Below are 72089 nucleotides of genomic sequence, written 5' to 3' on the forward strand. Positions count from 1 at the left end.
CTTTCTTTCTGAAGAGGCAATTTGCATATTAGTCACTGGATGAAATTGTTGTGTAGTGTTGAAGGCATATGATTAAGTAATGTAATAGCACCTTTTCTAGTGCCCTGCCCTGTATGCCCACAGACTTCCTGAGAGAATGGGAAATCCTGCAAAGTGTGCCTTGATATTTTCCCTCTGTCCAAGAGGTTGAATACATCCTTTATGTAAGAGATTGTTTATGTTAATTGCCATAACTGCAAACCTCTGTGTGTCTGCAACTTAGTGTAACTTACAGGGTATGTGCACACATTGCAGATTGGACTCAGCAATTTCCTGAGCGGATTCTGGCAGAATCCGCAGGTCAAAATCCGCGCGTTTTTTATGCAGATTTTGTGCAGATTTAATGCAGATTGTCATGCGTTTTTTGGCCTGTAGTTTTCTATAATGAAATGGGTGTAGAAACACAGTGGAATCCGCACAAAGAATTGACATGCTGCGGAAAATAAACCGCTGCGGATTCCATGCGGAATTTTCCGCAGTATGTGCACAACAATTTTATTTTTCCATTCGTTAACATTGTATGGTCAAACACTTGCGGATCTGCAGCGATTCTGCGCGGAAAATCCGCTGCAGATCCGCAACAAATCCGCAACATGTGCACATACCCACCAGCTCCGTGTTACCACAAGAGTACTGCAACTGGTAAACTCTGTGCCACATCAATGCTCAGTGACCTAATATTGCCCAATAAACAATTAAAAACTGCACCAATGCTGCTGGCAATTTGATATACTGCATAGTCTAGACTATAGCATTTCCATAGTAGTTCGGTAACTTCATGTCATGTCAGTATACAGTTGGGAACAATTTGGCGAACATATGGAAGAAAAAACATAAACTGTACTATATATTGCCCACAAAAACACCAATATATGCAGTTATCATCACAGGTGAACCAAAATATTTATATTTGTCTATCTTGACCAGCAACTATTAATAGCAATTTGTCGGATATGCAAAAGTTGAAAAACTGCATCACACATGTTGACTGAGGTACTGTGGACTCTCAGACTTAATAAATCAGTGTGTCAATGCACTTTTCAATCCCACATGCTTCACTTTCATCATGAGTTATTTTCAGCAGTTGTTACTGAATATGAAGCAGAGTAAAGTTAAAGGGGAGCTATATGATATACCAGGGATAGGGTCAAGTTCAGAATTTTGTGCTGTTATTTTTTGCTATAGACATGAATATTCTAGGAGAATACATGAAGGATAATTTAACATCGTTAATACAGTCACATCACTCATGCAATGTCTTGAATGGATTACATTTATAAGCAGACTAAATAAAGAAATAAATGAAAATAGTGAACAAAAGATAAACTTGCCCAGTGTTTCTCAGCTTGGAGAATTATTTGCATGTTCCTGAAAGAAACAACGCTGTAGATATTTTGGAAAGCATAGCGAGGATATTTACCTGTTGTTCTCATACAATGTCAGCTGTGGAATTGCTAAAGCGAACCTGTCAGCTGGATCTTGCTAAGTAAATTACAGGCATTGTCATGTTGACACTGTTACACTGATTAAAATGATACTTGGGGTGAAGAAATATGTCTTGTGGTTCTTAGAAGTTTTCAGTTAATGAGATACCAGGGCGGGACTGAGTCTTACCTTGATGCTCTAGGCCAGGGAAACCAAGAAGAGACCTGCACATACGCCTGTCTTGAAGCACATACAGTATGTCTCTCTCTCTGTCTCAATGATGAGGGACATGTTTATGCATATATACAGTCATATGTTAACGTTTGGGCACCCCTATTAATGTTAACCTTTTTTCTTTATAACAATTTTGGTTTTTGCAACAGCTATTTCAGTTTCATATATCTAATAACTGATGGACTCAGTTATATTTCTGGATTCAAATGAGGTTTATTGTACTAACAGAAAATGTGCAATCTGCATTTAAACAAAATTTGACCGGTGCAAAAGTATGGGCACCCTTATCATTTTCTTGATTTGAACACTCCTAACTACTTTTTACTGACTTCCTGAAGCACTAAATTGGTTTTGTAACCTCATTGAGCTTTGAACTTCATAGCCAGGTGTATCAAATCATGAGAAAAGGTATTTAAGGTGGCCACTTGCAAGTAGTTCTCCTATTTGATTATCCTATGAAGAGTGGCATCATGGGCTCCTCAAAACAACTCTCAAATGATCTGAAAACAAAGATTATTCAACATAGCTTTTCAGGGGAAGGATACAAAAAGTTGTCTCAGAGATTTAACCTGTCAGTTTCCACTGTGAGAAACATAGTAAGGAAATGGAAGAACACAGGTACAGTTCTTGTTAAGCCCAGAAGTGGCAGGCCAAGAAAAATATCAGAAAGGCAGAGAAGAAGAATGGTGAGAACAGTCAAGGACAATCCACAGACCACCTCCAAAGACCTGCAGCATCATCTTGCTGCAGATGGTGTCACTGTGCATCGGTCAACAATACAGCGCACTTTGCACAAGGAGAAGCTGTATGGGAGAGTGATGCGAAAGAAGCCATTTCTGCAAGCACGCCACAAACAGAGTCGCCTGAGGTTTGCAAAAGCACATTTGGACAAGCCAGTTACATTTTGGAAGAAGGTCCTGTGGACTGATGAAACAAAGATTGAGTTGTTTGGTCATACAAAAAGGCATTATGCATGGAGGCTAAAAGACACAGCATTCCAAGAAAAACACTTGCTACCCACAGTAAAATTTGGTGGAGGTTCCATCATGCTTTGGGGCTGTGTGGCCAATGTCGGCACCGGGAATCTTGTTAAAGTTGAGGGTCACATGGATTCAACTCAGTATCAGCAGATTCTTGACAATAATGTGCAAGAATCAGTGACGAAGTTGAAGTTACGCAGGGGATGGATATTTCAGCAAGACAATGATCCAAAACACCGCTCCAAATCTACTCAGGCATTCATGCAGAGGAACAATTACAATGTTCTGGAATGGCCATCCCAGTCCCCAGTCCTGAATATCATTGAACATCTGTGGGATGATTTGAAGCGGGCTGTCCATGCTTGGCGACCATCAAACTTAACTGAACTGGAATTGTTTTGTAAGCACGAATGGTCACAAATACCTTCATCCAGGATCCAGGAACTCATTAATAGCTACAGGAAGCGACTAGAGGCTGTTATTTTTGCAAAAGGAGGATCTGCGAAATATTAATGTCACTTTTATGTTGAGGTGCCCATACTTTTGCACCGGTCAAATTTTGTTTAATTGCAGATTGCACATTTTCTGTTAGTACAATAAATCTCATTTGAATCCAGAAATATAACTGAGTCCATCAGTTATTAGATATATGAAACTGAAATAGCTGTTGCAAAAACCAAAATTATTATAAAGAAAAAAGGTTAACATTAATAGGGGTGCCCAAACTTTAACATATGACTGTACCTACAAGAAAAAAGGATCTAGAAAAACCGCAGTTCTGTATCGGAATATATCAGGAGGTAGAGATGACTAAGGAAAAATGTGGAATTTACTCTATGAGTGGCTTGAAAATCACTCACAAATGCAACCATGCCTTTAATATATTATCATCACCCTCCGTTCCCCCCCCGACTTCTACCTTGATGCCGCAAAGAGAGCACTGAACAAACAGGAAAAAGAAGAAGCACCAGACGACAATTCATAAAACATGGAAGGTGATAATGCAGATAAGGAAACTCACATGGCAAGGTGGAGGCAGGTAGCCCACAAATCCTGTATCCTGGTGCAATCAAACCCCTTCAGTCGTGTCTCCAGTTGTGGTGATCACACTGCTGGCGCAACTCTGGATGTGGTATGCAGCTTTGTATGCACTGTCAGAATTCCGGCTCAGTAGAGTTGTGACACAACTGCATACTGTTAACTCCTCTTGCTGCAGGTAATGATGGACTACTCCCACGAATACTGCCTCGGGTGATCAAGAAGAAAAATCTGTTCCCTTCTTAGTCATATTAGTTAAAGTCTTGGCTATGAAAGATAAATTCTTAATGAACTTCCAATAAAAACTTACAAAGCCAAGGAATCTCTGTAACGCTTTCAAGTTACTCGGTTGAAACCAAAAAAGGTGTTTGGTGTTATGGTTTCTGTTTTAATGATCTTGTATTACAACCCCTAGCAAAAATTATGGAATCACCGGCCTTGGAGGATGTACATTCAGTTGTTTAATTTTGTAGAAAAAAAGCAGATCACAAACATGGCACAAAACTAAAGTCAATTCAAATGGCAACTTTCTGACTTTAAGAAACACTAAAAGAAATCAAGAACAAAAAATGTCATAGTCAGCAATGGTTACTTTTTTAAACCAAGCATAGGGGAAAAATTATGGAATCACTCAATTCTGAGGGAAAAAATTATGGAATCACCCTGTAAATTTTCATTCCCAAAACTAACACCTGCATCAAATTAGATCTGCTCGTTAGTCTGCATCTAAAAAAGAGTGAGCACACCTTGGAGAGCTGTTGCACCAAGTGGAGTGACATGAATCATGGCTCCAACATGAGAGATGTCAATTGAAACAAAGGAAAGGATTATCAAACTCTTAAAAGAAGGTAAATCATCACGCAATGTTGCAAAAGATGTTGGTTGTTCACAGTCAGCTGTGTCTAAAATCTGGACCAAATACAAACAACATGGGAAGGTTTTAAAAGGCAAACATACTAGTAGATCAAAGAAGATATCAAAGCATCAAGACCGGAAACTTAAAGCAATATCCAAAATAGGAAATGCACAACAAAACAAATGAGGAACGAATGGGAGGAAACTGGAGTCAACGTCTATGACCGAACTGTAAGAAACCGCCTAAAGGAAATGTGATTTACATACAGAAAAGCTAAACAAAAGCCATCATTAGCACCTAAACAGAAAAAAACAAGGTTACAATGGGCTAAGGAAAAGCAATCGTGGACTGTGGATGACTGGATGAAAGTCATATTCAGTGATGAATCGCAAATCTGCATTGGGCAAGGTGATGATGCTGCAACTTTTGTTTGGTGCCGTTCCAATGAGATTTATAAAGATGACTGCCTGAAGACAACATGCAAATTTCCACAGTCATTGATGATATGGGGCTGCATGTCAGGTAAAGGCACTGGGGAGATGGCTGTCATTACATCTTCAATAAATGCACAAGTTTATGTTGATATTTTGGACACTTTTCTTATCCCATCAATTGAAAGGATGTTTGGGGATGATTAAATCATTTTTCAAGATGATAATGCATCCTGCCATAGAGAAAAAACTGTGAAAACATTCCAAGAAAAAAGACACATAAGGTCAATGTCATGGCCTGCAAATCGTCCGGATCTCAATCCAATTGAAAATCTTTGGTGGAAGTTGAAGAAAATGGTCCATGACAAGGCTCCAACCTGCAAAGCTGATCTGGCAACAGCAATCAGAGAAAGTTGGAGCCAGATTGATGAAGAGTACTGTTTGACACTCATTAAGTCCATGCCTCAGAGACTGCAAGCTGTTATAAAAGCTAGAGGTGGTGCAACAAAATACTAGTGATGTGTTTGAGTGTTTTTTTGTTGGTTTGTTTTTCATGATTCCACAATTTTTTTCCTCAGAATTGAATGATTCCATAATTTTTCCCCTATGCTTGGTTTAAAACAGTAACCATTACTGACTACCACATTTTTAGTTGTTGATTTCTTTTAGTGTTTCTTAAAGCCAGAAAGTTGCCATTTGAATTGACTTTAGTTTTGTGCCATGTCTGTGATCTGCTTTTTTTCTACAAAATTAAACAACTGAATAAACATCCTCCAAGGCCGGTGATTCCATAATTTTTGCCAGGGGTTGTATATGGGTCCATCAGAAAGCCTGATGCAGAAACCAAATATCCTAACAACTGGACCTGCTGTACTTCAAATTGACATTTCTCCAGTTTAGCAAATAAATGGTTGTCACGTAGAACTTGGAGAACCTGTCTGGGATGATTTAGCGAATCCTGCTTTGGGCAGGGGGTTGGACCAGATGGCCCAGGAGGTCCCTTCCAACTCTACGATTCTAAGATTCTATGACATGCTTATGATGCTCCTCCTGAGTACATGAGTAAATCAATATGTCATCCAGATAAATTAGCACAAATCTACCTACCAGAGACCAAAAAATGTATGAGACTGTCAGAGCAATGGTTAACTCATATGGCATCACCAAATTTTCAAAATGGAATGCGGTCTTCCATTTGTCACTTTGATGAACGCATACAAGGTTATATGTCCACTCAAGCCAAGTTTGGAAAACCATTTGGCTCCAGATAATTGGTTAAAAAGATCAGGTATAATAGCAAAGGATAAGGATTGTGAACCATAACTTTATTAATCTCGCAAAAATTCAAGCACAGATGCAACCCTCCATCTTTTATGTTAACAAAAATGAACCCCCTCGACTGGAGAGGTGGCTGACCATGTATATAACCCTTAGTCCTCTCTCATACGAGCGTATAACACGGCCGAGTGATATCCAATGTTTTACTAGATAGTACTCGGCTCAGTGTTATACTATGTGGCAGTACTAATCTGCAAATATTTTTTCATGCGAAATTAACATGAGAAAACAATCGCAGCATGCTGCAATTTTCAGCGAGACTTTGATTGCATGCACCAATACAAGATTATGGGTGCGTGTGAAACATCAGACTGCACTCAGATGTCATCCTAGTGCAGTCTGCTATACAGTTAGAGAGAGGAGGAGATGAAAAAATTATTTTCTTCATTTTCTTCGCACCTGTGCTGCGATTCTCTAATGCAAGAGCATCGGAGAACAGTGGAGACACTCGACTCACGCTCGCAGCAGAGTTTGAGCCGAGTGTCATTAGCATATTGCATCTGATGCTCTTGCTTTGAATGTTATATGCTTGTGTTATTTCAGCCTTAGCCAGACTCTTTTGAATATATTCTTTCATAGCCTCCCTCTCTGGAAGAGAAAGTTTAAAAATCAAGTTTTAGGCATTTTGGCTCCTGGTATGAAGTCAATAGCACAATTATATGACCTATGCAGTGGAAAAACATCACAAGCTAAAAACTGCAAATGCCAGTTCCTGTACAGACTAGAGATCGTGAACAGCAGTCACTGAAGATTCCTGAGTGAGGAGAAATAGCCACAGCTTAGAAGAAAGCAGTTAGGACCTAAATTACCTGAAAGGCCATTGAATGCTTCATGTTCCTCCTAAAGAACTGGAGGGCAGTGCCAAGTGTAGATTACTTACAAAAGGGAAAGTGTGCTGAAAGAATGAAAGATCCCAGAATGAGTAAAGTTATCCATGAAATACAAAATAAAGTATACAGTAAGTTCTGTTAGATTATATGCTGCCTACAGAAGGGGTGCAAAGTAAAGAACAGAAACATCAAGCAGGTAAACCCTAGATTGAATTTCACTGACTGACTTTAAGCTGTATCAGAATGGCTGAATATCCAAACGAAGCAATCACTAGGGGGAAATGCCAGCAGGGGGACAGAATATAAAGCCGCACATGAAAGGTGACAGGTCAGACAAATTGAAACATCTGTGTTATGCTAAGCATATTGCAGGCAAAATAACAGAACCTAAACACAAGGAGAAAAGGTGTGTCCCCTGTGGTTTGGCAGACAGAGAAGCCGACCACAAAAAATAGGCTCAAAGGTTCGAACCTATGATGGGCTGCTGGATCCACAGAGATGTCCAATCACTGATGCCACTGACAGAACTCCCTCACTAGGCAAATATTCTGGATCAACCTGGGAATGGCAAGAGACTTTAGATCTGGCACAAACTGCACTTCGGGACATATGAACATCCTTTTGAGCACTTTGCCACCAAAAGGACCTGGAAACAGCTCTCCAGGTGATAGAGGAACCAGGATGTCCAGCCAAAACAGAGTCATGCTATTCTTTAAGATGATCAGTGCGAAGCAAGGACAGCACAAAAATCTTGCCAGGTGGCAAGCCCTCCGCTGCACCAACCTGAACTTCCACAATGCACTGTCTGAGATCAATCCCCAGAGCACCGACCATCACCTCTTTACTAAGAATTTTGACTGGATTTCACCCCTCAACTGAAGAACCAAATTACTTCAAAAAGCATCATTCTTAATATTATTAGTACCAGGGAGTTATGTCACAGAAAAATCAAGCAGAGCAAAGAAGAGTGCCTGTCTAGAATTCAAGCATTTAGCGGCAACAACATACAGTATATTTTTATGATCAGTAAGACCATTACTTTATGTCTAGCTCTCTTAACAACCAAGAGTACCTGATTGCCTATATCATAGTTGGACTCTGCTTCTGAGAATTTCCAAGAGAAAAAAAACACAGGGATGAAAGTGACAGTCCTTCATCTGCAAAAGAACAACAGCCATCTCCACAGAAGAAGCGTCTACCTCAACCAAAAAAGGCAAATTGACATCAGGGTGACTGATTATAGGAGCTTTAGAAAAGGCTATCTTGAGAGCAGCAAATGCATTTACAGCTTCACTAGACCAAGAAGAAAAGTCAGTACCCTTCTTGGACGTTTCAGTGAGACGTTTGACTATGACTGAAAAGTTCTTAATGAACATATGATAATAATTAGCAAAATCTAAGAACCTCTGTAAAACTTTAAGATTAGTAGGTTGTGCCCAATCAAGGATGGCCTGCACCTTAACAGGATCCATTAGAGCACAATCATAAGACTTATGCAGAGGAAGGACTTCAGATTGAGTTTCAGAAAAAACATCCTCAGAATTCTGAAGAAAAATTGGAAGACGAGATGTCATAAATGACAAAGATTTAGATAGACAAATGGAAAAACAAAAATTCCCACAAGACTTGCAAGTCTCCCAATTGATGGTGGGATTGTGTTTCAGCAACCAGGGTATACCCAACACAACTTTAGCTGGTATGGAAGGAAAAACCATGAATGAAATAGATACTGTGTGTAATACACCCACTCTCAAGCACACATTCTCAACCTTTGAAGTAACATAATTTTGAGTGAGGTGAGAATTATCAACTACGGATACTTGAATAGGATGACCGAGAATTGAAACTGTGTATCCACACTTGATAGCAAAATCGCTGTAAATGAGATCTAAGGCGTAACATGAATCAACAATGGCAGAGGTAACTATAACTCCAAATTTGGTAACCAAAGACACTTTTAAAATACAATCAATATGTGTGAATGAGAGATAGCCTTAAACTTTTAGAATCAGTGTCCTTACATATTAATGATTATTTTCTTTCTTTCTCTTTAACTTTAAGGAATTAATTTTTGTATCTGAAACACTAAATTATTACATGACCCGTTCGACCATTATAGGCAGAAACGAGCATGTGTTTAAAGTTTAATTCCCTTCTTTGATTCTCTGCATGCTCCAATTTGCCTTGGTTCTCCTGCCTCAATATGATGAGAGGGAGAAGTCACAAAAACAACCTTGAATGTTTTCTTATCCCTAAAAAATCTGTCCAAATGCACTGCCAGTGACAAGATCTCATCCAGGCACAACTGGGAGGGACTATGAATCTTCATATCTTATATCTTGCTAGAAAGACTACAGAGAGCTGGGTCATTCCAGGAGGTTTCCACTGCCCAGCATCTGAGCAGTAGTCCTCTACACTAAAATTTCCCTGAGCAAAACTGCAGATCGTTGATTTAACAGCAGCAACTTTATCATGATCATCATAATTGAGCCTAAGAGAAGATAAAAAAAAGCATCTAGTGAGGAAAGCACTGGAGATTCCTCAGGCAGAGAAAACACCCAAGCCGGAGGAGAGGATCTCCACAATGCAGGCTTTGACTTTCTCTCTTGATGTGCAACAGGACACCAGATCGAATCCCCAAACCGAGTCATGAGAGTATTTATACATATAAAAAAGAACTCGTCTGAGATGTCTTTTTTATTTACTAAACAAGCCCAACTTTTCCAACCTCTCATAATATGAGAAGCCATCCTGTTGTGAATTCTCTTGATCTGACTTCTGAATCGGGGCTCCCTCTGGTGGTTACTGCGGGTAGTGGAGCTGGCCGGGTTGATAGAAGTCTGCCACCTGACAACAATGATTGAAAATCAGGGGTTACAGACTGGGAGGATATAAGTGAGCAAGCTTCCCTCATTTGCTGCTGGTGATTAGTTTCTTCCTGTGCATTTTGAGGTCTGCTGTCTCCTGCCTGATCCTGCATTTTTCAGTTAAGTTGCACATTTGCTAATCCTTTGCATCTGATCTGGTTTTGCCTCTTTCTGCTTTGCTGTGAGGGTTCAGCGTGCTCCCTGTTGGGGCAGTCCTGGACCCCGCTCCATATGTTACAGCTTGTGTCAGTTTGTTCAGTCCCCTGTTATATTAGTCTATTTTGCTTTGCTGCCAGTTCACACCAGAATGCTGATATAGTGGGGGAGAGGTTGTGAGACCTCTGTGTTTTTTGTACATCAGACGTGTTGGATTTTTTAGGGTTTTTGCATGATAGCAGACAGTGTCTTTCCTTTCCTACCCTAGCTAGACAGTTTGGGCCCCATCATTTGTTCAATCTATTTTCTGCCTGTGTTTGTGCCTCATCTTGTCTCACCGATAATATATGTTTGGGGGCTATCTATTTCTTTGGGGTTCTACTCCGGGGCAGTTTAGATTTCACCTTTCTTGCTTTAAGCTTAGTTAGTTCTCCAGCTGTGCTGAGGTGTCTAGGGCATCGTAGGTACGTTCCACGGCTACTGCTAGTTGTGTTGTTAGGATTAGGGGTCTCCAATCCGCTGAGTTACCAACCTTTCTGGTTTTCTGGTGGCCTAGCCTTTTCCTGCCATCCTCCTCGGTGACCTATTCATAACACCTTCCATTCCTTGTAGTAATCTATTTGCCCACTTTTGAACTGACTAATTTCTGAATATCCTTTTTAAAATTTTGGGACCAAATTGGATCCCATATTCTAAATGTGACCTTACAAGTGATTTATAAGGGGGTAACAATGCATTGGGATCACAGGATTTTATCTCTCTTTTTGTACACCCTAAAATCTTGTTTGATTTTGCAACTGCTACCTGACATTGTATACTGCTGCTAAGCTTACTTGTAACAACACAAGTAAACACAAAATGATGTTTTCAAATGAAGGTCCTTATTATTAAGGGAAAAAGAAATCCAAACCTACAGGGCTCTGTGTGAAAAAGTGATTGTCCCCAAAATCTAATAACTGGTTTGGCCACCCTTAGCAGCAACAACTGCAATGAAGCGTTTGCGATAACTGGTCATGAGTCTTTCTGGAGGAATTTTAGCAAACTCCTCTTTGCAAAATTGTTGTAATTCAGCCATATTGGAGGGTTTCTGAGGATGAACAGCCTTTATTAAGGTCATGCCACAGCATCTCAATCAGATTAAGCTCAAGACTTTGACTAGGTCATTCCAAAGTCTTGATTTTGCTTTTATTAAGCCATTCAAAGGCGTAATTGCTAGTGTGTTTTGGATCATTGTCCTGCTAAATAACCAAGTGTGCTTCAGCTTGAGGTCACAATCAGATGATTGGACATTCTCCTTCAGGATTTTTTGGTAGACAGTAGAATTTTTGGTTCCATTTACCACAGCAAGTCTTCCAGATCCTGAAACAGCAAAAGAACCCCAGACTGTCACACTAACACCACCATATTTTACTTTTAGTATGCTGTTCCTTTCCTGAAATGCTGTGTTACTTCTACACCACATGTAATAGGACATACACCTTAAAAAAAGTTAAACTTTTGACTCAACAATCCACAGAGTATTCTCCCAAAAGTCTTGGGGATCATCAAGATGTTTTCTGGCAAACCTGAGATGAACCTTTATGTTCTTATTGCTGAACAGTGGTTTTCGTCTTGGAACTCTGCCCAGTCACTTTTTTTATGGTGGAGTCATGAATAGAAATGAGTGAATTTGTTCAGAAAATGATTGCCAAACATAAATTTGGCATGAATATAGCACATTCGGATTTGTGATCGTAAATTCAAGCAAAAGTTCATAAAATTGGTAAAAAATTGGTAACATTTGGTACAAGTGTGGGAAAATATTTGTGTTGCCACCAAAATATTTTCCACACTTTAGCAACAAAAATGGTGATGTTTTATGAGTGTTTGACATGTGTTTGATGAGGGGAGGCGTTTTTGTAAGCACAGCACAGCAGTTTTTTTTCCCTAACTTTATGTGTGCACATTGCAGCTAGCCACTCAGGGTGCAGAAAACACCCACAATGTCCTGACACAACGACTTGTATTGAAGAAACTTCATCACAAATCCAACAGTGGCGAAGTTTGGAATGAAAAGGAGTTGGAAGCAATCTCCACTTTAGAAGAACTTGAACAGGAATCTGAGAATACAACCATTATAGGTAAATTTATTCCTCCAACCCCTAAAAAATTCCCCCCTTTACATTTATACCCAAATATTGAACTCTTCGTTAAACTTGTGACACAGGAGATAGAGTCCATTCCAAATAAAATTTCTGATGATAACTTGACCTCCGCTCAGAGAATAGCTCTAAAAGAATTGAAAAATCTTAAAGGAGCTGTGATTAAACCTGCGGATAAAGGCGGGAATGTGGTGGTCTGGCCTACTTCCATGTACGAAAAAGAGGCTTTCAAACAATTGAAAAATGGTACATGCTATAAGAGGCTTGCCTTTAATCCAACTTCACAATTCCAGGGGGAACTTCAAAAAATCTTGGACAAAGCTTTTGCTAATGGAGTAATTACTAAGGACCTTAAAGACCATCTCATACCACAATATCCAAGAATGGCCTGTATTTATTTCATTCCTAAAATACATAAAAAAGATCAGAAGTTTCCCCCTGGATGTCCAATTGTTTCAGGGAACGGAAATCTTTGTGAAATTATCGGCAAGCTTCTGGATTTTCATCTCTAACCTCTAGTCAGCAACTTACCCTCATATGTAAAAGATACTGGAGATGTATTGAAAAAAATAGAAGGAATTCCCATTGATGACGACATGTGGCTCGTCACCATGGACGTTGAGTCCTTATATACATCAATACATCATGATGATTGGATACGAGACGTTAAAAGCTTTTTGCACATGTCTGACTACAATGAAGAATTCATGCATCTCCTTCTTGATCTTTTATGTTTCTCTTTGGAGCACAATTTTTTTTACCTTCAAAGGTAACATTTACCTCCAACAAAGAAACAGATGTCTTTAGGAAAGAGACTGCAGTCAATTCGTTGCTCCATGCCAAATCCTCCCACCCACGGCCACTCATTAGCGGTATACAAACCGGACAATTCTTGAGAATTAAACAAATCTGTTCCAATAATATAGCTTTTTCTGGACAGGCAAGTGCTCTGTCTCTTAGATTTGAAGAATGTGGATATTCTAAAAGATGCATCAAAAAAGGATACGGAAGAACAAAAAAAGTTCAGAGGGAGGAATTACTTAAGCCAAAGTAAAAACCCCAAAACAACCCTACGGTAAGATTCATCTCCACATACAACCAAAGATGGTATGAGATGAGAAAAGCTTTGGAAAAATATTGGTCAATACTCCATCTTGACTCTACTTTATGTAAATTTATCCCCAAAGGTCCTTCCATCACTTATAGGCATTCATCTAATTTGAGGGACCAATTGGTCCACAGTCATTACTCTGGACCGCAGCCACAACTAACACTTGGGCCATTGAAATTGAAATGGGGATTTCATCCATGTGGTAGCTGCATTGCTTGCCCTAATATGCGTCGCGCCACTCACTTTGAATCAAGTGACGGGAAGAGAAACTACAAAATCACACAACATATAACTTGTGATAGCATAGGGGTAATTTACTATGCTGTGTTTCCATGTCCAAAAGTATATGTGGGACTAACATCTCGAGCCTTGAAAATCAGAACTAGCGAACACTATCGTGATATTCTCAATGCCTGTGACATCAATGACTTGGATTTATTAAAACCATTGCCCAAGCATTTCAAGATCCATCACAACTGTGAGGCGAGATCACTGAAAGTCACAGGCATAGATAAAGTCCACATTGACCTTAGAGGGGGTAATTGGAGAAAAAATTTGGCTCAATTGGAGGCCAAATGGATATCGAAAATTGGTTCCATCCAGTCCATGGGTTTAAATGAAGTTCTCAGTTATGCCCCTTTTCTGTGATCTGGTTTCGCCTTCTTTTTGCTTTTATTATTTTATCTTTGTCTTGGTTTTAATTTTTTTCTTTTGTATTTTTAGCTCTTTACTTGGTTGCGGCTTTCCTGAATTATGCAGTAATTGATATCTTTCTTCCTTGGTGGAAATGAAAATCATATCTTAGGAAGAAGACATGTCCCTTGCAAGAATATTCCTGTTTTTTCTTTATTTATATCAGCACCTTCACTGGACTTTTATTAATATTTGCACAGTATTTACATACTGTCTAATTGTCTTACTAATTGTGCACAGTATATAAATATTTTCTTTTTTCTGCATGTATTTTTATGGAATTTCTAAGAAAAATATGCAGATCTATTTTATATGTATGTATATAATATATCCATATATGTTATCTGTTCACCATTTATGCATGCACTGTGTCTCAATGGTGTTTTTTCGTTTACTTAGCTTTCATGACACTTTTTTAATATTTTTTGGGGGGGGCTTTTTTTTGCACAGTATTTACGTACTGCCTTATTGTCCTATTAATTGTGCACAGTATACGCATATTGTCTTTTTCCTGCATGTATTTTTAAGGAATTTCTAAGAAAAATATGCATATCTGTTTATATATATATATATATATATATAATATATCTGTATATGTCATTTGTTCACTATTTATGCATGCACTGTGCTTCAATGGCCCCTTTTTTGTTTTTCTAACCCTCACAATATATTTAAAAAAAATCCCCTATGGTTTTTCTGCTTTTAATTAAGTATTTTTTAATATCCTCCCCCTTTTTTGCATATTTATTTAGGCACATTTATATAATCCTGGATATGCACTTAAATTTCACTTACACCTACATGCCTTCCTTCCTTTCATATTTAACATGGGTATATCTGTATAATTCTTGTTTGCACTCCCACATATTTGATGGCATTCACATCCGCTCGTCTACTTTGACGTCTCGCCCCTGGATGCAGTACGTCTGCGGTGATGTCCGGCCTCCTCCTTTGCCCTGGCGCGCGGGGTTGGGGGGGTTGGTCAGACATCTTAGCGACATTTACATCCGTTACTGTGGTGATGCTCACCCGGGGCTGGACTCCTCCCGCTCACCCTGACGCGTCGGGTTGGCGGGCGGAGACTGGTCATCTGAGCGACGCCCCTTCACCATGGTGACGCGTCGCATTGATGTCCGCCCTCCCTGCCTTGATGTCAGGTCTTGGAGGTGTGCGGTGGTCATGCAGACGTCTGCCTCAGTGGGCGTTGCGCCGGGACTAGAGTTGAGCGACTTTTGGTTTTTTAGGGTCGAGTTTCGTTTCGTGAAACCCGACTTTTCCAAAAGTCGGGTCGAGCAAGATCGGCCGATTATAGGGAAAAGTCGGGGTCGTCCCGAAACATGAAACCCAATGTAAGTCAATGGGGAGTAAAAGTCGGCAGTGAGAGGAGGACAGGAAACACACCTACAGTGCCCATTTGAATGCCAAAAGCATCAATTCTTCTTACTTAAGCTTGTCAACCTTAATTAACTTCATAATACAAGTTACGCACTGAAAAATGGGGGTTATTTGGCTAAAGTTGTGGGGGGGTAGGGCTGGCTCCAGGTTTTCATGTGCCCTGGGCGAAAGAGCGCCCCTTTAACACATACCACAACTCATCATGCTCCGATACGGCAGAGAAATAGCGGTATAGTACAATGAAAAATACTTCACTTTTTACATCTCATGACGAGGCCCATCTATTTCTCCATACAGAATCATTGGTCCCATATAATGTTTGAAACAGTATATGATGAGCTCCACATAATGCTACAGTATATGTTGGTCCCCATGGATGAAGCTCCACTGTCTTATGGGCCCATATAATGCTCCAAACATAATGGGCCCCATTTCTAATGCTCTAGTGTATAATGGGCCCTGTAAATGCTGCTCCAGTGTCTGATGTCCACCTTTGGAATGTTCCAGTGTATGGTGGGCCCCATCTATCATTCTCCAGAGTATAGTGCTCCCCAACATTGAAAACAATCAAATAGGTCTCCTCGCTAGGGAATCCCTGTACTAGTCTGGACTCCTCATCGTCCCCATCTTCCATCTCACTGCACAGTATTTCAACCTTGCAAGTGCTGTGATCCTGAGCAAGCAGGGGGGGCCCACTCTTTGGCGACGGCACTGGCACAGGGCCCCTGATAGTACGGTGGTGTGTCTGATGGCGGGTGGGCCGAACCTGCACTTTCATCTGCAGCTTCCTCTTTGTCACCATGTAAGATGGAACTGTATATGGGAAGGGTAAACTGAGTTTCATCAGGGTCAGATTCAGGCCGTGTAGCGTGCGAGGGGAATGTAGTGGTCTGGGTCAATGTACCAGCAGATTCATCGAGCAGTGGCTGGGCATCAGTGCACTTGTGTCGCCCCCAGGAGTACAGTGGCCACAGTGGCATTACCTTCCTCCTAGGGAGTGTGATGTCATGCTTGGGAGCAACGAAGGATCTCTCTAGCAGGTTAACTGATTGGGCGGCGTTATTCCCACGAGTCATGACCCTCCAAACAGCGTTCATGAAGGCAAAGTGTTTGTTTTACGTGGGCAGTATGGTTGCAAAGCTGAACCTTAAAGGAATGTCCAGAAGGGCACCACCAGCAGTGGAGCCTACAGTTAAATTCGACTCCACCTGGGAAACCTCAACCATGCCAGCTACAGAAAAGATGCACACATTGCAAGCTTAATTCCGTTAACGAACGAGACTCCGTCATGCCCCGCGGTCCGAGTCCGGCTTACTAGAGGGACACGTGAGGCTCTGGCACATGAGATTGGCCAATAACTGGTGTGTCATGCCCTTACATGTCTGTGGCTGCATGTGCGCTACACTGAAAAGGCCAGCGTTTGTCGCTTACAGGTGCAGATAACCCGCTGAACAACGTTAGTGATGGGGATCACTGATTACAATTATTACCCGCGAACGATGATTTCCCAGTAAGTGCAGGTCAACCGCGGTTCCGGAATTAGGCCTAACCGTCATTCCTGAAAAAATGAAAAACTTACGTGTGCAAACCACAGGTGCTGTAGCTTGCTTAACAGCTCGCCAGCCGTTCTCACGCCCAGTATGGATTACACGTGATTCCACAAAGGTGAGAAAGGGTACCGTATCCCCGGATAACATGTATGGATAGCGTACACATTCAAAATATATGTCTATACATCAGGAGGCAGGCTCAGACGGTGTTAGGCCCAGTATGGCTTGCACGTGATTGCACAAAGGTGAGAAAGGATACCGTATCCCCGGATAACATGCATGGATAGCGTACACATTCAAAATATATGTCTATACATCAGGAGGCAGGCTCAGACGGTGTTAGGCCCAGTATGGATTGCACGTGATTGTACAAAGGTGAGAAAGGGTACCGTATCCCCGGATAACATGTATGGATAGCGTACACATTCAAAATATATGTCTATACACCAGGAGGCAGGCTCAGACGGTGTCAGGCACAGTATGGATTTGACGGCCCAGACTGCACAGCGGAGGAGCAGGGAGAGGTAAAGATTGCAAATGCTGGGGCCCTGCCCAAGCAAGGGGGGCCCACTAGTGGGTGTCGGTACTGGCACTGGGCCCCTCATAGTACGGCGGTGTGTCTGACGGCGGGTGTGCACCACCACCGTCAGAGACACTTGATTGCACTATGAGGGACCCTGTGCCAGTGCCCGCGCCCAAGAGTCGGCCTACCCACCTGCCCAGGGCAACGGCACTCGCACGGTGTCGTGCGCTAGGTGGTGACCCCGGCCATGGGGGGGAGGCAGCACAGTTAGGGAGTTTTAGAAAGTGGCATATGTTGATGTTGGACATTCAGCTGATGCAAAAGGTGAAATAGGTCAAGTCCCAGGAAGAGGTGGACCAAAGCAAGCCATTTTTCTGTCACCCTATGTGTCATCAGGGGAAGGTGGGACAAAATCCTTGGAAACCCATGCGTGGTTCATTTTAATGAAGGTTAGATCATCCACATTTTGGGTTGACAGACGGGTCCTTTTTTCTGTCAGGATTGATCCAGCTGCACTGAAGACTCTTTCCGATAGCACACTTGCAGCTGGGCAAGCGAGCTCCTGTAAGGCATATTGTGCCAATTCAGGCCAGGTGTCCAGTTTAGCGGCCCAATAGTCAAAGGGGAATGACCTGTGTGGGAGAACATCGATATGGGAGGAAAAGTAGTTTGTAACCATAGTTGACAACTGCTGTCTCCTGTCACTTTCCATCGATGCAGTATTACCAGTTGTGTGAGCGGTACTTGAAAAATCAGTCCACAACATTGTCATGAAACCCCTGTCTCCAATGCCACTTCTGCTGTGTGCACCATGAACACCTCTGCCAAGCTGCCCCCGGCCCGTACGGCTCGTGTGAGAACCATCACCGCTGCTGTGTGCTGGGAATGCCTCAAGCAACCGATTTACCAGAGTTGCTTGTTTATTAGCCAATATTAGGTCAAGGTTCTCCTGTGGCATGATGTTTTGTAATTTGCCTTTATAGCGTGGATCCAGGATGCTGGCCAACCAGTAGTTGTCATCGTTCATCATCTTGGCAATGCGGGGGTCCCTTTTTAGGATCTGCAAGGCATAATCTGACATGTGGGCCAATGTTCCCGGTGTCAATGATGCACTGCGAGTGCTGGTTGGAGGAGCACTTTCTGGCAAATCCACATCCCTCCAGTCACGCACAAACCCTGTACCAGACCTTGCCACGCCAACATTTTCACTTGCCCCATGAGATGCATCCTCCTCCCCTAAGTAATCATCCCCATCATCATCCTACTCCTCCCTCTTCTTCCTCCACCTCGTCCAGAAGAGGTCCCTGAGCAGACAATGGCTGAATGTCATCAAGGATTCCCTCCTCGTCAACACTGGCTGCAGACGCCTGCTCCTTAAGGTGCGTCAAAGTTTGCATGAGCAGACGCATAAGTGGGATGCTCATGCTTAGGATGGGGTCGTCTGCGCTTACCAGCCGTGTGCATTCCTCAAAACACTGAAGGACTTTACAGAGGTCTTTCAGCTTCGACCACTGCACACCTGTCAACTCCATGTCTGCTCTCAAAGTGCCTGGCCGTGTATCCTCCCACAAATGCATTATGGCCTGCCTCTGCTCGCACAGCCGCTCCACCATGTGCAGGGTGGAGTTCCACCTTGTTGCAATGTCGATAATGAGGCGGTGGTTGGGAAGGTGGAGCAATCGTTGCAGCTTCTGCATACGAATGGAGTGTACAGGCGACCGGCGGATGTGCGCGCACAGTCTTCGCACCTTCTGGAGCAGGGCTGTTAACTCCGGATAATTTTTGAGGAAGCACTGCACCACCAGGTTCAAGATGTGAGCCAAGCAAGGTATGTGGCTGAGATTTGAAAGGGCTATGGCTGCCACAAAATTACGGCCGTTATCACTAACTACCTTGCCTGCCTCAAGATGTACACTGCCCAGCCATGACTCAGTTTGTCGCTTCAAGTACTCGGCCAGCACCTCGGCGGTGTGTCTGTCACCCAAACACATCATCTGCAACACAGCCTGCTGACGCTTTCCACTAGCTGCTCGATAGGGGGACACCTCGTGTGCAACAGTGGCAGCTGCAGATGGAGTGCTCGTACGACTGCGCTCTGTGGACGAGCTTTCGCTTCTGGAGGAGGAGGAGGAGGAGGGTCGAACACCTACAGCCAACTGTTTCCTATACCGTGGGCTAGGCAGCACTGTCCCACCACCGCTGTCCCCTGTGGACCCTGCATCCATCACATTAACCCAGTGCGCAGTGATGGACACGTAACGGCCCTGGCCATGCCGACTGGACCATGCATCAGTTGTGAGGTGCACCTTTCCACTCACTGACTGCTTGAGTGCATGGACAATGCGGTCTTTTACATGATGGTGGAGGGCTGGGATGGCTTTGCGAGAGAAGAAGTGGCGACTGGGTAGGTCATAGCGTGGTACTGCATAGGCCATGAGTTCGCGGAAAGCTGTGCTTTCCACCAACCGATAGGGCATCATCTCAAACGAGATTAGTTTGGCAATGTGGGCGTTCAAACCCAGTGTACGCGGATGAGAGACTGAGTACTTTCTTGACCTACTCATAGTGTCTGGGAGGGTGAGCTGGACTTGAGAGCTGCATATGGTGGAAGTAGCGGTGGACAGGGCGGACTGAGAGAGGGTTGATGATGGTGATGGAGTTGGTGTTCTTTCTGATGGCCTAGATTCAGTATTTCGTTGATATAACAGTGGGATTCCCTGACTGCTGTGGCCTTGCAACGACACCTCAACATTTGCTGCTGTGCTAACCGGTGGGCTTACTGTGGGGGAAACAATGTAGCGTTGCTGACTACCTTCTTTGTGATCAGTTGCACATGTGGCACTTGAGGTTTGGTGTTGTGTCCATGCTTGCAAGTGCATGGTGGTTAAATGCCTAAGCATGCAACTGGTATTCAAATTTTTCAGATTTTTCCCTCGGCTAAAGGTCTTTGCGCACTTCTTACAGATAACCTTGGCCTGATCATGAGGATTTTGTTCAAAAAAGTGCCACACTGCACTCTTCCTACTTTGGCAGACATTTTGCGGCCTAGCACGCTGTGATGTTTTGACCCTCTGGACAAGCTGTCCAGCAACTCTTTTGATGTTTGGAACCTGTCTTTGGAGTGCTCCGGGCCTGCCAGATAACAGCTGTTGCGATGTCGATGTCTGCTGTGGATGCTCCTCATCTGAGCTATTGGAAGCAGCACCCTCTTCCCCCAATGGATGCCAATCTGGGTCAACAACTGGGTCATCCATCACCTCCTCTTCAATGTCATGTGCACCTTCCTCTGTGTCACCGTGTATGGTGGTATAGTGTGCGGGAAGGGGCACCTGAGTCTCATCAGGGTCAGAATCTGGCTCTGTACACTGCCAGGACAATGTAGTGCTCTGAGTTAATGTACCAGCAGAATCATCTATCAGCGGCTGTGCATCAGTGCACTCCATGTCAGATTCATCTTGGCCTGGGTAATTCACCATTTCACTTGATAATCCAGGCATGGTATGTGAAAACAGCTCCATGGAGTAATCAGTAGTATGGCCTGCGTCATCCTTCAATCTTGGTTGGGGTGAAGGACACAAGGAAAGGTGTGGTTCATGAACATGAGCCTCCAATGACGACTCAGTGCTTTTACTTTTTACAACTTCAGAAGAGGAGGCGATAGAGCTGGAGGCTGAGTCAGCAATGTAAGACAAAACTTTTTCCTGATGCTCTGGCTTTAAAAGCGGCTTGCCAACTCCTAGAAAACTAAGCCTTCGAAGCCTTATGGAGCCAGACGATGACGCAGGCTCAACACCTCCTGCATTCGGTCCTATTTTGCTCTTGCCACTACCATCAGATCCACCACCAACACCATCATTACCAGCTGCCAACCCCCGCCCAATTCCATGGCCTCTTCCACCAGCCTTCCTCATTTTTTGTAGAAATGTAGACAAAATCCAACAATCTATATAGTAATGTAAAACAAGGTACAAGGTGTCTATAGGACAGGGGAGATTTAGAATTTCTGCACACACTTGTGGAAACTGGACACTTATGGATTGTGTGAGGCCCACTGAATATCAGAGCGCTATGTCACAGGCTCGATGGCACAGGTGTGAAAAAAGTGACTACATGATAAGGGAGATTTTGAATTTCTGCACACACTAGTGGACACTGGACACTTTTGGATTGTGTGAGGCCCACTGAATATCACAGCGCTATGTCACAGGCTCGATGGCACAGGTGTGAAAAAAGTGACTACAGGATCACAGAGATTTTGAATTTCTGCACACACTTGTGGACACTGGACACTTATGGATTGTGTGAGGCCCACTGAATATCACAGCGCTATGTCACAGGCTCGATGGCACAGGTGTGAAAAAAGTGACTACAGGATCACAGAGATTTTGAATTTCTGCACACACTTGTGGACACTGGACACTTATGGATTGTGTGAGGCCCACTGAATATCACAGCACTATGTCACAGGCTCGATGGCACAGGTGTGAAAAAAGTGACTACAGGATAAGGGAGATTTTGAATTTCTGCACACACTAGTGGACACTGGACACTTTTGGATTGTGTGAGGCCCACTGAATATCAGAGCGCTATGTCACAGGCAGAAATTGGCTAGTGTATCACAAACTACAAGGTGTATGTAGAATTGGGCAGAATAGGAATCTCCCTAGAGAGTAGGTCTGTAAGAACGGAACAAGTCCTCCACTTATCCTTCCACAGTGACACACAGATAGCTTCACTGTGGCCGTGATAACAGCCGTTACACGGTACTGAGAGGAGCGTGCACGTACACGGCTGTCCGGTGTACGTAAAATTGTCAAGCTCCGTGTTTTTTAAGCATACGGACTGACACACGCTGTCTCTCTATAGTTTTGAATGTGATCAAACAGCAAATATATTTAACTGTTTGAAAGCTAGACAAAACTAGTAGGTGCAGGTCTGTAAGAACGGAACATGTCCACGACTTATTCTCACAGAGTGACACACAGATAGCTTCACTGTGGCCGTGATAACAGCCGTTACACGGTACTGAGAGGAGCGTGCACGTACACGGCTGTCCGGTGTACGTAAAATTGTCAAGCTCCGTGTTTTTTAAGTATACGGACTGACACACGCTGTCTCTCTATAGTTTTGAATGTGATCAAACAGCAAATATATTTAACTGTTTGAAAGCTAGACAAAACTAGTAGGTGCAGGTCTGTAAGAACGGAACATGTCCTCGACTTATTCTCACAGAGTGACACACAGATAGCTTCACTGTGGCTGTGATAACAGCCGTTACACGGTACTGTGTGAGGAGCGTACACTGCTGTATGGTGTGAAAATATGCACTCTCAGTACCTCAGCAGGACAAAAAAAAATTGGGATTGCTTTTAAAAAAGCAGTTTGCAGAGCAGTGGGTAAACAGCAATGCAGCTGTCAGGAAGCCTTAGAAGGCAGCCTAACAACCAACACCGCTGATCCACCACAATATAGCCTCCCCTTGCACTGCACACACAGTGACTGGTGTGTTGTACAGGCAAAATCGCTAGCAGCAGAAGCAGTTTTTTTTTCTTCTTCCCTGCCTAACGCTCTCCCTACAGAATCAGCAGCAGCAACCTCTCCCTATGCTAAGATCGGCAGAAGTAAGATGGCGGTCGGCGTGCATGCTCTTTTATAACCCCTGTGACGCCCACCAAAGCAAGCCAATCACTTGCATGCCCTTCTGAAAGATGGTGGTGACCCCTGCCTATGTCATCACGTTGCCCACAGTGTCCGTGGATCCTGATTGGCTGAAAAAGAGCACAAAACAAACTTTTGAAACGTGACTTTGGCGCGTAAGTCGCCGACCTCGTGGCCGACCTCATCCTAGGGTCGGGTTTCGTTTCATGAAACCCGACTGCCAAAAGTCGGCGACTTTTGAAATTTTTCGACCCGTTTCGCTCAACTCTAGCCGGGACTTATGAGCGGATGTTATGTTTTTTAGCCGCTGCCACCAATGATTATGACACCATATAAAAGCGCAAATGCATGGCATAATAGTATACACTTCCCCTGGATAAAGCCAAGTACGAAACGCGCATTGGGGTTTTTGCTGCCATTAGGTATGGATACAGACTTTTTAATTTAGCACATTCGTTTACATGCATATTTGTTGTGGCATCAGTTCCTCTCATTGTTGCACTAATACTGCTTTACTACATGAAATCTTTTTCTACTTATGCATTTGCACTTTATAAATAATCTTAAAGAAAGGATTTTTTGCTACTATTTAAGGCCTTTGAATAGGATATTTGGGAGGCGTTTTTTGCACCTTGTATTTAAAATACTGTCCACCTTTGGTCCTTTTTTATATCAATATGTGCAATAGAAAATGTGTGCAATGAAAATAATTAGTCTATCTATGCCATAAGATTATTCCTGCAGAACTTTTTTGTATTGGTGTTTCCCCTCTTAAAATTTTTTTTCTCGCATTGTTGCATGTATTAATTAAACTAAATTTTGTATTTTTTGTGATAAAAAAAGTTGCATTGTCGCTAATAACAGTTTAAAATAAATTCTATTTTTATGGTAAAAAGCTTCCTTTTTCTTTCGGGTTTCTAAGGCACATAAAATGTATAATTTTTTCTGTTGCTAAATGTGAAACAACAGACTGCTCTATCCCACATAGTCATTTTGTGGTGGTGATCGTAACCTGTCTGCTGACCTAAGGCACGTTAAAACAAAATTATAATTTTTCAGTTGCAAAAAGTTAGACAACCCGCCGTATCACACTTTGTCATTTGTTTGGGTTGAAAGTAAACTGTAGAGGCCTGATCCAGGGGCCACAAGCAAATTCTTCTGTTATTAACCCCTTCACTACCAAGGGTGGTTTGCACATTAACTCCCGGGCCAATTTTTACAATTCTGACCACTGTCCCTTTATGAGGTAATAACTCTGAAACGCTTCCATGGATCCCAGTCATTCTGACATTGTTTTCTCGTGACATATTGTACTTCATGTTAGTGGTAAAATTGCATTCAAATAACTTGCGTTTATTTGTGAAAAAAATGGAAATTTGGCAAAATTTTTTAAAAATTCGCATTTTTCCAACTTTGAATTTTTATGTCGTTAAATCACAGAGATACAGCACACAAAAAACTTGATAAGTAACATTTCCCACATGTTTACTTTACATCAGCACAATTTTGGAAACAAAATTTTTTTTGTTAGGAAGTTATAAGGGTTAAAAATTGACCAGCGATTTCTCATTTTTGCAACACCATTTTATTTTTACGGACCACATCACATTTGAAGCCACTTTGTGGGGTCTATATGATAGAAAATACCCAAAAGTGACACCATTCTAAAAACTGCACCCCTTAAGGTGCTTAAAGCCGCATTCAAGAAGTTTATTAACCCTTTAGGTGCATCACAGGAATTTTTTGAATATTTAAAAAAAAATGAACATTTAACTTTTTTTCACAAAAAAAACTTCAGGTTCAATTTTTTTTATTTTACCAAGGGTAACAGGGGAAATTGGACTGAAAAAGTTATTGTGCAATTTGTCCTGAGTACGCTGATACCTGATATGTGGGGGGAACCACTGTTTCGGCGCATGGCAGAGCTCAGAAGGAAAGGAGCGCCGTTTGACTTTTTCAATGCAAAATTGGCTGGAATTCAGAACGGACGCCATGTCGCGTTTGGAGAGCCCTTGATGTACCTAAACAGTGGAAACCCCCCACAAGTGACACCATTTTGGAAACTAGACCCCCCAAGGAACTTATCTAGATATGTGGTGAGAACTGAACCCACAAGGGCTTCACAGAAGTTTATAACGTACAGCGGTACAATTAAAAAATCATATTTTTTCCACAAAAATGATCTTTTCACCCCCAATTCTTATTTTTTCAAGGGTAACATGACCCTAAAAGTTATTGTGCAATTTGTCCTGAGTACGCTGATACCCCACATGTGGGGGTAAACCACTATTTGGGCGCATTGCAGAGCTCAGAAGGGAAGCAGCGCCATTTGACGTTTTTGGCTGGAATTGAGATCGGACACCATGTCGCGATTGGAAAGCCCCTGATGTACCAAAACAGTGGAAACTCCCCACAAATGACACCATTTTGGAAACTAGACCCCCTAAGGAACTTATCTAGATGTGTGGTGAGAACTTTGAACCCCCAAGGGCTTCACAGAAGTTTATAACATACAGCCGTACAATTAAAAAATCATATTTTTTCCACAAAAATGATCTTTTCACCCTCAATTCTTATTTTTCCAAGGGTAACAGGACCATAAAAGTTATTGTGCAATTTGTCCTGAGTACGCTGATACCCCACATGTGGGGGTATACCACTATTTGGGCGCATGGCAGAGCTCAGAAGGGATGCATTGCCATTTGACTGGAATTGAGATCGGACACCATGTCGCGTTTGGAAAGCCTCTGATGTACCAAAACAGTGGAAACCCCCCACAAGTGACCCCATTTTGGAAACTAGATCCCCTAAGGAACTTATCTAATCACGTCGGGGCTCGGAAGGGAAGTAGTGATGTTTTGGAATGCAGACTTTGATGGAATGGTCTGCGGGTGTCATGTTGCTTTTTGGAGAGCCCCTGATGTACCTAAATAGTGGAAATCCCCCACAAGTGACCATATTTTGGAAACTAGATCCCCTATGGAACTTATCTAGATGTGTGGTGAGCACTTTGAACCCCCAAGTGCTTCACAGAAGTTTATAATGCCCGGGCATGAAAATAAGAAAGTTGTATTTTTTCCACAAACATGATCAATTAGTCCCCAATTTTTTTATTTTCCCAAGGGTACTTGTTATGAATGGGTCACCGAGGAAAAAAAAACAACACAAGCTAAGTCTCAGAAAACCAGAGTAGTTGGTAATTATGCAGACTGCAGATCCCTGATTCTAACCACACAACTAGTAGCAGTCGTGGAGCGTTCCTACGTTGGTCCTAGATGCCTCATCACAACTGGAGAGCTACATAAGCCTAAAGCAGGAAAAGAGGAAAGCTAACTGCCCCAGAGCAGACCCCAAAGGAAAGACAGCCCCCCCACATGTATTGACGTGAAACAAGATGAAAATACAAACAAAGGCAGGAAAATAGGCTGAGCAAACAATGGGACCCGACTAACTAGAAAGGACAGGAAAGGAAAGCCACTGTCTGCAATCTGCCAAAAACTCTGCCAAAAATAATGTCCAACACAACTGATAGCAAAATTAACCCTGAAGTCACTAGACTTCTCCCACTATATCAGCACTCTAAAATATTCTGAGACAAAGCAAAAAGAGGCCAATCTAATAAGGGACAAAAAAAGGCAAATTGGCAAATACAGATAAATAAGAGTGGAAATTCAGCACAGCCCAGCTGGGCTGGCTGACCACACAAAAAACTGAATTGACCAACAAGGGCAAGTGTGAACATTAGCAAAAACAAACTTAACTTGAGAAGACTGGAACAGATATGAGTCCAAGACCTGAGAAGCAGACTGAATCACCAGCAACAGGATAGGGTGTCGGCTGTCTTATATCCAGTCTGATACTCCAGAGATCCAATCATTATCTTCCTCATCAGGTGGCAGATCACTACCAATTAAACCAACCTCACTACCTCCTGTCACCACCAGAGGGAGAACGGAAGGAGAACTCTCAACTGGTGGAGCAGAAAATGAGCTAAAAACAGGTACTAGGAGAAATTGGACCCCAAAAGTTGTTGTCCAATTTGTCCTGAGTACGCTGATACCTCATATGTGGGAGAAAACTACTGTATGGGCACACATCGGGGCTCGGAAGGGAAGTAGTGACGTTTTGGAATGCAGACTTTGATGGAACGGTCTGCGGGTGTCATGTGCGTTTGGAGAGCCCCTGATGTACCTAAACTATTGAAACTCCCCACAAGTGACCCCATTTTGGAAACTAGACCCCCCACGGAACTTATCTAGATGTGTGGTGAGCACTTTGAACCCCCAAGTGCTTCACAGAAGTTTATAACGCCCGGGCGTGAAAATAAAAACATCATTTTTTTCCACAAAAATGATATTTTTGCCCCCAATTTATTATTTTCCTAAGGGTAACAGGAGAAATTGGACCCCAAAAATTGTTTTGCAATTTGTCCTGAGTAGGCTGATACCCTATATGTGGTGGTGAAACACTGTTTGGGTGCATGGCAGAGCTTGGAAGGGAAGGAGCACCATTTGACTTTTTCAACGCAGAATTGGCCGGAATTGAGATCCGACGCCATGTTGCATTTGGAGAGCACCTAATGTGCCCAAACAGTGGAAACCCCCAATTCTAACTCCAACCCTAACTCTAACACACCCCTAACCCTAATCTCAGCCCTAACCCTAGCCCTAGCCCTAACCCTAGCCCTAGCCCTAACCCTAATGGGAAAATGGAAATAAATACATTTTCTTTTAATTTTATTTTTTTTCCCTAACTAAGGGGGTGATAACGGGGGGGTTTGATTTACTATTTATGGCGGTTTTTATTTTTGGCAGCTGTCACACGCTAAAAGACACTTTTTATTGTAAAAATAGTTTTTGCATCACCACATATTGAGAGCTATAATTTTTCCGCATTTTGACCCACTGAATCATGTGAGGTCTTATTTTTTGCGGGACGAGTTGATGTTTTTATTGGTATCATTTTCGGGCACGTGACAATTTTTGATCGCTGTTTATTCCGATTTTTAGGACGCAGAATGAACAAAAACCAGCGTTTCATGAATTTCTTTTGGGGGATGCGTTTACACCGTTCCGCGTGTGGTAAAATTGATAAAGTGGTTTTATTCTGCAGGTCGATATGGTTACAGCGATACCTCATTTATGTTGTTTTTTTATGTTTTGTCGGTTTTATGCAATGAAAACTATTTTATCTAAAAAATAATTATTTTTACATCGCTTTATTCTGCGAGCTATAACTTTTTTATTTTTTTGCTGATAATGCTGTATTGTGGCTCATTTTTTGCGGGACAAGATGACGTTTTCAGTGGTACCATGGATATTTATATGCATCTTTTTGATCGCGCGTTATTGCACTTTTTGTTCGGCTGTATGATAATAAATCATTATTTTTTGTTTCGTTTTTTATTTTTAACTTTTAAAGGGTTCGCTAAAGGGGTTAACTAATGGGACAGTGTTATAGGGCAGGTTGTTACGGATGCGACGATACCAAATATGTATACTTTTATTGTGTTTTTTTTATTATTTCCAAAAAATGAATTTATTTGGGAAAATTTTTTTTTTCTAATTTATTTAGCGATTTTTTAAAAATTATTTTTACACTTTTTTTTATTTTTCTAACTTTATTAGGTTGTCCCAGGGGGGACATCACTGTCCTGTGACAGATCGCTGATCTGTCACATCACAGATCACTGTGACAGATCAGCAATCTGTCACAGGCATAGATGCAGACTTCCTCATGCCTGCGCTTTGCAGGCACTGAGGAAGTCAGCTCCTTACAGGCCCCCGAAGGTCCCTGTCACCATCTTGGATCCGGGGACCTGTAGGGAAAGAGACCCCCACAGCAGTGCTGCACATTGCGCTGCTGTGGGGGGCTCAGGGAAGCACTGAGGGAGCCCCCTCCCTGCCGATGCTTCCCTTTAACCCCCGGTACACCGCGATCGTGTTTGATCGCGGTGTGCAAGGGGTTAATGTGTCGGGGGCGGTCCGTGACCGCCCCTGACACATTGTTTGGGTGTCAGCTGTGATAATCAGCTGACACCCGGCCGCGATCAGCGGCGCTCACCACGTGGGCACCGCTGATCGCATTAGACGTAATATTCCGTCCATGGGACTTAGGGCCCAGGTCACATGGACTGAATATTACATCCAATGTAGGAAAGGGGTTAATGTCATACAGTAAGGGACCTGACTTGAAAAATAGTTTGTAGCATCTAGTGTGTTATATAGGCTTGATCCTTGGTCCCCAAAAAAATTCTTCTGTTATTAACATCCTACAGTAAGTGACCAGAGTTTAAAAATAGTTTGTAGCATCTACTGTGTTATAGACGCCTGATCCTGGGTTCCCAAAAAAATACTTCTGCTATTAACATACAGTAAGAGACCTGAGTTTAAAAAGAGTTTGTAGCATCTAGTGTGTTATAGAGGCCTGATACAAAGGCCACAAGCAAATTCTCCTGTTATTAGCATCAAATAGTAAGGGACCTGAGTTGAAAAATAGTTTATTGCATCTAGTGTGTTATAGAGGCCTGATTCATAGGCCACAAAACAATTATTCTTTTATTAACGTCATGCAGTAAAGAAACTGAGTTTAAAAATAGTTTGTAGCATCTAGTAAGTTATAGAGGCCTGATCCATAGGCCACAAAAAATTCTTCTGTTATTAACGTCATATAGTAAGGGACATACCTTTTAAAAGAGTTTGTAGCATCTAGTGTGTTATAGAGACCTGATACATAGGCCACAAAAAATAATTCTGTTATTAACGTCATACAGTAAGGGGCCTGACTTGAAAAATAGTTTGCAGCATCTAGTGTGTTATAGAGGCCTGATCCTTGGTCCAAAGAAAAAAATGTTTTTTCTGTGACTAATACAATACAGCAAGCCATATTTCAACTTTTGCAGAGGTGGTGCAGAGTTTAAAATCTAATTTTTAGTTGTTAATACTGTGGTCCTACCACACTATCTGAGAAGCATGACTGGGAAAAAGCGAGGCGTGGTGGAAGGGGAATTAGGCTTGGTGTTTAAGGTGTACGTGGGGTAGGTGGTAATGTTGGTGAAAGCACTAGTCTAATGAAGCAACGTCACATCCGATGCAAAGACAATTAACAATTTATGTTACTGGAAAGGCTATACTACTACCTTTCTTTGGCATCCACACAGCAGTGTACCTTGTCGATGATGCCCAGAAAAAGCATGTACTCGAGTGGATGGCAAGTGCAACTTTAACTTTCCTCTCCTCCTCTTCCTCCACCTCAACATCACACCCAGTACAGTCCACAGATGTGGAACCCAAATTCCCCTTGCTTCCCCCCCGCGTCCTAACTCTCTAAATGTTCAACTGACTGCACAGAACCACAGATGGGTGATTCTGAAGAGTCAAGATGAGGAAATGTGCACCGATGCCCAAAATTTTTTTGATGCTCCAAAGGATGAGTCAACTCACGTAATCTGCCAACTTTGCAAAAAAAGCTGAGTAGACGTAAAAACGGCAATAATTTGGCTATTACATGTATGAACCTTCACATGCACAATCAACATGCTTTAGTGTGGGAATCCCACTGCACAAAAATGTAGACATTCAATCACCATCAGCCACCCCATCAATCGCATCTGCTGCTTCTTCCTCCTCTGTTATCGTGCCAACTATTGAGATGAAAGTCTTTAACTGCAGAAGCTCGGGTTATTTACCTGATTGAGTCACGCTGACTGAGAGGCCGCCTTCAGCTGTAATGGAAGCAGATATGCCTGCTGTTTTTGACCCATCTCAGAGAATGATCACACCACAAGTTTCTCAATCCACAGTAAAGGCCCCGTTTCACATAACGATATTGTTAGCGAGATTGCTGAAATGTCACAGATTTTGTGATGCAAAAGCGACCTCGCCAGCGATCTCTCTACGCGTGACACATAGTGGCAACCAGCCCCCCACTGGATATCGCTGATAGTACTCGAATGTCCTGGGCCATTTTTTGATCGTTGGTGTCCCGCTGGCCAGCATGCATCGCTGTGTTTGACACCGACGAGCGACCTCGTTGGCGACGCAGAACTCATGGACGCAGGCGTGAGTCGTCAGAATAGCTGCTGTGAGACAAGGTCCCAATGACCACTGAGGTCATTAGACGGATCGCTGAATCGTTGTTGCGTCGTTGAGTAGATATGCCTGTTTGACAGCTTACTGGTGACCATGTAGCGATGCACCAGCGATCCTTACCAGATTGTATCGTTGTTGGGATCGCTGGAGCATCGCTAAGTGTAACTGTACCCTAACATCTCTTCCTGCACCTCTCTCATGGTCCAGCAGTTTGTCCAGTTCACCGTACTACACCCTCTCACAGCACTACAGCCAGCCCATGGTTCCGCAGCTGTGGTCATGGAAAAGATTGTTTCCTCCTATGCCTTACAAAGTTAAGAGGTTGAACTCCAACATCTCCAATTTGCTGGCCATGGAAACGCTGCCTGGTGGATACCGACGGTTACTGAAAGCTGATGGCTGTCGCAGTCCCCCAGTACCAATTACCCAGTCGCCATTATTTTCTAAGAAAGCTGTGCCTGCGTTACACCAGCATGTAGCAGACAACATCAGCCATTCCTTGACAAAATCTCTGTCTGCCAGGGTGCATTTCACCACAGACACTTGAACGAGTAAGCATGGCCAAGGGTGTTACATTTCGCTGACTGGGCGCTGGGTGACTCTGGTGGCTGCGGGGACAGGAGCTGCTCCACAAGTTTCAGAATCCCCAAGCCTTACCCTCAACCTCTGCCTTCACAAGACACATGTTCCAACAGTTCATTGCGAGCCCCCACCAGCTTCGTACTGTGCAGCCAGGGCTCACCGCAATCAGGCAGTCTTAAAATTGATATGCCTTGGAGATCGCAGTCAAACATCTGAAGAGTTGTGTACAGCTCTCCAGGCTGAATTGGATCAATGGCTGTCTGCGCTGAACTTGCATCCAGGGAATGCCGTGTCCGATAACAGTGCGAACCTGGTGGCGGCCCCACGGTGAGGCAAGGTCACACACACAAGCCTTGCATGGCTCACGTCCTCAACCTGGTAGTGCAGCGTTTTCTCAGCCACTACCTCGGCCTGGGTGACCTGCTCCAGAAAGCATGTATGTTAGCGTCGGTGGTCTGGAGAAGGAAGCTCCGGGAGTGGACCCTCTGGACCGTGGCACCGAGGGGCCCCGGGCGAGCTGCCAGATGGAACCGACCCCTATACAGGGACCGTTAGGAGCAGGCCCAGGGGTTCGAGTACCACGGTAGCCGGTACCGAGAGGGGCGGCTCAGGATGGAACGGAGTAAGACTGAGACTGGAGTAAAGAGTAACAGAACAAGACTGGAACCAGGAGGCTGGAATGAAGAGAGACAGAAGACTGGAACGAGAAGGAATGATAGGAGTAGGAACACTGGAGACTGGACTGGAGTAGGAAGGCTAGGACACTGAAGACAGAACTGGAGTAGGACGGCAGGATCACTGGAAGCTGGACTGGAGCAGGACGGCAGGAGCACTGGAGGCAGGACTGGAGTAGGACAACAGGAATACTGGAGACAGGACTGGAGTAGGACGGCAGGAACACTGGAGATAGGACTGGAGTAGGATGGCAGGAACACTGGAGACAGGACTGGAGTAGGACGGCAGGAACACTGGAGGCTGGACTGGAGCAGGCTGGCAGGAACACAGGAGACAGAACTGCGGACGAGAGCAAGGTACGCAGGTAGCAGGACTGAGAGGCTGCTGCGGGGAGCAGCCGAGAACGGAACTGCAGGAGCAGAGAGCACACGATGAAGCAAGGCCAGAGTGCTAGGAAACACAACAATCAGGTGCCTCCCTCAGGGGGAAGCGGCCTGATATGGCCCCGTCTGGTCAGCCATTGGATCAAAGGTGCTTCCGGGTCAGGGCACAGCCAGAGCATAAGAAGCAGGAAGGAGGCATGGCCGCTGCCTATGGTGCATGCGCATAGCATACAGGGAAGGCATCGGTCGCGAGCCCATCTAAGGTGACCGCCGCGGCCGTCGGGTGAAGAGAGACTGCGGCGTGGGAGTGGAGGTCGGGTGAGTATGGCGGAGCGGTGTAACAGTACCACCCCTAAGCCGCCCCCCCCCCCCGGAGGTTAGCAAGAAACCTCTTGAGGATACAGGGAGCATTGATATTCTCCCAAGGCTCCCAGGATCTCTCCTCAGGACCAAAGCCCTTCCAATCAACAAGAAAGAAAGTCCTACCTCTAACCCTCTTCACAGTGAGAATGTCCTGCACTTCAAAAACATCATTGGCACCCACCGGCTGAGGACCAGGATCTTCGTTAATACGTCCCAGAATTTCAAACGGGCCGATGTAGCGTGGACCCAATTTGTAGGAGGGCAGTTTTAATCAGACGAATTTAGAGGAGAGCCAGACCTTGTCCCCAACACGATACGGAGGGGGATCCAGCCTCTTTTTGTCCACATAGTTCTTCATCTGATCAGCGGATCTCTTGAGTGATGTGTTGGTCTCAGCCCAAATCTTAGAAAATTCAGAGGACAAGGCGTTGACCGCGGGTACCTCGGAGGCAGGCGTTATCGGAAGAGGAACACCAGGATGTATGCCAAAAACAATGAAAAACGGAGACTTGGCCGAAGACTCACCAGCATGGTTGTTATAAGCGAACTCTGCCCAGGGGAGTAAGTTGACCCAATCGTTCTGGTGAGCGTTGGCGAAGTGACGTAAGTACCCCGTAAGCGTCTGGTTGGTACGCTCTACCTGTCCGTTGGACTGTGGATGATAGGCAGAGGAAAAGTCAAGGGAAACGTTCATGAGCTTACAAAGCGAACGCCAGAACTTGGAGGTAAACTGAACCCCTCGGTCAGACACAATGCGTCGAGGTAGTCCATGAATCCCAATAAGAAGAAGAAGAGCAGCATGCAATCCAGGTGAGAATTGTATAAATTTATTCAGCCATGAAGAAATGCAACGTTTCAACCACCAAGTGGTCTTTTTCAAGCATGCTTGAAAAAGACCACTTGGTGGTTGAAACGTTGCATTTCTTCATGGCTGAATAAATTTATACAATTCTCACCTGGATTGGATGCTGCTCTTCTTCTTCTTATTGGGATTCCTGTTGTCCGACTGGGTCTTTGGACTGTGAGCGTGCATCCCCTTGATCCTGTAAGTGCTGTTTGCCATTTTTCTATTTATGAGGTAGTCCGTGAAGTCTGAAGATTTGACGAATGAAAATTTTTGCCAGCTCCGGCACTGAGGGAAGACCGGGCAGAGGGACGAAATGAGCCATCTTGGAAAAACGATCCACCACCACCAGGATGACTGTGCAGCCCGCAGAGCAGGGTAGGTCGGTGATGAAATCCATGGCAATGTTCTCCCAAGTAACCGTAGGGACGGGCAACGGAAGCAACAAGCTGGATGGCGGTCTCCGTGGCACTTTGTTTCTTGCACAGGATGGACAAGAAGCCACAAAGTCGAGTACATCTTGGCGAAGCGTGGGCCACCAGTAGTGACGCGTGATAAGGTCAACGGTCTTCTTAGTTCCGGCATGGCCGGCCAGTTTGGAGGAGTGCCCCCACAGAAGAACCTTTCGCTTGAGATTCTCTGGCACAAGCGTCTTGCCAGGTGGGGGAGTAAGCCAGTTCACTGGAGCCACGGTGATGATCCTAGTGGGATCAATGATATGCAAAGGTTCCTCCGTGGATTTGTGTGGCTGGAAGACCCTGGACGGGGCGTCGGCTTTGGAATTCTTGTTGCCAGGACAGAATCGGAGCTCGAAATCAAATTGGGCAAAAAATAAGGACCATCTGGCCTGGCGAGGGTTAAGTCTCTGGGCAGACTGGAGATAGGCCAGATTCTTGTGGTCTGAGAAGATGACAAAAGGATGGACAGCTCTTTCCAGGAGGTGGCGCCATTCCTCCAAGGCCAACTTGATGGCCAAAAGTTCCCGGTCGCCGATCGAGTAGTTACACTTGGATGGAGAAAAGGCCTTTGAGAAGAAGACACAAGGGTGCAGGTGACCGGAGGTGGTTCTCTGGGACAGTACTGCCCCGGCACCTGTCGAGGAAGCGTCCACCTCGAGTACAAAAGGTCGATCGCTCTCAGGGCGATGCAGGACAGGAGCCATGGAGAAAGCCCGTTTTAGGGTCAGAAAGGCCTCTGCCTCAGGAGACCAATCCTTGGAAGTAAACCCTTTACGGGTGAGCGCAGAAATGGGTCTTGTGATCGCGGAGAAGTGGGAGACAAATTGCCGGTAATAGTTGGCGAACCCGAGGAATCGTTGTATCGCCTTTAATCCGACGGGGCGAGGCCATTTCAGGATCTCAGACAACTTCTCAGGATCCATCCTTAGACCAGTGTCGGAGATAATGTATCCCAGAAATGGCAGAGAGGTCTGTTCGAAGAGACATTTCTCGATCTTCGCATACAGGCAGTTCTCCCGAAGACGCTGAAGCACCAGGCGGACACTCTTTCTGTGGGACGAGAGGTCCGGTGAGAAGACGAGGATGTCATCTAAGTACACGACCACACAGGAGTGCAAGAGATCCCGGAAGATCTCATTGATGAACTCTTGAAAGACTGCAGGAGCATTGCAAAGGCCGAAGAGCATGACCAGGTACTCGTAACGGCCATCTTGAGTGTTGAAAGCGGTCTTCTACTCGTCACCTGCACGGATATGGACCAGATTGTAGGCTCCTCTGAGGTTCAGCTTGGAAAAGACCCGAGCCCCTCTGAGATGGTCAAACAGCTTCGGAATGAGTGGTAGAGGGTACCTGTTCTTGATGGTATTCTCATTCAAGCCCCTATAGTCAATGCACGTAGAGTTCCATCCTTCTTTTTGACGAAGAAGAACCTGGCTCCCGCGGGCGAAGAGGATTTCTGTATAAAGCCTTTGGCGAGGTTCTCTCGGACGTACTTGGACATGGCGGTGGTCTCTGGGGGAGACAGAGGGTAGATTCTGCCCCTTGGAGGGGTTGAACCGGGAACAAGTTCAATTGGGCAGTCAAACGGCCGGTGTGGAGGGAGGGCCTCCGCTTCCTTCTTATCAAAAACATCGGCGTAGGAGCTGTAGGCTGGAGGAAGACCCTGGAGGTCTGGAGATGACCGAGGAGTGGCCACCAGGCGGACAGGAGTCAGACAGCGAGCTTGACATGGTTGCCCCCAGCGGAGTATCTGCCCAGAAGACCAGTTGAGAACAGGCTGATGAGTCCTTAACCATGGAAGAGTAGAATGGCATGAGAGAGCTTAGGCAAAACGTAAAAGGCTATCTTCTCTCGATGTAAGGCTCCGACTTTCAACTCCACCTCTTCAGTGACCAAGGTGACGGTCACCTGTAGCGGTTTGCTATCCACGGTGGCAATCTGAATTGGGTTAGATAGAATGACTACAGGAATTTGGTATTTGTCCACCTCTTCCGGCCGAATGAAGTTACCCGCTGAGCCCGAATCCACGTAGGCCACCTCGGAACTACGCCTCCCTCCTGAAACCAAAAGCACAGAAATCGTAAGGGGTTGAGAGGGATCATCATCACCTAGGAAGGCCTCTCTTACCTGACCTAGGTGGTGTCGTTTCCCTGTCTCTTAGGACAGGTGCGGTCATAGTTTGACGAATCACCGCAATAGAGGCACAGACCTTGTGCCCATTTCTCTCTTTGATGCAACTCGGCCAACCTGAGATGGTCTATCTGCATGGGCTCACCCGAAGAGAAGGAAGAGGACACGACCGAACGGGAGCTGGCAGACCGGGTAAAGGTCTGCCAGCAGGGAAGGCATCGGTCGCGAGCCCGTCTCAGGTGACCGCCGCAGCCATCGGGTGAAGAGTGGCTGCGGTGTGGGAGCGGAGGACAACTGCGGCGTGGGAGCGGAGGTCGGGTGAGTATGGCGGAGTGGTGTAACAATGTAAGTTGTGTGCTCATTTCTGCTGTTCACACCACTCTGCTCATTGACTTGCACTGCTACAGAGGTCTTTGTCCATGGCAGTTAACAGGTTGATATGCGATGTGCCGACACAGTGGAATTCCACTCTGCACATGTTGCAGCGACTGAGGCAGGAAACAAGCCTCATTGTTACTCAGCCACCAACACAGCATGGGCTTGGACCTCATGGTAGAGCCCGACATATGAATGCCTTTTTGCTGCACTGCCTGCAACATGATCCCGTATAGTAATGATTAGAAATAATGCTGATTACTGGTTTTTTAGATGCACGTTATAAAAAAAAATTTTGCCAGATGATTCCTGACCTAGAAAGGGACCCACGAATGCTGGAGTATCGAAACACACATATACAACCTTAAGAGAGCTTTTCCCTAGAAAGCAGTGAAGCACACAGTTTGCATCGCAGCTGTAGACTTCCAACCTCTGGCCCGTCAGTTCGGCAATGACTAAACATTAGTAGCAGCAGCAGTGGTGGAAGTGGAAGAAGCAATTCCTTTGACACTTTTTTAGACCAACTCGTGCACCAGCACAACAGAATCCAAGTCTTACACCTGGTGAACGAATGGAGAGGATGGTGCAGGTGTATCTAGAACTAAATATCAAAATATCAATACCATCAGGGAGGGATTGGACGCCTTCACATTTTGGTCTTCCAAAATGGAGGAGTGGCCTGAGCTTGCCTCACATGCCTTGGAGGTTTTATTGTGCCCGGCAGCCAGCGTTCTCTCAGAACGTGTCTTCAGTGCTGCTGGTGGTGTCCTGACGGATAAGCGCATACGGGTGTCCCCTGAAAGTGTTGACCCCGCCTAACTTTCATTAAGATGAACAAGTCATGGATCTCCAATGACTTTTGCACCCCAATCGCAGACTGTACAGACTAGATGATATTGCATTTTTTAGTGTGATGCATTAATGTCACGTAACTGAACTCTGTGATATCTTTAGTGTCACTTCTGTGGCTGCTGCTGATGTTAACACAAATTTGTGGAGATGTGAACAGTCATGGTTGGTCTACATCTGCCAAGTTAGCTGTAGTAGAAGACTTGTCGGTCCCAATTATACTGTTTCTTGTCTCGTGAAAGTTATTCCACTTTGGTGATGTCAGGCCCTCAATTTATAAAATGTGAACACTACAGGTTTGGTATCCATCTGCTGGATTGGGTGTAGTGAAAGACCTGTCAGTCTCTATTCTATTATTTCTACTGTGGTGAAACTGATGCCACGTCTGTGGTGTAAGCCCCTCATTTCTTTAAATGTGAAAACACCTTATAGGGTATTCCTCTGCTGGATTGGGTGCAGAGAATGACCTTTTGGTCTCTATTATACTATTTCTACTGTGGTGAAATTGATGCCACTTCTGTGGTGTAAGGCCCTCATTTCTTTAAATGTGAACACTCCTGGTAGGGTGTCCATTTGATAAATTGGGTGTAGTGAAAGACCGGCCAGTCCCTATTAGGCTATTTCAGCTGTGGTGAAATTGATGCCACTTTGGTGGTATCTGCAAATAATTTTTGGAAATGTGAACACTCATGGTTGAGTGTTCATTTGCTGGATTGTGTGCAGAGAAAGATCTTTTGGTCCCTACTAGACTATTTTTACTGTGGTGAAATTGATCCCACTTCTGTGGTGTAAGGCCCTCATTTCTTTAAATGTGAACACACCTTGTAGGGTGTTCATCTGCTGGATTGGGTGTAGTGAAAGACCTGACGGTCCCTATTCTACTATTTCTACTTTGTTGAAATTGATGTAACTTTGGTGGCATATGCCAATAATTTTTGGAAATGTGAACACTGGTGATGAGAGACTATGCCCATCGCTACTCGGTGCTGGCCCGAGCATTTCACTGCTCGACATGCTCGGAGTTCGCTTAGTATTTCAGGGGCTGCTCGGTGGGAGCTCAAGTCCCCGCCTTCCATGTTTGACACTCTTTAGAGAGCCAAAGAACATGAAGGGACTGTCTGCCACACACTGTAATTCTGCGGACATGTTGGTTGTGACATTACAGTGATTGGCTGGCCACACAGCGTCATCAGGTCTATTGCAGACCGGGTGGCGCCATGCCCGTCACAGTCTGCTTCAGACTCAGGCAGTGTAGGGAGAGTTGCTGCTGAGCTAGAGAGAGATTTGGTTGTTTAGTAGTAAGTGTGGGTATAACATCTGTAATACACAAATCCATTTCAACCAACAGTCCTTCTGATGACTAATAAAGGTGCATAGAGATCAGTGGTAGGCAGCCAGCAGTGTATGTGGCAGACTTCATTGCATATAGCAAGATAGTCTATTCCAGTCCTGTCTGCTGCTGCTGCCTATAACAGATATTTATAGACATAGCCCCAGGCATCAGGGGTCAAGAATAATATTTTTTGGATTACTTACTTTAAAAGCAATCCAGAGAACACCATTTTTCTGCTCTATTTGCTTGTTGGCACTGTAGAATACAGCCAGATCCTTTCCATATTATAGCGTAAAAATTCAGCTATTTTAAGCAGGGGCTTGTCCATAACATGGATCACATATCAGTGGCTAAAAATTGTGCCATTTCAGGCCTCGATTTAATTTTTTCAGTGTTTTAGGCAAGTTCTTGAGACCGGTTTTCTGAAAAAAAAATAGTTACTTATAGGTCAGATATTTTAAGCACACATTAAAATCCACAATAGACTATCTCAAAAGGTGCAAGCTGTTGGTTTTACAAAGTCCATCAAAGTCTTCTGCTCTAAACATCATTGAAAATCTATGGCAGTGCATGCAAGACGACCCAGGAATCTCATAGACCTGGAGGAGTTTTCCAAGAAATAATGGATGAAAATCCCTCAAGCATTAATTTAAAGACTCTAGGCTAGCGACAAAAAGCATTTACAAGCTGTAATAGTTGCAAAAGGGGGTGCTGCTAGGTACTAATCATTCAGGGTACCCAAACTTTTGCATTGGCCCATTTCTCACACCCGCAGGTGATGCACATGGTTCATGGACCTACTTTGCCACAGGGCCAGACCAGCCTTGGAAGGGGTGTAGCTAAGAGACCACCTGTTGTTTGCCGGAGTTCCTGATGGTGGAGACAGACTGGGCTGTAGGTAACCACTAGTTACCACAGCTAGGCAGGTGCCTGTACTACCATGGCTGATCCCAGAGGTCTGGTTCGCTGACACGTGGACATGTGAGGTCACTGACAAGCAGGTAATGGAGACCAACGGAATGTATGGACAACTTGAATACAGAAGATAGGTTCTTGTTCACACACGTAGATATCAGGAATCAGTTCTAGAGCTGGCTACACTAGGACCAGGGACAAAGGAAACAAGACTGGCTGCATGAGGACCAGGAGACCGGGGATAAATACCACAGATGTGCTTTCAGATTTAGGATACTGCCAAACTGGTCACAGGAACACGGACAAACTATACTAGACTAACGAGAACACCGGAAATGGGAATAACTTTAACAAACTAAGGTTGGGGGACCTGGCAACATACAGTTGAAAACACCAACACCACTAAAACGAAACTATAGGGGTTGCTCCAGCACCTCGCTATTGCAGAGGGTGCCTTTTATACAAGATGCCTTCCAGCTATAGGCTGGGAGACACCTTTCAAGTGATCACCTTAACTAAATGCCTACCAGCTGTTAGCTGAGAGCATTTTACCATGTGTGCTCAGTGCCCCTTTAAGAGCAGGGAAGTGGGGACACAGAGTGGTGCACGCAGGGGAGGAGGAGGCAGGCAGGAGGAGGCAGCTCACGAGGATGCTGCTGCGGCCTTGGAAGTGAGTAAGCCGCTGTCCATGCATGATGAGAGGAGGGGAATCATGCGCGGTGCCAGCTGACATTACAGTAGCCCCCCTTTACAGCCCCCCCTTTTCATCACTGACTTTGAAACAGTCAAAGTCAGTGATGAAAAGTCTCCTCTCTCACCTTGGAAAGCTTCACCCACAGGCCCCAGGTTTAGGAGTTTAGACCTCTTACGACAGTCACGGAATAAGTGCTCCACGCTACCACAGCGGAATCACATTCATTTGGCATGACTACTTTCTTGTTGCCACTCTGCCAGCCAGGCATAATCAACCTGCATGGGATCCAAGAGGACAGCTGGTTTTGGCGGCTGAGGAAAGAGAGGTCTTTGGAAAGATGGAGCCAGAAGCGATAGCTTCCTTTCCCGCACCACCTCTTTGGTCCATTCTTGAAACCTGAGGTAGATCCAGATTGCCAGAGAGATTAATTTGTCTAGAGAGGCCAGGATGTCACGTCCAGCTATATTGTCCTTGATCCTTCTGGATGATTCCTTTCAGAAGACGGCTACGAAAACTTTGCCGTTCCATCCAAGTTCGAAAGACAAGGTGCAGTACCGGACAGGCTGATGGACAATTCTCCCTGACACAGTCTGAGCAGGGAAGATGCAGTGGAGGAAGCACAACCAGGTTCATAAAAGACCTTACGGAAGGCCACAAGGAAGGATCCCCCTCTTCCACAAGTGGTTAATTCATGCTAGGACTTCTGCAAGGTGGAAAATCAGGAATAGCACTTTAACTCAATCAGTTGGGAGCTGATGGGCCAAAAGATCATAGTGCCGAGTGCCTTGGTTCAAGAAACCATGGCACTGCTTAGGGTCTCTGATGAATCGTGGATGAGTCGATAAGCGAATATTAGCTCAAGGGGTATAGGTCACAGGCAGAGTAGACTAGCCCATAGCTGTGGTAACTTGAGCTAGAACAGAAAAAGAGGCCATGGTCAGAGCATCCAATAGGGTATTTACAGTCCTTAAATATGAAAATAAAATTTCTTGCTGATCTCGATGACGAGAGAGCTCTTGATACAGTTCCAAGGACTGCGGGATCTTCAGATCAGCGGGATACATGGCCTGAGCAAACTGTCCAGACCGCAGGTGGTGCATGTGGTTTGTGGACCCACTGTGCAACAGGGCTGGAACTACCTTGGAAGGAGTGTAGCTAAGAGGCAACCTGGTGTTTGCTGCAGCCATTAGGTACCACTCCTAGGCAGGTGCTTTCACTACATCTGCCGATTCCAGGGGTTGGGTTCCCTGACATGGGGAGACGTGACTGAGGTCACTTACAAGCAGGTAAGAGGCACTGGGACCAGCAGACAGGGTATAAGTAACACAGGTGCGGTTTCAGGATTAGGATGCCACCAAAGCAGTCACAGAAACACGGACCAACAATACTAGGCTAATGGGAACACAGAATACGGGAATAACTTTAATAGACTAAGGACGGGAGACCTGGCAGCATACAGTTGCACACACCAACACCACTACAACTAAACTTTATGGGTTGCTCACGCACCTTTGTATTGGGGAAGGTGCTTTCATACAAGGTGTCTCCCAACTATTGACTGGGAGACACCTTCCAAGTGATCACTTTAACTAAATGCCTCCCAGCTGTCAGCTGGAGGCATTTACCATGTGCGTACCGTGCCCCTTTAAGAGCAAGGGAGTGCGCTTGCCGGAATACAGAGCACCATGCACAGGCAAGCAGGGGGCATCTCACGATGACCATGCTGCAGCCAGGGTGGTGAGTAAGCTGGTGTCCCCACATGGTGGAAGGAGAGGAACCATGCGGAGGTGCCGGGGGACGTTACAGATGAAAATATATGTATATATTTTTGCCGAAAAGACAAAGGAAATGTGTCAACTTTAATTTTAGCCCTTTTAGAGATCATTTCATTTTCAACTTGCTTAACTGTTCACAATAACAGTAATTTTGATCAGTGGTGCCCAAACTTTAACATGCCACTGTAATTAGCTATCATGCAACCCTCCATTACAAATATAAATTGATAATCCACCACTTTCCCTGTTAACTATTATTAGCAACTCTTCCCCAGCTTAAGTAAAATTAATTAGCCACTGTACTCTCTTGCAATTTGTTACCATTCTCCTATGTCCTCAACGCCCTACGAGTATACACCTTCCACTCCCCCAATTCAGTATAATTACATGCCACCCAAATTCATTATATTTACATGCCCCTTTTGTACCAATTCATTATGTCATGACCTCTCTCCCACCCCCACCCAAAATTCATGATAATTTCCTCTTTCCAACAAACTTTGATTCATTGTATTAAAAAAAAAAGTTTTAATACTCACCTCTCCATACGATCTACTGTGGCTCCACTTCTTGTGGCCTGCTCATACATGATGGTGCCGGCTGAGGTATGTCACAGAAAGGCAATGGGAGCTCCCCTTGATCTGCTCTGCCATTCTCTATTGCTGTCAGCTTATCCTATCTGGGGATAAGCACTACTGATGGTGGCACACAAACTATTATAATGAGGGCAATTTGACTATAGGCCCCCAGGAGCCATGGGATGCAAATGGTAGTCTAGATTACCCTCATTATAGTCCACCTGTGACATGAGGGGGGTTACTGATATTCTGGTACTTATCTGCAAATGGAGGCCATAAACTATTAAAGGAAAGACTGTGCTCCTTCCTTTCAAGAATTGACGTGTGCCCAAACAGTAGTTTCCGATCATATATGGGTATCTGTGTATTTACCATTAATTGTAAAACAAATTGCTTGGTACATATTCTATTTTTAACCTTGTAAAAATATAAAATTTGGAGCTAAAGCAAGATTTTTGTGGATTCTCTTGGCCGTGGTAATGGCTACAAGGAAGGCCGTTCTGCGAGTGAGAGTTGAGATAGTCATCTCTTTACTGGGGACATAGGGATCCCTACATAGGAATCTGAGTACCAGGGCAAAATCCCAAGGTGGGGTGAGCTGCCTAGTGGGGCGAAGATGTTGCGTGGCTCTTATGAATCTTACTACCCAGGGATGAGAAGCTAACGGGTAATCAAAGAAGGAACTCAAGGCTGAAATCTGGACCTTTAAAGTGCTGGGCTTAAGGCCTTTAATAAACCCTGACTGTAGAATGTTTAGGATACTAGGAAGGTCAGGGGTACCCGCCACAAGATCGGACCTGCCACCGTCCAGACAGAATCTCTTCCAAATTTTCCAGTAGATTGCGGACGTCACCGGTTTCGTGCTGGCCTGTAGGGTAGATATGACCTGATCTGATAAGCCTTTTGCCTTCAGGATGTCCCTTTCAGGATCCAAACCGAGAGGTGGAGTATTGCTGGTTTCGGATGGCGGATTGGGCCCTGGTGGATGATGTCTTTCTTCAGAGGAAGCTCAACTTGGTTTTCCACTGCCATGGCTCCTAGTAGGGGAAACCAGCTTCTCTTTGGCCAGTATGGAACGACCATTATCACCTTTGCGCAGTCCTTGCGGATCTTCCTGAGTACCGCCAGTATGAGCTCCAGCGGTGGGAACGCGTAAGAGAGGGGTTCTTCCCAGGCCTGGCTCAGGGCATCTATGCCTTCCGGGTGGTCTGCCGGGTTCATGGAGTAGAATCTGGAGACCTTTGAGTTCTTTCGGCTTGCAAACAGGTCTATACTGGGGGTCCCCCAATGCTGACATAGTTGACAGGTCTAGACCTGCTGTCTGCTTAGGTAGTCCGCTACCACGTTCTGGGAGCCTTGTATGTGGATTGCCGTTACTGAGAGGACTGTTCCTTCTGCCCAGGCGAATATTCTTCCTGCTTGGGGTGGTCAGTGCCTGGGGCCTCCCTGGTGCTTCAGGAATGACACTGCTGTTACGTTGTCGGATAATATTCGGACATGTCGATTCTTCAGGACCGACCGGTTCCGCCGCAGGGCCTCCCAGACCGCATAGAGTACCCTGAAGTTGGAGGATCTGCTTCTGATGTCTACTGGCCATCTTCCCTGGAAGATCTTCCCTTCTGCGTGGGCTCCCCATCCTCACGTACTGGCATCCGTGGTGACTACCACGTATGGAGAGGTTGTCCATAGTACGTCCACCTGGAGGTTCCTGGGCTGTGTTCACCACCATAGTGACTTTTTCACCAGTCCTGGCAGCCTTCTGGGTTTGTCGAATGAAGCTTGACTCCTGTCCCATCTTGCGAGGATCTCCCTTTGTAATGGTCTCGAATGTAACTGGGCCCATCTGACACAAGGAATGCAAGCAGTCATTAAGCCCAGAACCTACATTGCTCCTCTTATGGAGGAGCGATGCCTCAAAAGGTCTCCGACTCTGTCCTGAATAGTCTTCTGCTTTTCTTTTGGTAGCAGGGATATCCTGTCCCCTGAGTCTAGGAGAACTCCGAGGAAGACCTTTCTGGACTCTGGTATGAGGTCTGTCTTCTGCCAGTTGATCACCCAGCCGAGGAACTCCATCACTGTAATTGCTCGGTTCCTGTCTCGAATGAGTGCTTCTTCGGATCCTGCCACCAGGAGGAAATCGTCTAAGTATGGTATGATCACGATACCCTGACCCCTCAGGTAGGCCACTACCTCCGCTACCAGCTTTGTGAAGATTCGGGGGCTGAAGCCAGCCCGAATGGAAGGCATTGGAACTGGAAGTGGCAGGTTCGAATTGGTAATTTGACCGCGAATCTTAACAGACTCTGGGATGAAGGATGGATAGGGACCTGATAGTACGCACTCTTCAGGTCGAGGGTGCACATGACCGCATCCCTGTCTATTAGATGTATTGTGGACCGAATTGATTCCATCCGGAATCTCTTGTACCTGACCCAGGCATTTAGAGGTTTTAAGTTTATAATAGTTCGGGCCTCACCGGATGATTTTGCAATGGAGAACAGGGAAGAGTAGTGTCCCTTTCCCCTTTCTGTCAGAGGAACCGGTTACTATAAACTCTGAACTGATCATTTCCTTTAGGTCCGTCGAAATGGCGGAGTCCGCCGGGACTATGGTGCGGGCAATATATCTGTCGGGGGAGGGGAGTAAAGCTCTATGCTGTAACCCTCTGCAATGGTTCTGCGGACCCACTGGTTGTGGGTAACTCGGGCCCAATTCACTGCCAAGTGGCAAAGTCTCCCCCCGATACCTATGGCATCATTGCCTTCTAGCTCTGGAGGTTGACGCAAAAAGGAGCTTTTGCTTCTCCCACCCTGGCTGTGGGAGCTCCTATAGGAGCCTCTGTTGGACCTGGCTTGGCTCCTAAAGTCGGCCTGTCTCCTAGGGAAGGGGCCTCTCCGAAAGGACTGAGGCCGCTTAGGTTTTTCTTCTGGGAACCCTTTATTCTTGTCGGACACTAACTCTAAAATGTTATCTAGGGCAGGACTGAACACCCTTTGGCCTGAGAAGGGAATGGAGCATAACTTCACCTTAGAAGCGTTATCCCCCGACCAGGATTTAAGCCAGACCGCTCTCCGAGCTGCATTAGACAGGGAGCTGTTCCTGGCTGCGAACCTTACTGATTCGGCTGACGTGTCTGACAGTAACACCGTGGCCGATTTCATGAGTGGAAGGGATGCCAGGATCTCGGATCTAGGGGTCTTGTTGGTTCGGTGTTCCTCCAACTGCCCTATCCACAGAAACATAGACTTGGCCACCGAGGTGGCTGCTATGTTAGCCCTAATGAGGGCCGCCGAAGTCTCCCATGTCCTTTTTAATAGAACGTCCGCCTTCCTGTCCATCGGGTCCCGGAGACTTAATGAGTCCTCGAACAGGATAATGGTTTTCTTGGTGACCTTGGCTACTGCAACATCGATTTTGCGGACTTCCTCCCATGCTTGTGTTTCCTCAGTGTCAAAAGGCAGATGACTTTTAAAGTCCCGGGATAGTACAAGCCGGCGTTCTACCTCTTTCCACTCCTCATGGACCATTGTCTTGATGTGTTCACTTAAGGGGAACACCGTCTGTCTCCGGGCCACCGGACCTCCGAACATCAAGTCCTGTCTGGATTGCGGTTTAGGAACTTCCTCGATCTGCATAGTGTTCCTGACCGCCTGGACTAACTCGTCAGTGTCCTCTAGCCTGAACAGGAATTTCTTGCCTGGATCCTGTCTGTCCGCCAGGATCTCTCCTTCCTCCTCCGGATCCGAGTCCCAGAAGTCTGACTCCTCAATAGAGATTGCTTCGGAAACTGGGTCTGCCTCCCACCTCAGACGCTTGCGGCTCGGCAATGGACTGGGGGACTGCTGCCGTGTGAGGCTGGCTCTGGAGGCTTGGACTTCCTTCCATATCAAGGATTTCATCTCGGAGAGGAGGGATGGCTGTTCGTCTCTTGATGTGCAGGGTCCATAGAGGGTTTTGCTATGGGTGTCTGGCAGCTTTACCCTGCATACAGGGCATCGGACCGACTTGGATGTGGCCTTGGCAGGGTCCTTAGTCACTGATGGGGGGGCTGCTGGGGTTCCCTTATCCTATCAACATAAGATGGGGTAGCCAAGTCAGTCATCCTGGGCTGCGGGGATGGGTGTGGGGAGGGTGGTCTGCTCCAGGCGCACTTACCCCTCCATTCGCTGGAGCCTCTGCATCCATCCTGCAGCGATCCATGCTTCCAAAGAGATGGTGAGCCCTTGGAGCGTACTGCGATTCAAACACGGCATGTGACGTCACCGACAGTGACGCGCGTGCTCTCGCGATAGGCCGGGTCCTGCCGCTTCCGCTTCCTCCTGGACTCTAGCCCCACCTGCGCCTCCGATGGCGCTCTCCTCGTGATGCCAGCGCCCGCCCTGCCAGCTGCCTGCGGGGGACCAACCTTCACTTACCATGGCGGCCACCGACTGGAGCCGAGAACCTCCCACCGGGAGGAGCGGCTCCCTCCAGGAGCATCATCCTGCTCCTGGCCTTTGGGGCAGAGGGACTCCCCACCGGGAAGTTTCGACCCTGGCGTCTTGACAGGGCGAAGGTTTGGACTGGCTGCCCAATCCCCCTGGGGCCTTCGGTAAGCTTCTGCAGCTCCTCTCGCATGTCCCTCCATGCAGGGACAGGAAAAACAGTGAGGGAAATGGGGTGGGACAGGACCTTTTAACCTCTCGTGTGTTTTCCTGTCCCTGTAAGGAGGAGGAGGACGTCCTCCATGGTGCTGTCAGGTGGACATCCTGGAAAATGTAATTTTTTTCATTTTTTTTATTTCACTTTGTGTTAATTCCTTTGATGCACCTAAAGGGTTAAAAAAATCTTTTTAAATGCAGTTTTGAACACTTCACAATTATGCACAATTGTGGGTGTTCTGTCATGACTCTGGTTGGGATGGTTCTGCCTCCATCCTAGTCAGCTCAGGGTTAATTCTAGTTCACCTCTCTTTGGTTCTGGGGTGGCTATTTAATGTTGGTGGTTCCTGGGTTTGGTGTCAGTGATACTTCTGTTTACTCGGTTAGAGGTAGATGACCCAGGTTACTCATCTGTAATCATTGTGCCTCTGTGCGATTTTGCTTTGCTGTGTATGACATGGTTTATCCCCTGACTTCTTCCTCTGTTTCCTGCTCTTTCCTTCCTGGTTCTCTGACCCCTTGGCCTTTTGACTCTCGGCTCCCCATTGACCGCGTTAGCGTTCTGTGCCCTGTACCCTGCGCTCTCGGCTATTTCCCTGTCCTCACGCGAGGTGACTCCGCCCCCCTGCAATCACGTGACTGCTTAGTTTCAGGTCCTGTGTGCACTGCGTGCCTTAGTTCTTCCACTCCCTTCGCTTGGTCCTGTGCCCCCTGCTAGTGCCCCCTAGGCTTTCTCAGTGGCACTGTCGGTGTCATTACATGTTCAACCTAACTTTACCACAAACATAAAGTACAATGTGTCATGAAAAAAGTCTCAGAATCACTGGCATATGTGAAAGCATTCTAGTGTTATTGCCTCATGAAGCGACACATGTTAGATATTTTTTTAAATTAGCCTGTTTATGGATGTGAAAACTCTCTTTGGCAAGAAAGGGTTAAATAGCTTCACTTGATTCTGAAAAATTTGCTACCACATTTGCAATGATATTTTTAGTATTACACACTATGAACATTCCCCTACTGTGAAGAAGCGTCCTATTTTTGTCCAGCTCCTCATGCAATTGATGAGTACAGTTAACCAGTCATGCTTTGTAAAATGTAAAATGAGCACACTCTTTCCTTTACTTCCAGTGGGGAGAAAATAGTTCCTCAGCTGGAAACTTGGAATATAACAGGTTGGAAAAACTGACTCTGCTTTGCAAAGATAACAATTATATTTAATCATTGAACAATGTATTAAGGCATACATCCCAATAGTTTTTTTTTTTATAAAACGTCACACCTAGGGCATTCTGCGTCTAGGAATAAAAAAACAAACAAAAAGGCACATCAAAAGGATTGAAATAAACAAACTTTTTTCATGAAAAAAAAATCGCAGCAAAAACCAATACAAAAAATTGCCATCTTGCTTCTAAAAATGCAATATGTGAAAAACTACACTCCTCCTGTGTAACATGCATCTTATACAGAACTAAAATGTGGAAATTATTTTATACAGGTTGAATGATGAAAAGCAGAGCTTTGTGTCTTGCTGAAAAACCTCATTCTCTTCATCGATTAACTGTATAAAATTGGTACAAGGTGCCCATCTACACCTCTTTATTTACAGTTTTATCAAGGAATATTAGAATCATGATCTGTTTATACCAAATAATTGATTTTTAGATTATAAAGTTACTGTTGGTTGTGTCCTTTTTCTGTTTGTCAGTTCTTATTGCTATGCAAATTAAGACTGGTTTTCCATTTATCAGGCTGGTTTCACATTTGCGTTTTTTTCGCTGTATTTTAGCGCTAAATAGCGCATGCATTTTTTTTCCCTATACTTTGCATGGGATGCGCTTATGTGCGCATACACATGCGTTTGTACGCGTTTTACCGCGCATGCGTTTTTTTGCGGTATGCGCTCGGGCGCACAAAATGCAACCTGTTGCATTTTTTGAGCGTCCGACTTGCCTCAAAAAAACGCATGCGCACGCAATGCGTTTTTTTACAGCAAGACACCCATTATAAGTCTATGGTGAGCATATGTGCGCATTGGCATGCTTATGTATGCGTTTTTTTGCACATGCGTTTTTTTTTTTACCATTAGTTTAGACAATGGAATTTAGGGGTTTGGGTTAGAGTTAGGGTTAGTTAAGGGGGTTTAGGGTTAGGGTTAGGGTTAGGGTTAGGGTCAGGGTCAGGGTTAGGGTTAGGGTCAGGGTTAGGGTTAGGGTTAGGATCAGGGTATTGTTTGGTTAAGGGTTAGGGTTAGGGTCAGGGTCAGGGTTAGGGTTAGGGTCAGGGTTAGGGTTAGGGTTAGGGTCAGGGTTAGGGTTAGGGTTAGGGTCAGGGTTAGGGTTAGGGTCAGGGTTAGGGTTAGGGTTAGGGTTAGGGTCAGGGTTAGGGTTAGGGTTGAGGTTAGGGTCAGGGTTAGGGTTAGGGTTAGGGTTAGGGTCAGGGTTAGGTTTAGGGTCAGGGTTAGGGTTAGTTAGGGTTTAGGGTTTGGGTTAGGGTTAAGTATGGTTTGGTTAAGGGTTAGGGTCAGGGTTAGGGTTAGGGTTAGGGTTAGGGTCAGGGTTAGGGTTAGGGTTAGGGTTAGTAAAGTCATGGTTTGGGTTAGTGTGAGGGGCCACCTAATGTTGGAAAAAAACGCAAACGCGCTAAAAACGCACTAAAAACGCATACAAACGCATAAAAACGCTGCGTTTTTTTCATGCATGCTCATAAAAGTGCTTGAAAAAAACGCAGCAGTTGTATGCTTTTGTATGCGTTTTTTCAATGCGTTTTTTTGCGGGAAAAACGCGCTGCAAAAAAAAGCAAGTGTGAAACTAGCCTCAGCTGGAGACGACGGACAAAGCAACGCTTTTTGTCTACGTCGAAAAATTGGACAGCAACGGATCCATCGCCATCCGTTGTTTGCTAGAATGGAAGCCTATGGGTGCAGGATCCATCGTAATCCGTCAAATGACGGAATCTGGCGACGGATTCCATTTTTTTTAACTGAGCCTGCTCCGATTACTATCTCCACCCCAAACTATCTTAATTTATAATTCTTTAATAAATATATATATATTTTTTTAATAAAAAGCTCTATTGTCTTTCATTTATTTAATGATAAGGTACAATACTTTGGGTAAGGTACAATACTTTGGGTAAGGCCATAGTCACACTAGCGAGAAATACGGATGAGTGCTATTTGAGAAAAAAAATCGCATAGCACTCATCCCAATGTTATTCTTATTGGGCAGCTCCCATCATGTGATTTTTTTCTCGCCCATATTATACTTGTGGAAGAAATCACAGCATGCTGCGATTTGCACCGTATTACGCCCGAGTCTCTCCAATGCAAGTCTAGGGGTGCGAGAAAAAATGGATTGCACACGGAGCATACATTACAGAACCTGACGTGATATGACACATGGTTTACATATAGCAAGCCATGTCATATCAAAACGGTTAAAGGTTATAATTGCGGAAAAAAATTGCGTTGGCTCCTGAGCAATTTTCTCCACCAGAGAGGGAAAGCCAGTGAGTGAGGGCAGATATTAATAGCCTAGAGAGGGGCCATTGTTTTTGGGCCCCCCCTGGCTAAAAAAAATCTGCCCCCAGCCACCCCAGAAAAGGCGCATCTATAAGATGTGCCAATTCCGGAATTTAGCCTCTCTATACCCATTGCCTTTAGGCTCATGGGTTAATAAGGGGTTAATGTCACCGTGCTATTGAAAGGTGACATTAAGCCGGATTAATAATAGAGAGGTGTCAATAAGACACCTGTCCATTATTAATCCTATACTAGTAAAGGGTTAAAAAATACACACGCACATTAATTAAAAATTATTTTAATGAAATAATTACACAAAGTTTTTGACCAAGTTTATTTTGCTGCCAATCCAACAGAATCCCTTGCTCTCCTGTAAAAATAAAATAAAATAAAAAAACAATATCCGTACCTCTCTGCAGTTCAGTCAGGTCCCCCGCTGCAACCAGCTCAAGGGATTAACTAGTTTACAACAGGGACAGGTGCTAACGCTACCGGCCCCGCTGTAAACCACAGCAGAATGAATGAAATAATATCTGGGCAGGCTCCCCGACTGACCAGAAATGAACTGATTAGCGTGGGAAAGTTTCTGAGCTTTATTAGGTACACCATGCTAGTAAGGGGTTGGACCCCCTTTTGCCTTCAGAACTGCCTCAATTCTTCGTGGCAGAGATTCAACAAGGTGCTGCAAGCATTCCTCAGAGATTTTGGACCATATTGACATGATGGCATCACACAGTTGGCGCAGATTTGTCGGCTGCACATCCCTGATGCGAATCTCCCGTTCCACCACATCCCAAAGATGCTCTATTGGATTGAGATCTGGTGACTGAGGAGGCCATTTGAGTACAGTAAACTCATTGTCATGTTCAAGAAACCAATCTGAGATGATTCGAGCTTTATGACATGGCGCATTATCCTGCTGAAAGTAGCCATCAGATGTTGGGTACATTGTGGCCATAAAGGGATGGACATGGTCAGCAACAATACTCAGGTAGGCTGTGGCGTTGCAACGATGCTCAATTGGTACCAAGGGGCCCAAAGAGTGCCCAGAAAAAATTCCCCACACCATGACACCACCACCACCAGCCTGAACCGTTGATACAAGGCAGGATGGATCCATGCTTTCATGTTGTTTACGCCAAATTCTGACCCTACCATCCGAATGTCGCAGCAGAAATCGAGACTCATCAGACCAGGCAACGTTTTTCCAATCTTCCACTGTCCAATTTCGATGAGCTTGTGCAAATTGTAGCCTCAGTTTCCTGTTCTTAGCTGAGAGGAGTGGTACCCAGTGTGGTCTTCTGCTGCTGTAGCCCATCTGCCTCAAAGTTCGACGCACTGTGCGTTCAGAGATGCTCTTCTGCCTACCTTGGTTGTAACGGGTGGCAATTTGAGTCACTGTTGCCTTTCTATCAGCTCGAACCAGTATGCCCATTCTCCTCTGACCTCTGGCATCAACAAGGCATTTCCGCCCACAGAACTGCCGCTCACTGGATTTTTTTTCTTTTTCGGACCATTCTCTGTAAACCCTAGAGATGGTTGTGCGTGAAAATCCCAGTAGATCAGCAGTTTCTGAAATTCTCAGACCAGCCCTTCTGGCACCAACAATCATGCCACGTTCAAAGGCACTCAAATCACCTTTCTTCCCCATACTGATGCTCGGTTTGAACTGCAGGAGATTGTCTTGACCATGTCTACATGCCTAAATGCACTGAGTTGCCGCCATGTGATTGGCTGATTAGAAATTAAGTCTTAACACACAGTTGGACAGGTGTACCTAATAAAGTGGCCAGTGAGTGTATATATGCAATAGGGTGACAATGCATTCTATAGAAAAATAAAGATTAGTTTTATTCAAAGTCTCACCCCCTATAATTATTACACATAATGATCTGTAATAACCTTTAAAAATTGTTTCTTTTGGTTGTTTTTAAAAGGTCGCTCAATGTCAGCCCTTAAACACTTATTAGTAGTTAAAATAGAATTTGGGTAGTTTTGATAAAGAGCAGCAATAAGGGTGCCACCCCTAATAGAAAAACTATTCAATTTACTTAATTGTAATTTGTAAAGAATATTTAATATTATTATTAGTTTATATTTCCTGTTTGAAAGTAAACTTGCCAGAATAGACAACATTCAGTATAATTCACTGTTTTAGGTACCGTAAGTCTAATCTCTAAATATTTACGCAGCAACCTATGCCACTCCCATGTGTCTTTTACTGTCTAATAACATTTTTGCCTGAAATTCACTTACTTTAATTTATAATAGTAATTTGGAAGTATTGATGAGTAATATTAGGGTGATTTGCAGCAACTAGGGATGAGCGAATCCCTGTGCATTCAGTTTGGGTCGCTGTCCAACCCGCTCTGAAAGTGAATGGAGTGGAGGGCGAGTGTGTGCTACTGCGCATGCTCCATTCAATGTCCCAGCTTCTGTCCTGGAAAATAAAGTTTGTTAAAAGGCTGAGTACAGGGCAGCCAATCAATAAACTTTGTGGTTGTAACCCCTCCATCAGTCATTAGTATAGGTTGCTAATGTCGAAGAAGAAGGTGCACAGCCACATATGCAGGGATTTGCTCATCCTTAGCAGCAACGTATCAAACATTAATGAAATGTGGTTTTATGTTTGCTATTTAGTTTTCTCACAGGATTAGTCACTGTTGTCAGAAAAAATGGTGTCTTCAAATTGCAATGTTAGAGGAATGTGTTTAATTGGAGGGACAGCAGGCAGTATTACCGGATCTAAGTTGCGGTAGAATCAGCAGGTTTTGGCCAGGTTTTATTTTCTGCACTGTACAGGATTGCAACCAACATGTACGATCGCAACAAATGATGTACTTTGGTTCTTGGAAAAAGCGAGAATCCCAACAAGACAAAAATATCACATGATCAGTAAGGTGAATAGCCTGTTTGGTCAATGGAAGAGTCTCAAGAAGAATGTCAAAGAGCTAAACAAAACACAAGAATTCAAGGAGAAGGAATTTGTTAATAAACTTGATGATTTGTTTGATATAGATCATGCTGATGCCATGAAACTTATAAAACTTCTGGAAGACTGTGACTTCTTGCTTAGGCCGGTTTCACATTAGCGCTTTTTAAGCGCACGCACGGCCGGGGGTAGCTCCGCCCCCGTGCCGGCTCTCTGCCCGGCGTGCCCGCCCCTTGCTTGTAGCGCCGCCTACTAGCGGACAGCGGCGCCTGCGAACTTTTCGGATTTTGGCGCGCGCGGCGCACCGTCAAAAGTGCGCAGCGCAGGTCAAAGCGCAACTAGCGCACGGCCTGCGCACGATCTGCGCACCCTATGCTAAAGATAGGGTGCGCCGATCGCAGGCGCCGCTGTCCGCTAGTAGGCGGCGCTACAAGCAAGGGGCGGGCACGCCGGGCAGAGAGCCGGCTCAGGGGCGGAGCTACCCCCGGCCGTGCGTGCGCTTAAAAAGCGCTAATGTGAAACCGGCCTTACTCAAAGGAAAATAAGTTCGACATGAAAGCATTGGACCATTAGACAGAAAGCTATCCAAGGTCAAGGAGGGAAGATTTATGAGAGAATTACAGGTAGAGAAGCAAAGAAAAAAGGAAACTGACAAAGTTCAGCTGTTGACAGCATTGGCTGAACTTTCTGGTAGTAGTAGCAGTTGGAGCTACAGCGGCGCTTCCGACAACAATAGTGATGAGGGCAAAGGGCAATTCAGTCCCAAGAAATATAAGTTGGTAAGATGCATCAACATTGTGACTCCGGAAGTTGCTGCAGCTCTAGATAAAACTAATGATGATGATAGAACAATGACCTACCTGCTTGCTGATACCTCTTGACCATGATCCAGACAATCTCATGTTGAATAGGGAATCTATCAGACAGACTCCTTGCCGGCATTGAGAGATTGCAGCAAATGCTATCAAAGCTTCCTTCAATAGCAGTGGTCCACTTACTGTGCACTGGGATGGGAAAAGGTTTGCGGGCCAGACTCAAAATGAAACTGCTGAGTGACTGGCAGTACTAATGTCAGGAGAAGGAATTGAGAAGTTGTTTTTGGTCCCAGAGATACCTAACAGCGCAGGAGCATCACAAGCTAAGACTGTATTTGAGGTTCTGCAGGATTGGCAGCTCTTGTCATTCAACATGACCAGTAGTAACACTGATACAACGGTTGGTGCATGTACAGCCTAAAAAGCAGATACAAAGTATCCAAAACACACCACTCAAAGGAGGTATATATAAGACTAATTAAAATTTTATTCAAAATTAATACATGTTACAAAAGAGACATAAATCAAGGGTTTAAACATGAAACATGTAGGAGGGTTAAAAAAAGAGAGAAAGTACTCAAGTAAGAATGAGTGGTAGAGCGGAATAGTACCAGGCTGGTGAATGCATCGTCTTGCAACAGAAACCTGCAGAAAGAACTACTGAGTTTGCCGTGCAGGCACCACATTCACGGGCTAATTATTGCAAGTGTGTTTGATAAATTGTGGCTGGCATCAACAGATCAAAATATAAAGTTGTTGAGAGATTTTCGGCTGCCTGAAATCAACTGGATAAAACCAAGATTTTGGCTGGAATGTAAAGTGACATAGTTTCAACTGAGCTAGTTCCACTTAAGGAGTGTCTAGTTGAATTTTGCACCAACTAGCTTGCACAAAGCCATACAAAGATGATTACAAGGAATTGATAACACTGGCACTCCTGTTCCTTGGTTTGCCAGCAACCTCCGACATACACATCAATATTCCGGGCGCCTATCATCGGGCCCAATGGATGGCCAAAGTGATATATGTTCTGAAGATTATTATGTTTCATCACTAATTGCATTTAACTTTGACAGAGTTAAAAAAATCTCTGTCAATTTTGCTCTTATACTGTCCACTTATACTTGAAGGTTCGGTACCTCTGTCAGATCCCAACCACATCACCACAAAATGACTTGACATTACTGCAAGAACTCCAAGCATACAAACGAATCAACGTGCCTGTTGCCGAGGCAGCAATAAAAACTTTCAAGAGACACCCGTGGTACAACAGTGATATTATGGTGGGTCTGTCTTTTTTTGACTGTGAAGTTCCAACCACAGAAAAGGTTGAGATGGAACTGGCTCTGCAGAAGGAAGGCAATGATGTCAGCTTAACTAGTATGCAGCTTGCCGAAGATCTTGTGTCACACAAAAAGCTACATCACTTCATGTTGTCAAACACAAAAACAAAATTAGCTGCACTGGAAACAAAACAAGGTTTTCTTCATCAAGATCCTTTCCAGTGGCACACCATGGCAAGTTACATCGATGCATCCTCAAAAGTTGCCAGATTGAAAATCATGAATGATGTAGCTGAACTCGCTATTGCACAAATGAGTACATTCAAAGCACTCAAGAAGACAAGAAACAATTTATTCTTTCATGTGTGCCGAAGCATCGCTATGACTATCCTTAGCCAAATAAAGCATTTTCCGTTAAAAAAGTGAAACCATGAAGCTACTATAAAATTGTACATTTACTTTGTTGCAAGACATTTATTACAAATAATTGTTGAATTTGTTATGATTGAGTCACCAGTTAAAAATTTTGCAATGTTATGAAATTTTGTGTATGTTACAATCACACCACAGGAAATTATTCCCAAGGGAGAGACCTAAAAATTTGCACAAAAATTTTTTGACTGTCATACTAATGGACAGTTGTCTCTGTGTCTCCTACGACGTATATATTTCAGCATCAGTTTTTCTTATGTGATGTACAGCATATACAGCAGTCTCAGTGTATCCTATGTGATGTATATACAGCTGTCTTCTTATCTCCTATTTGATATACACTGCAGATGTCCCACTGCTTAAGTTCTGTAAAAGTTATGTGAGCACTGATGAATTTCCCACTTTGAGAAGACAGGCATTGAAACATGCATTAGTTTTCAGAACAACTTACTTCTGCCATCAGTTCCTTTCAAACTTATCACAGAGTCAACTACACTCCAGACTGACCGAAGTATAGATGGAAAAGCAGTTATGAACAGCAACATTATTATTACCACCTAATATAACATCCCTCCACAAAGAGAAGTGGCTCTAGTCATCACATTATGGGTAGAGATGAGCGACTTTGCCTTTTTTCGGGTCGAGTCGAGTTTCATGAAACCCAACTTTCTCAAAAGTCGGGTCGAACGAAATCGGCCGATTATCGTGAAAAGTCGAAGGCCAACTGAAACACGAAACCCAATGCAAGTCAATGGGGAACCAAAGTCGGCAGGGAGTGGAGGACAGTAAACACACCTACAGTGCCCATTTTAATGCCAAAAACATCTATTCTTATTACTTAAGCTTGTTAACCTTAATTTACTTTATAATAATAGTTAGGCATTGAAAACTGGGGGTTATTTGGCTAAAGTTATGGGGGGGGTAGGGCTGGCTCCAGATTTTCGTGGGCCCTGGGCCAAAGAGTGTCACTGGGCTCTTTTAACACATGCCACAATTCATGATCCTCTGATATGGCAGAGATATAGTGGTATAGTACAATGAAAAATACTTCACTTCTTACATCTCATGACTGATATCTATTTTAAATTCTCCAATAGCTCCAAAACGGACAGTATATTACTCCATACAGTATTACGGCCACCGCATAGTGCGCTATACAGAGTAATGAGGCCCATATATTTCTCCATACAGAATCATTGGTCCCATATAATGTTTGAAACAGTATATGATGAGCTCCACATAATGCTACAGTATATGTTGGTCCCCATGGATGAAGCTCCACTGTCTTATGGGCCCAAATAATGCTCCATTTCTAATGGGCCCCATTTCTAATGCTCCAGTGCATAATGGGCCCTGTAAATGCTGCTCCAGTGTCTGATGTCCACCTTTGGAATGCTCCAGTGTATGGTTGGCCTCATATAACATTCTCCAGAGTATAGCGCTCCCCAAAAATAGCTGTCCCAACATTGAAAACAATGAAATAAGTCTCCTCGCTAGGGAATCCCTGTACTAGTCTGGATTCCTTGTCATCCCCATCTTCCATCTCACTGCTCTTGGACTGTTTAGGCAGAGGGCGTGCAGACGTGATGTCATCGCGCTCTCTGATCAGAATGTCACTGTCAGAAAATGCAGAAGACGTCACGGCGGTGGAGCAGGGAGAGGTAAGTATTTCAACGCTGCAAGTGCTGTGATCCTGAGCAAGCAGGGGGGCCCACTCGTTGGCAACGGCACTGGCACAGGGCCCCTCATAGTACGGCGGTGTGTCTGACGGCGGGTGGGGTGTGGGGTGGGCCTGCCGGGGTGAGGTGGGCCTCCCACCGGCAGAGACACTTTTGCGTACTATGAGGGGCCCTGTGCCAGTGCCGTCGCCCATGAGTATGCCCCCCCACCTGCTCAAGGAACCTGCACTTTCATCTGCACCTTCCTCTTTGTCACCGTGTAAGGTGGTATAGTATGCGGGAAGGGGAACCTGAGTTTCATCAGGGTCAGATTCTGGCTGTGTAGAGTGCGAGGGGAATGTAGTGGTCTGGGTCAGTGTACCAGCAGAATCATCTAGCAGTGGCTGGGCATCAGTGCACTTGTGGCGCCCCCAGGAGTACGGTCGCCACAGTGGCATTACCTTCCTCCTAGGGAGTGTGATGTCATGCTTGGGAGCTACGAAGGATCTCTCTAGCAGTTAAACCAACACACAACACAGTTCCCACTCCAGGCCTGCAGGGAGACCTCTGAACCTGACTGCTGAGGAGCTGCTCTCTGTGGTCGGGAGGAGGTAAGTTAGGGCAGTCTGTGAAGGGAAGGGGAAGTGTGTGGACATGAGAAGGGGAGCTGGAGGATGAGCAGAGTTAAGACTCACTCCTAGCTGGAGCGCAAGGTCCGGATTCCTGTCTCCGAGTTTGTAGGGACACTGACGGTCCTGCAGCAGAAACCGGAGGAAGTAGCAGCTGCAAATGCTCTGTTCCCAACTAAGGCTCGGAGGCCCCAGCAGCAACGTGTGTGAGCCAGAAGGAAAAGGCTATGGCTACCTGCCATATGAGAAAGTTCGAAAAGAGAGTCAACAAGGGGAACTTCAGTGAACTCAGTACTGCGAGTACCTCAGATAAGCTCTAGAACGGAGGCCACACTACCTATCTGCAGAGAGAGAATTCCAAATTGGCTTCCAGGCTGACCAACTCCTTCTCCATCTGTACTCTGGGTCCTGGACGGCACTTACCATGTACAGGTAAAGGAACTGCATGACTGTGTCTGTCATCTTTATCCTTCGCCTTGCGCATGGCTCTGCTACATCCTGCACTTCACACCATCTACCAACTCTTTCATCTGCCCTGCGACTACTGCCCTACCTGTGCAGGGCTTCTACATCTTAGCTGCACCACAACATCTGTCCCAGAGAAGTGACACTGTAGCGCGGGTCAATCTGATCAGAAGCCACAGGTGGCGACACGTATCATTCACCTATAAACATTATTCACCCCTTTGCAAGGACGCCCAGGGACACGGAACGGGTCATCACCACCAACGTGACATATCCCTCTGAGACACCGGCCCGGTACCGTTTAACCCCACTGCCCTGGCTGGCCACCCACACTCCATGTCAGATTCATCTTGGACTGGGGAATTCACGATTTGACTTGATAACCCAGGCATGGTATGTGAGAAAGAGCTACATGGACTAATGTGAAGTGTGGCCTGCTGCATCATTCACTTTTGGGGGGGGTGAAGGACACAAGGAAAGGGGTTCTTCCTGACCAGGAGCCAGCACTTGATGACTCAGTGCTTGCATTTTTTTGAAACTTCAGAAGAGGAGGGCATATTTGCTGGAGTCTGTTTCGGCAATGTAAGCCAAAACCAGTTCCTGATGCTCCGGCTTTAAAAGCGGCTAACCTACTCTCAGAAAAGGTAGCCTTCCAGGCCTTCCGGAGTCAGACCATGATGCAGGATCAACACCTCCTGCCTTAGCGGCTATTGTGCTTTTGCCACTACCAGCAGATGCACCACTACCATCAGCACCAGCTGGCCCCCCCACGCCCACGTCCGCGGCCTCTTCCACCAAACTTCAAAATATTGCAGAACATGAACCCAAAATAACATCAGATATATGGTACTGCATCAGAAGCGTACAGCTCTATACAGTCAAAGGATGATAGTCACTGTCCCTATATATACCATCAGTCACACAGAGATGCTCATAGACTGAGTAAGGATTAGACAAGAATATAAAAAGTAGAAAAAGTGTACAGTATCATATGATAGCAGGTATGTATAGTATAGTTTAAACATTCTAAATCTCCATAGATATTTCAGGAGGCAGACACAGACGCTCTCAGGCTCAGTATGGATTACAACACAATATAAAAAGCCGTAAAACGGTAATGGATCTCAAGAGTACAGCTGTACACAGTGTAGGGTCATTGTTGTCAATCTCAGTATTTATTTCCACAGTCAGAAAATAACTCTCACTTGGTCAGTTTGGATTAGACCAGAATATAAAAAGCAGTAAATGGGTAATGTATCACAAGCGTAGAGCTGTATACACTAGTGTTGGGGTAATTTTTAAATGTACATCTAAATTGCAGGAGTAACCCACAGACTGTCACACGCTCAGGATGGATCACATCACAATATAACAAGAAGATCCGCAAGAAATAATCACACATGTGGGCCAATGTTCCAGGTGTCAATGATACACTTAGAGTGGTGGGTGGAGGAGGACTTCATGGCAGAAAGGGTACAGTATCAACAGATACCAGGTATATATAGCATAGTTTAAACTTTAAAAATATATGTCTATATATTCAGGAGTAGTGTTGAGCCACCCTGCTAGTGTTCCAGTTCGTTTTGGTTCGTCGAACATGAGGCAAGTTCGTCGAATGTTTGTCGAACGTTCGATGAACAATGTCGAACACCATTGAAAACAATGGCAGGCAAACACAAACACATATAAAACAATTACAAAACACCTTAAAAGGTGTCCCAAAGCAGACAAAATGCTCAGAAAACAAAAATAACATATGGAAACGGCAACTAGATATAGAAAAGAGGTGGAGGAGTAAAAGGAGGAGGAGGAGACACAGATATAGGCATGTCATGCCCTTATGAAGTCAAGAAAGGCTGGAATAAAAATGTAAAATACCAAAAAACAGTAAAAATCTGAAATCGAAGACGATCATATACCATCGGACTTCCCACCATAAATTAGGCCAACTGCTGATCAGATGGCGTTATTCCCACGAACCTCCGGGGGCAGTATGGTTGCAAAGCTGAACCTTAAAGGAATGTCCAGAAGGGCACCATCAGGAGTGGAGCCTGCGGCTTAATTCGACTCCACCCGGGAAACCTCAACTATGCCAGCTACAGAAAAGATTGACAGATTTCAAGCTTTTTTGATTCTGTGGGTGGTGGTGCATGTCCATTTTTAGTTGTGCTAGCGATTTGTCAGCTTAATTACGTTAACGAACGAGACTCCGGCATGCCCCAGCGGTACGCGTCAAGCTTACTAGAGGGACACGCGAGGCTCTGGCACGCGAGATCGAGCAATAACAGGTCTGTCATGCCCTTACATGTACGGGGCTGCATGCGCGCTACACTGAAAGGTCCAGCGTGTGTCGCTTACAGGTGCAGATAACTCGCTGAACCCCGTTAGTGATGGGAATCTGGGATTACAATTCTTCACCGCGAACGAGGATTTCCCAGTAAGTGCAGGTTAACCGGAATTCTGGAATTAGGCCTAAGAAAGAATGAAAAAATTAAGTGTCCAAACCACAGGTGCTGTAGCTTGCTTAACAGCTGGGCTCCTATGCTGAGTAGCACGCAGTTCTTACATAAACAGGCGGCATAGCTTGGTTCATTGGTGGGCTCCTCTGCTGAGTAGCAGACAGTGCTTCAATGCCCAAAAAGATTTTCTGGACAAGATGCGGTAAAAAATAATTAGAAACACACACGGTGTAGCTCCTTGACAGGTGTACTACACTGCTTGCTACCACACACCGCTACTATGCCATGAAACAGTCTATTAACATTGAAAACCATTATTATTGTGAAAATGAAGTTATGCTTTTGGTAAACGAACTGTTCTCGAACGGAACCTCGAACAGCCAAATTTTAAGCAAAGTGTTCGAGTTCGACGAACGGCTCGAACACCGCCCAAAACAGCTGGAATTTTAACTTGGCGAACAGGTCGACACGAACACCACTCATCTCTAATCAGGAGGCAGACTCCGACGTTCTCATGCCCAGTATGGATTCAACAAGATTGTAGAAAGTTGAGAAAGGGTACAGTATCACCCGATAATAGGTATTTATAGCATAGTTTAAACATTAAAAACCTATGTCTATATATCAGAAGGCAGACTCTGATGGTCTCAAGCCCAGTATGGATTCGACGTGATTGTACAAAGGTGAGAAAGGGAACAGTATCACCGGACAACAGGTATATATAGCATAGTTTAAACATTAAAAATCTGCGTGTATATTTCGGAAGTCCGACAAAGACACTCACAGCCTCAGTATGGATTAGACAAGAATCTAAAAAGTAGAAAAAGGGTTATGTATTTGAAGCGTACACCAGTATACACTGTTGGGGTATTTTTCAATCTTCATATATATTTGAGTCTCAGTAAGACAGTCCAGACTCTCCCCAAGAGGAAACGAGATGGATACAAGTACAGACGTAAAGTCGACTGATTGCAGAAATTATAGAATTACTAATCACGGTAAAAACTCCAGGGAGAATTCTCAGAGGCAATGCTGACCCTCAATTACTTTTGTGAAGAAAGGTTTGCTGAATCGCAGTACCGTGGAACCCATCACTGTTACTCATCTCCATCAAATTGTGATCACAGGGACAGATGTAGACATTGTCCTCACTGCTTATCATGATCTGTCAGGTAACTTTGGAGTGCAAAAGACACAAGCCACAGGCCGTAGGCGATTCTCTCTGATTGGCATGAGAGGACACATTTAAAAATGTGGGCAGGAATGATTATGTCACACGTCTGTGAGTCGGAAAACCATGAAAGCTGATGATAAACCACCACTGCATCTCATTGTGAGCCGACGTCCATAACAAATGGAAGCCATTGATCATCTGAAGATAGAGCCCAGCAGGAGAGGGCATAGCTACGTCTTAACCATCATCTATCATTTCACCAAATTTGTATTGGCAGTCCCAGTGAAGTATTTAACAGGCCAGACTACACAGTGGTGGAGCACGGAGAGGTAAGTATTGCAAGTGCTGGTGCCCTGAGCAAGCAGGGGGGGCCCACTCGTGGGCGGCGGTACTGGCACAGGGCCCCTCATAGTACGCCGGTGTGTCTGACGGCGGGTGTGCACCCCTACCGTCAGAGACACTTGATTCTACTATGAGGGACCTTGTGCCAGTGCCGTTGCCAAAGAGTGTGCCCACCCACCTGTCCAGGGCAATGGCACTTGCACGGGTGCGTGCGCCAGGTGGTAACCCCAGCCCTGTGGTGGAAAAAATGTCCTATGTTGATACTGGACATTCAGCAGCTGCAAATGGAGTAATTGGAGAAGTCCGCGGAAGAGGAGGACAAAAGCAAGCTGTTTTTCTGGCAACCTACGTGTCAGCAGGGGAGGGTGGGACAAAATCCTTTGAAACCAATGCATGGTTCATTTTAATGAAGGTTAGATCATTAACATTTTGGGTCTACAGACGGGTCCTTTTTTCTGTCAGGATTGATCCAGCAGCACTGAAGACTCGTTCAGATAACACACTAGCAGCAGGGCAAGCGAGCTCCTGTAAGGCATATTGTGCCAATTCAGGCCAGGTGTCAAGTTTACTGGCCCAATAGTCAAAGGGGAATGACCGGTGAGGGACAACATCGATATGGGAGGAGAAGTAGTTTGTTACCATAGTTGACAACTGCTGTCTCCTGTCACTTTCGATCGATGCAGTCTTACCAGTCGTGTGAGCGGTACTTGAAAAATCAGTCCACAACATGGTCATGAAACCCCTGTGTCTAACGCCACTTCGGCTGTGTGCACCACGAACACCTCTTCCATGTTGCCCCCTACGACTCGTTGGAAAAACATCACTGCCGCTTTGTGCTGGGAATGCCTCAAACAAAAGGTTTACCAGAGTTGCTTGTTTATTAGCCCATATTAGCTCTAGGTTCTCCTGTGGCATGATGTTTTGGAATTTGCCTTTGTAGCATGGATCCAGGATGCTGACCAACCAGTAGTCGTCATCATTCATCATTTTGGCAATGCGGGAGTCCCTTTTTAGGATCTGCAAGGCATAATCAGACATGTGGGCCAATGTTCCAGGTGTCAATGATGCACTGCGAGTGCTGGGTGGTGGAGGAGCATTTTCTGGCAAATCAACATCCCTCCAGTCATGCACAAACCCTGTACCTGACCTTGCCACATCAACATTCTTTCTTCCCCCCTGAGAATCATCCTCCTCCCCAAAATAATCATCCCTATCATCCTCCTCCTCCTCCACTACCTCTTCTTCCTCCACCTCGTCCACGAGACTTCCCTGAGCAGACAATGGCTGACTGTCATCAAGGCTTCCCTCCTCCTCTTCCTCCTCGGCTGCAGACGCCTGCTCCTTAATGTGCATCAAAGTTTGCATGAGCAGACGCATAAGTGGGATGCTCATGCTTATGATGGCGTCGTCTGCGCTTACCAGCCCTGTGCATTCCTGAAAACACTGAAGGACTTTACAGAGGTCTTTTAGCTTCGACCACTGCACAACAGACAACTCCATGTCTGCCTGCCCGTTTATCCTCCCACAAATGAATTACAGCCTACCTCTGTTCGCACAGCCTCTGAACCATGTGCAGGGTGGAGTTCCACCTTGCTGCAACGTCGATAATTAGGCGGTGCTTGGGAAGGTGGAGCAATCACTGCAGCTTCCGAATACGACTGGAGTGTATGGGCGACCGGCGGATGTGCGAGCACAGTCTTCGCACCTTATGGAGCAGGGGTGTTAACTCCGGATAATTATTGAGGAAGCACTGCACCACCAGGTTCAAGGTGTGAGCCAGGCAAGGTATGTGTCTGAGTTTGGAAAGGGCTATGGCTGCCACAAAATTCTGGCCGTTATCACTAACTACCTTGCCTGCCTCAAGATGTAGTCTGCCCAGCCATGACTCAGTTTGTCGCTGCAAGTTGTCGGCCAGTACCTCTGCGGTGTGTCTGTTGTCGCCCAAGCACATCATCTTCAACACAGCCTGCTGACACTTACCACTAGCTGTTCGATAGTGGGACAACTCGTGTGCAACACTGGCAGCTGCGGATGGAGTGCTTGTGCGACTGCGCTCTGTGGATGAGCTTTCGCTTCTGGAGGAGGAGGGTCAAACACCTACAGCCAACTGTTTCCTATACCGTGGGCTAGGCAGCGCTGTCCCACCGCCGCTGTCCCTGTGGACCCTGCATCCACCACATTAACCCAGTGCGCAGTGATGGTCACGTAACGGCCCTGGCCATGCCTACTGGCCATGCCTACTGGACCATGCATCTGTTGTGAGGTGCACCTTTCCACTCACTGATTGCTTGAGTGCATGGACAATGCAGTCTTTCACATGCACGTGGAGGGCTGGGATGGCTTTTCGCAAAAAGAAGTGCTGACTGGGTAGGTCATAGCGTGGTACTGCGTAGGCTATGAGCTCGCGGAAAGTTTTGCTTTCAACCATCCGGTAGGGCATCATCTCTAATGAGATTAGCTTGGCAATGTGGGCGTTCAAAGCCAGTGTACGCGGATGAGAGGATGAGTACGTTCTTGTCCTACTCAGAGTCTCTGGTAGGGTGAGCTGGAATTGAGAGCTGCATATGGTGGAACTAACTGTGGACATGGCGGACTGAGAGAGGGTTGTATATATATATATATATATATATATATACTAGATGGTGGCCCGATTCTATCGCATCGGGTATTCTAGAGTCTGTTAAAATAAAAAATTGTTATATACTCACCTTCCTACGGCCCTCCGGACTCCTTCTCTCCTCTCCATGCTCCCGGCATCTTCCGGTCCCAGTAATGCTTTGCACGAAACACCGCTGATGACGTTGTGCTCACATGAGAGTGACGTCATCTCTGGCCCTTCTCGCTAAGCATTACTGGGACCGGAAGATGCCGGGAGCGTGGTGAGAGGCGGGACAGAGTCCGGGGGCCGTTGGAAGGAGAGTATATAACTATTTTTTATTTTAACAGAGGCTCTAGAATACCCGATGCGATAGAATCGGGCCACCATCTAGTGTATTATACTCCTGTTACACCCGGAGCTGCTGTCACTGTTCTGCTGTTACCTAATGTATTGTACTGCAGTTACAGCCAGAGCTGCAGTCACTGTTCTGCTGTTACCTAATGTATTGTACTCCAGTTGCACCCAGAGCTGCTGTCACTGTTCTGCTGTTATCTAATGTATTGTACTCCAGTTACACCCAGAGCTGCAGTTACTTTTCTGCTTTTACCTAATGTATTGTAGTCCAGTTACACCCAGAGCTGCAGTCACCGTTCTGCTCTTACCTAATGTATTATACTCCTGTTACAGCCAGAGCTGCAGTCACTGTTCAGATCTTACCAAATGTATTGAACTCAAGTTACACCCAGAGCTGCAGTCACTGTTCTGCTCTTACCTAATGTATTGTATGCAAGTTACACCCAGAGCTGCAGTCACTGTTCTGCTGTTACCTAATGTACTCCTGTTACATCCAGAGCTGCAGCCACTGTTCTGCTGTTACCTAATGTAGTGTACTCCAGTTACACCAAGATCTTCTGTCACTGTTCTGCTGTTACCTAATGTATTGTACTCCAGTTACACCCAGAGCTGCAGTCACTGTTCTGCTCTTACCTAATGTATTGTATGCAAGTTACACCCAGAGCTGCTGTCACTGTTCTGCTGTTATCTAATGTATTGTACTCCAGTTACACCCAGAGCTGCAGTTACTTTTCTGCTTTTACCTAATGTATTGTAGTTCAGTTACACCCAGAGCTGCTGTCACCGTTCTGCTCTTACCTAATGTATTATACTCCTGTTACAGCCAGAGCTGCAGTCACTGTTCAGATCTTACCAAATGTATTGAACTCAAGTTACACCCAGAGCTGCAGTCACTGTTCTGCTCTTACCTAATGTATTGTATGCAAGTTACACCCAGAGCTGCAGTCACTGTTCTGCTGTTACCTAATGTACTCCTGTTACATCCAGAGCTGCAGCCACCGTTCTGCTCTTACCTAATGTATTATACTCCTGTTACAGCCAGAGCTGCAGTCACTGTTCAGATCTTACCAAATGTATTGAACTCAAGTTACACCCAGAGCTGCAGTCACTGTTCTGCTCTTACCTAATGTATTGTATGCAAGTTACACCCAGAGCTGCAGTCACTGTTCTGCTGTTACCTAATGTACTCCTGTTACATCCAGAGCTGCAGCCACTGTTCTGCTGTTACCTAATGTAGTGTACTCCAGTTACACCAAGATCTTCTGTCACTGTTCTGCTGTTACCTAATGTATTGTACTCCAGTTACACCCAGAGCTGCAGTCACTGTTCTGCTCTTACCTAATGTATTGTATGCAAGTTACACCCAGAGCTGCTGTCACTGTTCTGCTGTTATCTAATGTATTGTACTCCAGTTACACCCAGAGCTGCAGTTACTTTTCTGCTTTTACCTAATGTATTGTAGTTCAGTTACACCCAGAGCTGCAGTCACCGTTCTGCTCTTACCTAATGTATTATACTCCTGTTACAGCCAGAGCTGCAGTCACTGTTCAGATCTTACCAAATGTATTGAACTCAAGTTACACCCAGAGCTGCAGTCACTGTTCTGCTCTTACCTAATGTATTGTATGCAAGTTACACCCAGAGCTGCAGTCACTGTTCTGCTGTTACCTAATGTACTCCTGTTACATCCAGAGCTGCAGCCACTGTTCTGCTGTTACCTAATGTAGTGTACTCCAGTTACACCAAGATCTTCTGTCACTGTTCTGCTGTTACCTAATGTATTGTACTCCAGTTACACCCAGAGCTGCAGTCACTGTTCTGCTGTTACCTAATGTATTGTACTCCAGTTACACCCAGAGCTGCTGTCACTGTTCTACTGTTATCTAATGTATTGTACTCCAGTTTCTCCCAGAGCTGCAGTCACTGTTCTGCTTTTACCTAATGTATTGTACTCCAGTTACACCCAGAGCTGCAGTCACCATTCTGCTCTTACCTAATGTATTATACTCCTGTTACAGCCAGAGCTGCAGTCACTGTTCAGATCTTACCTAATGTATTGTACTCCAGTTGCACCCAGAGCTGCAGTCACTGTTCAGATCTTACTTAATGTATTGTACTCCAGAATATGTACAGGACTGTGTCTGTGTAATGAGCAACGCAGCAGTGATGCCTTTAACAGCTGTAATGTGCCTGTACAATAAGCGATGCGGCCGCGTTGCCACAACGACTAAGCAACTGTCGCTGATTGGTCGCGGCAGTTAGGCCAGAAATGTGTAAGTGGAAAGTATCCGGCATTTGGTCACCTTAAAACTTGTTCATTATAATTAAACTAGATTATGGCCCGATGCTATCGCATCGGGAGGATGCGATAGCATCACACCTCTTGCCATGTTAACCCTCAACACACACACTCCTCAACACACACTCCTCTCACCTTTCACCATCTCCACTCACTCTTTCACTCCATGTACGACCCCTTCTCTCACTCCGTCTCTCATACTCATGCCGTCATCGCCGCTGCTCCTCGATCCCCGACATCTTCTTCCGCCGGCGCCATCCTGGATCCAGACGTTGTCCACGCCGGCGACATGTTCTTGCGGCGACGCCATCTTGAGTATCGTTAAATCCCGCGATAGTCAAGATGGCATCGCCGGAAGAACATGTCGCCGGCGTGGACGACGTCGGGATCCAAAATGGCGTCGGCGAAATCTCGTGAGTTTTCGCCGACGCCATTTTGGATCCCGACGTTGTCCACGCCGGCGACATGTTCTTCCGGCGACGCCATCTTGACTATCGCGGGATTTTGCCGATCCAAAATGGCGTCGCCGCAACAACATGTCGCCGGCGTGGAGGACGTCTGGATCCAGGAGGGCGCTGGCAGAAGAAGATATCGGGGATCGTGGATCAGCGGCGATGACGGCGTGAGTATGAGAGACGGAGTGAGAGAAAGGGTCGTATGTGAAGTGAAAGAGTGAGTGGAGATGGTGAAAGGTGAGAGGAGTGTGTGTGTTGAGGGTTAACATGGAAAGAGGTGTGCGGTGACGTCACCGGTTACAACTGGACGGAAGTTGTTACAACCAGAAGCTGCTTAGGGCATTTATTATTATAGATGGTAACACATTTTAGGACAGAACATTCAGTAGATAAAATAAGGCAATTTCTATTTTCATTCTGTAGTTTTCTCACTAGGAAAGTATGCTTTGAAAGTTAATGAATTTCTATCTGACATATGTACTGTGGGTTACTCAAAGGTTGCAGAGTTTTCAGTACAGAAAGGATTATTCAAGTTCTTCATGTTCTTTTTATTTGTTGGATGTGCAGTGTGTACTTCCTTAACTACTAGTAATCTGGTCTCAGGTTAATTCCAAAGGGACTCTTACCCTGCATCTTCACACTGCTGAATTAAAGTATTTCACAATGAATAAACAGCAATTCCCTAAGAAATAATTAGAACAACTGCTTGTCAGCTCCATTACCAGAATGCTTCATTTGTAAGACAGCAATTCTAATAATAATTTCTATATTTTAGGAAATCTTAGAATTTATCACTATACTTTGCTACGGTTATGTCCGAAAGTGCTGGCACTCTTGAAATTGTTCTATAAAGTGAAGGATTTGTCCCAGAATATTGTTTTTGTTATACACATGCTTATTTAATTTGTGTGTATTGGAGCAACACACACAAAAAAGAGAAAAAAGGCAATTTGGATGCAATTTCACAGAAATCACAAAAAATGGGCACCCTTAACGTAATATTGCACACCCTTTGAAATAGATAACTGCAATCGTTTCTTATAACGATCAACAAGCTTCTTACACCTCCCAACTGGAATTTTGGGCCACACTTTTGCAAACAGCTCCAGGTCTCTTATATTTGAAGGGTGCCTTCTCCCAAAAGCAATTTTAAAATCTCTCCACTGGTGTTCAATGGGAATTAGACCCAGATTCAGTGCTGGCCACTTCATAACTCATTAGCGCTTTTTTCCATCCATTTCTGGATGCTTCTTGGAGTGTGTTTGGGGTAATTTACCTGCTGGAAGACCCATGACCTAATATACAAACCCAGGTTTCTGACACTGGGCACTACATTGTGAATAGAAAAAAGTAGATTCAGCTCACCCTTATAGTGATGTCCACACCGCACATGAGTAGTTCTATCCGAGCAAGGAAGCGTCTCTGCTTGACGTCAGGTACTTGTGAAAATAGAAGGTATCCAGCTCCGGATATAAAATCCAAAATCTCTATTGAAACAAATTAAAAGGTAATAAGCTGCTTGATAACCAGTGTATACTGGAGGAAGGAATGTCCTAGATAACTGGACGCATTTCGAACACGTGTAGTGCTCTTAGTCCTCAGTTTCGGATTTTATCTCCAGAGCTGGGTACCTTCTTTTTTCACAAGCACTACATTGTGACCCAAAATCCATTTGTAATCTTCAAATTTCATGATGTCTTGCACACATTCAAGGCAACCAGTGCCAGAGGCAGCAAAACAACCTCAAACATCTTTGAACCACCACCATATTTGACTGTAGGTGCTGTGTTCTTTTCTTTGTAGGCATTATTCCATTTTCTGTAAACAGTATATTTATGGGCTTTAAAAAAAAACCTATATCTTGGTCTCATTTGTCCACAAAATGCTTTCCCAGAAGGATTTTGGCTTACTCACATACATTTTAGCAAACTGCAGTCTAACTTTTTTTATGTCTCTGTGACAGCAGTTGGGTACTCATGGTTCTCCTGCCATAACATTTCATTTCATTCACTGCTGCACCGAGAACCTGCAGGACTGCTTAAATTTCTTTGGAACTTGATTGGGGCTGTTTATCCACCATCCGGACTAACCTGCTTTGCAACCTTTCATCATTGTTTCACTGCCGTCCTCACCCAATGAGATTAGCTACAGTACCGTGGGTTGTAAACTTCTTGATTGCTTTACGCACTGTGGACAAAAGAATATTAAGATCTCTGGAGATGGAATTGTAACCTTGAGATTGCTGATATTGTTAAAAATGTTGGTTCATGTGTGTAACAGCATGTAATTGTATACAGCTGTCATGCTCAGATCAGGAGAGGAGTCTGCTGAAACACTGACACCGGTAGGAGGGTAGGCTAATGGGCAGGGTAAGGGGTGAATATTATTTTAGCATTAACATAAGTTTGAAAACCTACCTGAGACAATAAATTTTCAGGGTCTTACGGCAACACAATGGAGTAACGTACAAAAATTAAAGTAACATATCCTGAAAGAGCTGCCTAAGCCCTAATTAAAGCTAAATTAGTATGGTAGGCAAAAATGACATAACAGATTCCCTTTAAGGGTTCCATAGAAGATAAAAATCTGTGCCTTCTTCCTAACATTCGCTGCTATTACTGGAGGGTCATGTGACATCGTTGTGTCACATGATCACGGCAGCCAATCTTAGACTGATTGACTGCAGCTCATCAGTATTCTATCAGAAGTACTGATGAAATA

This window comes from Dendrobates tinctorius, unplaced genomic scaffold (assembly GCF_039654945.1).
Source record: "Dendrobates tinctorius isolate UK_male_01 unplaced genomic scaffold, ASM3965494v1 ptg000030l, whole genome shotgun sequence".
NCBI lineage: Eukaryota > Metazoa > Chordata > Amphibia > Anura > Dendrobatidae > Dendrobates > Dendrobates tinctorius.